The 72089-nt window shown below is 42.5% G+C and overlaps 2 long non-coding RNA genes across 2 annotated transcripts; both read left to right on the top strand.

Moving 5' to 3' along the window:
• The first annotated feature begins 10715 nt into the window (after nucleotides 1–10715).
• On the top strand, nucleotides 10716–26568 carry LOC140633005 (uncharacterized). Its single transcript, XR_012030636.1, has 3 exons — nucleotides 10716–12280; nucleotides 23168–23264; nucleotides 26462–26568. It is a non-coding gene; the product is annotated as an uncharacterized lncRNA (long non-coding RNA).
• Nucleotides 26569–43757: 17189 nt separating this feature from the next.
• LOC140633004 (uncharacterized) lies at nucleotides 43758–66294 on the top strand. Its single transcript, XR_012030635.1, has 3 exons — nucleotides 43758–44593; nucleotides 58527–58629; nucleotides 65994–66294. It is a non-coding gene; the product is annotated as an uncharacterized lncRNA (long non-coding RNA).
• Nucleotides 66295–72089: the final 5795 nt, after the last annotated feature.

Raw genomic sequence — 72089 nt, 5'->3', positions numbered from 1 at the left:
CCGGTCACTTAGTTTGGTTTGTTGCTCTTCTGGACTTTCTCGATTATTATAGACTCATTCTGCTACTTTCAATAAGTCCTGCAAGCTCTTCTGTCCCAGTTTCTCTACTCTTTGCAATTTCTTTTTAATGTCTGGAGCGGCCTGGTTAACAAAGGCCATGATAATTGCGGCCTTTGTTTCTGGGGCTTCTGGGTTCATATGGGTGCACTGCCTAAAAGCCTCCATGACTCTTTCTAAGAAGGCTGCTGGACTCTTGTCCTTACCCTGTCTCACATCATAGACCTTGGCCAGATCAGTAGGCTTGCACATGGCAGCCTGGAGACCTGCCACTAGAGTCTGGTGGTGGATCCGGAGTCTCTCCTTACCTTCAGCTGAGTTGTGGTCCCAGGTGGGGCAGGATAAGGGGAAAGCAGCATTTATGAGGTCTGGGTTTTGAGTTGGCTGTCTGTCCTCCACCAGGACAGACTTCCGGGCTTTCACCTGAATTCATTCTCTCTCTTCAGTGGTGAAGAAAACCTGCAAGAGCTGTTGGCTGTCCTCCCAAGTAGGCTGGTGGGTAAAGAGAACAGTATCTAAAATCCTGATTAGATCTCTCGGATTATCAGAGAACTTTGCATTTTGGGTTTTCCAATTATATAAATCACTGGTGGAGAATGGCCAGTACAACATTAGCTGTCCACCAGTCTCGTCGGTGGAGGGGGGAGTCCCATGGCGCAGAGGGGAAGGGCGGTGGAGTCCGCCCTCCCTGGGTGAGGGGGTGGGGCTGCCCGGTGGGTCCCTCTGCGCATTCCCGCTGCCGGCTGGCACACAGGGACTCCCTCGTCAGGGTGGGGTGGCGCCCCTTCTGCAGCCGCAGGTGCCTCCAATGGTGGGGCGGAAGGGGGAGGGGGTGCCCAGTAGGGTGGCAGGAGGATCAGGTCCTCCGGGGAGGAATCCTGGAAGACCAGATAAAGGGGAGCTTGGGGCATAGAGTCAGTCTCCTCGGCTTTCCGCAGGGCTAGAATCTTGGTAGGTCCTGCTTTGGGGGGTAAAAATAGTTTCAGCCAAGGAGGGGGATGTAGGGCATCTGGTCAGGGTGGCTGTCTAGTTTGTCCCTGCAGATCACGGTCTTAACCTGTAAGAGAATAGGTAGGTGGAAAGTTCCTTCTTGGGGCCATCCCACGTCAAAGGTTGGCCATTCTGACATACAGTAAGTTTTTAATTTCCCTCTCCTTATGTAAACAGTTATGACAGTAAACAAAGACACAGTAACACAGACAAATGCACAGTTAACAAGGACATAGTAACACAGACCAACGTTCCAGTGCGGCTGCAGAGAGAAAACAGAAAGTAACCCAAAGAGCTGGCAGCCGGCCCTCCTTACAGATGAGGACTCCCATCCTCCTTACAGATGAGGACCCCATCCTCTTGGCAGGGGCAAGGGACGTCTCCCAAGACCCCCCAGATGAGGACCCTATCCTCTTTACCGACGAGGACCCCGTCCTCCCAGCGGGGGCAAGGGACATCTCCCAAGCCCCCTGGGCAATGGCCCGCCAGCGAGTCCGCCTAAGCCAATGTCAACCCAATACAGATTGGAATTCCTACAGGTAAAAGTAGTTTAGAGCTCTCAGAATATATGTGCGTGAAAGGTGGAAAAAGTTGAGTGCACTCACCACACGTGAACCCCTCTGGATGGGGTCCTGGGGGTCTCTCGGATTCTGGACCAGCCCCCAAATATTGTGCCCAAGATTACGTATCCGAGAAACCACCAAGGAGCTGACACCAATGCAAACACACGAGGGTTTATTTACAAGCTTGAGCTTGGGTCCAAGTATAGCCGACACAGGGGATGGCAGGTCACACTTCATCCTTCGGAGCTGGGTCATGGAGGCCTGAAGGTGTCTGAGCACCACCTTCTCCTCCAGGGCCCAGGGCTGGGCCAGTGAGTCCTGGAGGAACTCCCGGAGACCTTCCAGGGACAGCTTCAGGAGGCGTTCTGGGAGGTGGGTGTGAGTCAGACCCAGAGGGCCTTGCCCTGTGGCCCCCGGTGACCCCAGGGACAGTGGCTGGTGTTCCCCTGTGCCCAAGAGTGCTGTGGGCAGTGTGCTGGCCAGGGTGGCCCCTGCCTGCTGCTCCTCTCAGGGAGCCCCGCTCCACCCACCTGCCCTGCCATCCCCCCACCCCAGGTCTGGGTGCTGCTCAGAGCACAGGGTCACTGCCCCTGCCCACCCCAAACCCGGGCACACCTGTGCTCCCAGGGGCTCACTTACTCCTGTGCACCTTGAGGATGGTGTAGGCCATGGCTGTGAGCATGCACTCCCCATCCAGGATATAGGCATCCCAGAGCTTCAGGGTGAGTAAGAAGGGGGTCTAGGGGACAGCGGGGTGGGAGGAGTGGCCTGAGCAGGGCCCCTGGGGGTCGCTGCTGGGGCTAGGCTCAGCCTCCCATCTTCCCACAGCCCCTGCCATCCCCTGGCTGCCTCCAATGAGGCCCCACAGCATCCCCAGTGCCTGCCTTCCTCCCAGGGAGATCAGGGCTCCCAGCCACTCCAGGTTCTGACCCCGGCCAGCACCCCCTGCACACCTGGGGACACAGACTCTGCCCCCACTTGATGACACCACGCCTCAAGAGGACCCCAGGCTGGCCACCCAATGGGCCGAGGGCTTGGCCATACCCCAGCCTGACCTGGCCTCCCCCTGGGGGAGCTGAGGCAGAGACAGCCCGCCCCCCCAGAACCTCCTCCAGGGACCCTCTGGGCTTTTCCAGGATGGGCTGGGCTGCGAGCCTCAGCCTCAGAGCTCCAGGGTCGGGCCTGGCTTGTCTGGAGGGTGGGGCTGAGCTGGGCCCTCCCCTGGGGTCAGGGGGCAGGTCAGGGAGCAGGTTCCTGGGTTGGCCTTACCAGGTCGATGAAGCACTGAAGGATCCACTTGGGGGTGTAAATGCCAGTGCACATCTGTTCCTCATCCTGGCGGAAGGGCAGGATGTACTCAGGCTCCACGCCGTGGCCACTGGAGCTGGGTGGACAGGCTCCTCACAGCCTCACCCAGCCCCAAGGGTGCCCCCAGGCCCCAGGAGGAGGAACGTGATCCCAAACTCTGGGAAGCTCAGAAGGGCTGTCCCCCCAACCCCTGCCCTGGGCCATGGGGATGGAGTCTCTGGGAGCTTCCACTCGCCATGTGCTTCTTCAGCTTGGGGAGAGCTCTGTCTAGAATGTGCTCATGATGGGCCTGGAACCTCGGCAGTTTGGGGAACCCTGGAATGAAGAAGCCTGAGAAGGCCCCAGGCCCCCACGATCAGGGCCTCCTCCTGCACCAGGCGGGGTGGGGGGTGACGGGGCAGGGGCTTTCCCCCCATGCCCTGACCCCCGTGTGCCCACAGCTCTCTGAGCCCTGACCAGACATGCCCTTCCCAGAGGGCAGGGCTGCCTCCCAGGCCCGGGGTACAGGGCCTGGGGACCCTTGTCCTCACAGAGACTCCGCAGGGTGGATGCCCAGGGATGAGGACTGGGCCCGGCTGACCCAGCACCCTCTCTCCTGCAGTGGCCACCACAGGGACAGGCGGGTCCCCAGCCCCGAGGGGCAGTGGATGCAGGCCACAGGGAGGGTGATGGGTGTGCACGGCCCTCTGTGGGGCTTGGGAGTCAGGCTGGGGGCCCCCGGATCGGAGATGCTACCCCCTGGGCTCCGTGTGGCTGTGGGCTGGCAGGGGAGCCTGAGGGGCAAGCAGGCAGCCGGGCGGGAGGCTGGGGGAGCAGCGGGAGTGCGAGCCTGGCCTGCAGATGGTGGGGCGGGTGGCCGTAGCTCCGGACCCGAGGCCACCGGGGAGGCAGGGCCCTTGCCCGTGGTGGGGCGGGCTGGGGGCTCCCACCTGCCCCCCCTCCCCCCCGCCCCCCCCCCCCCCGTGCAGCAGCCTGCAGGGAGGCCCTCCTGAGCTCCCCTCCCGCCCGGCGGCCCGGCGGGCCCCTTCCGTGCATGGCGTGCCTGTCGATGGTCATCAGCTGGGCCAGCGCCCAGAAGGCGTCCTCCTCGGGCAGGAACGTGAGGAGGATGGCCGCGATCTCGCTCATGCCCTGGCAGTAGCCCACCTCCTGCAAGAGCCAGAGCCCCACGGAGGGGGGGCTGCACCCCGAGGCCCCCTCTGAGCCCTCCCCGCAGGCGTCAGGCTCCCCCTGCTCCCTCACAGCCCGGGTTCCTGGAGGGGGGTCCCGGAGGGGGCTCCCAGAGGGCGGGGCGGGGCAGGTGAGGGCCACCCGGACCAGCTCGGGCGCCAGCACCCTGGGCCCCACTACCGAGCCCTGCAGCCACCATACCAGGGTCCCCGTCCTCAGACCAGGAGGAGGGGCCTCCGTGAGCTGTGCCAGGCTGCAGGGGACCCACCAGGTCTGGAGACCCCCCCACTGAGGGCAGGTCGGGGGCCTGACTGTGGCCCCTGGGAGGTCCCACGAGGGGAGCAGGGCCAGGACACCCCATGGGGCCTTGGAGTGTGTGAGCTGGGGTCCTCGGGGGCCCTTCTGGAATGCGCCATGGAAGGGAGCAGCCTCCTGGGCACCTCGGCCTGGTGCCCTTCAGGGGAGTGGGAGCCTTCCCCGCCCGGGTTCTCATCAGTAGTCCCATCTGTCAGGGTCCAGACCCGAGTTCTAGGACGGCCGCGGTGCACACGGGGGCCCTGGGGTACGCAGGCCCTGCCTCCCCTGGGCGGTCTGCACCCAGCCCCCTGCTCGTCCTGGAGGAGAGAGACCCTCCCCGGCATCTCAGGGCGGTGGAGCTGGGGCCCTAACCGTGAGTCCCGCTGGTCACCAGCACTCAGGACAAGGCCGCCTGCGGGGCAGGAGGCGGGGGCAGGGACACTCACGGTGTCATACACCGAGTAGGCCGCCACCATGTGGAACAGGGCTCGCTGCCTAGGAGGGGGGACAGCGGGGGGCTCTGCTCAGTCAGCCCCCGCCCAGTGAGGCCGCCCGAGGTGCCGACACCCGCCCCGCAGGCCCCACGGCCTCAGGGCCCCTCCGCGGGGGCCGATCTCTGGGGTCAGGTCTGCGCACGGGGACAGGCAGCGACCTTACATGTGCAGTGTGCCGGGGGGTTATGTGCACCCTGGGGTGTCCGATGCCTCCATGCGGCTCCCGCCATGGGCTGTGCAGCTCCGGGCTCCCCCCAGTGCCGCCAGCGCCCCCTCCAGCCCTGGAGCGGCCCCCCCTGCACGCCCCCCTGGGAGCCAGCGCTCCCCCTACCCCAGTCCCCGCAGCCCCTGACGCGTCTCCTCCCCTGCCCTGGCCTGGCCCCGTGTCCCGGGAACACCACCAGCCCCACGTGGCCCCTGCCCGGAGCCCACGCAGCCGGGGCGCCTGTGGCCCTGAGCGCACCCCCAGGCCTTCCCAGGTGTCCTTGGACTGGACTCTGCACGGGGCACCCCGTGCCTGCCCATCTCAGAGCATCTCGGGGCTCCAGGTCTGAGCTACCGTGAAGAGAGCAGGGAAGGTCGTGCAGGTGTGACCCGGATACAGGCTGCCAACCCCTGGGGTCACTATCTGAGCCCGCGGGGGGGGGGGGGGGGGGGGGGGTACAGGGTGCAGCCCCCTTAGTGCTGCCAGGAGCCGCCCACCTGCCCCCTGCACGGCTGCCTGAGTCTGCACCCCGGCTCCGGGGCCCCCGGGCCAGGGCTGCTGGAGGCTGGCTCCCCCTGGGCCGGGGGTCACAGGTCAGCCTGACCCGGCCTCACTCTGAGGGCCCCAGGGGGCCCTGGGGGGCAGCAGGTTCCCTGCAGGGAGAGGAACCGAGCTCTCAAGGAGAGATGGTTCCAGCGGCCCCCCGGGAAGCCCCAGCGCACCCCTGCCTGGCTCCTCAGCCCCAGCCCTGGCACCCCTGCAGGTCACCCCTGGGGTCCCAGGCTCTCACACACCCGCCTGCTGCACACAGAGGGAGCTGCACCCTCTGCTCCACCCACCTGCACCTGCCCTGTCGGAAGCACCCTGCCTTCCCCCCTACCTGCGGCCCCTGGGGACTCTACAGGACACCTGGGCTTCTGATGGGAGCAGGCCGTCCGGAGAACCCCAAGGTGGCCAGGAGGTGTGAGCATGCCCCACAGGGCCAGCTGCACCACGTCCTTGCCAGGGGGGTGGGGAGGACAATAGTGTGAGGGATGGTGTGGGGGGATGATGTAGGGGGATGGCGTGGGGGCGGTGGTTGAGGGGGATGGCGTGGGGGCCTGCAGACACAGGGCACCCCTTCTGTAAGGTGCACATGGAGATGTCTACAGATAAAGGTGACCCCAGTCTGGGTTTGCTGTGACACCCGCCCCTGGGGCCCCGTGTGCTCAGCGCAAGGCCTGGGCTGGGGGCGGCATCTGGGGGTCGTCATACTATGTGTGCTCACCAACTGCAAATTGTCTAAAATCAAATGCACAGAATTCAGAAGTACATAAAGCACCGAGGGTGGGTGTCACCCTGACCTGCTGACCTGTCCGACCCTCGACGGGTCCATGTGTCCCGGTCCAGCCACGCCAGGCTGCCTGGCCCCCAGATCCCCTTACTGCCCCCCATGCCCCCAACCCGGCCCCCTGCTCTTCACGGGGCCGTCCCTCACCCCCTTGGGGTTCAGCTCAGACGGTGACCCCTGGAACCCCATCCTCGAAGCCTCCCCATCCCCGAGACCCCAGGGTGGGGGCACAGGGTTCATCCCCAGCACCCTACCATGTGGCAGTGTGTTGTTTGCTGCCGTCTCTTCCCCTGGCCTCGAGACCTCGTGTCCCTGCACAGAAGCCCCCAGGCCTCCCTCGGGCCCCTGAATCCTTTTGCTCAGCAGCCTCATCCGCCCGTAGCAGTCCCAGGAACATGGGTGTGGCTGTGGAACGTCCTGTTGATGTTGTTGATGTCCAGGTCTATTTGCGTGATGTCCTAGGAGGAGACCAGGGCCGCCTCCTTCATTTCCTGTGGGGAGACCCCGGGAGGAGGAGCCGGCATCAGGGACACAGACCCCGACCTGTCACCAGCTGCCATCCTGAGCAGGGAGCCCTGGGGCCACCACAGGAGTGTGTCCTGTGTTCCCTGGCAGGAACCTCCTTCCTTCCCCTGGGAGGCCAGGGACAGCGGGAGTGTCCACCATGCCCACAGGGCCTGCGTGAGGGCCTGTGCCCAGCTGTCGTGGGCGGGGAGGGGACTGAGGGTCAGCCTGGGTGGGAGGGGACGGGGGTCAGCCCAGGTGGGGAGAGGACATGGGGTTCAGCCCAGGTGGGGAGGGGACTTGGGGGGTCAGCTCAGGTGGGGAGGGGATGGGGGTTCAGCCCAGGTGGGGAGGGGACATGGGGGGTCAGCCCTGGGTGGGGAGGGGACGGGGGGTCAGCTCTGGGCAGGGAGGTGACACAGGGGTTCAGCCCAGGTGAGGAGGGGACATGGGGGATCTGCCCTGGGTGGTAAGGGGACATGGGGAGTCAACCATGGGTGGGGAGGGACAGGGGGTTCAGCCCAGGTGGGGAGGGGACATGGGGGTTCATCCCAGGTGGGGAGGGGACATGGGGGGTCAGCTCTGGGTGGGGAGGGGACGGGGGGTCAGCTCTGGGCAGGGAGGTGACACAGGGGTTCAGCCCAGGTGAGGAGGGGACATGGGGGATCTGCCCTGGGTGGTAAGGGGACATGGGGAGTCAACCATGGGTGGGGAGGGACAGGGGGTTCAGCCCAGGTGGGGAGGGGACATGGGGGTTCATCCCAGGTGGGGAGGGGACATGGGGGGTCAGCTCTGGGTGGGGAGGGGACGGGGGGTCAGCTCTGGGCAGGGAGGTGACACAGGGGTTCAGCCCAGGTGAGGAGGGGACATGGGGGATCAGCCCTGGGTGGTAAGGGGACATGGGGAGTCAACCATGGGTGGGGAGGGACAGGAGGTTCAGCCCAGGTGGGGAGGGGAAATTGGGGGGTGAGCCTGGGTGGGGAGGGGACACGGGGGGTCAGCCCTGGGATGGGTGGGGACATGGAGGGTCAGCCCAGGTGGGGAGGGGACTGAGGGTGAACGGGGAGTGGAAGGGCCCCACTTGGTATTTCCCTGGGTTCCTGGCCTTAACCTTGTTGTTGTTCAGCAATCGCAACCACACCTGTCCCTGCACCTGGGGCGGGGCCCCCTTGTAGACCTGCCACAGCTGGGTCTCCCTGGAGCTGGGCCCTGTCCCCCACAAGGAGCAGGGGGCCGTGCACCCGACGTGACACTCCCCCACCGCTGTCTGGGGACCTGGGGAGGCTCCAGCTCCGCAGCAGACTCTCCCCAGGCAGGGGGCTCCCCCAGGGACGGGGCAGGAAGACACTGAGGTGGCCCCCCAGCTCTGTCAGGACGGAGAGCCCTTGGGGGCACCCAGCGCCCCACCTTCTCGCTGGGGAGGTAGTAGTCTCATTGCTTGAGCACTTTTATCCATTTGTTGGCACGCTGGGTCTCCTGGCGATGTTTCTGGAAAAGGACAGGTGGGGGCAGCAGATGAGGCTCCAGCCATGGGAGGTGGGCCCTTGGGAAGGGCCAGGAAGGCACAGCCCCCCCCCCCCCCCCCCCCCCCCCCCGCCCGTGGACCGAAGCTCCGGGTCTGGGGCACGTTCCCGGCAGCCTGTGCAGAGCTGGGACAGGGGGTTGCTGGGGAGATGCCCCAGGGGATGTCCTGGGTGATGGGGTGCAGACAGCTGGCCCCAGCCCCCCCCCCCACATCCTGCCTGGGTCCCAGGACAGGCTCTCACCTTGGCCTCGTGGGGGCTGGGGCCTGGCAGCTGCTTGTCCCTGGAAGGCAAGAGACGCAGAGCCCTGAGCCTCCGGCCCGGCCCCACAGCCTGCCCACCCCGCCCCCGTGCATCTTGGCCCAGGGGCCTGGGGAGGTCAGGGCTCCCCCCAGGGAGGGCAGGGGCTACCAGCATCCTGTGGGCGGGCGGGGGCAGCGTTCTGGGGGGTCTGAGAAGGGTGGTTGCTGGTGGTGGGCTGGGCGGGGACCCCTCAGTGCCCCCAGGGGGTGACTTGCCCCCCTCCTCGAGGGACCAGCCCCAGAGCTGTCAGCATGGCCTGGGTGCCCCGTGACCGTCCTGCTGATTTCCCCCGCCTTCCCAGCATCCAGCTGGCCTCCCCTTGCCCCCTGGCCATCCCCCTGCTGTCCCCTGACTCTACCCCTCTGCTGTCACCTCTGCCCTCTAGCCCATTTTACCTCCTGTCCTGTCAGAGCCCCTGAGCACTACGTACCCCTGAGCCATCCCAGCAGCCACTGGGCAGTGAGCAGGGCTGAGGGGGCCCCACCTGGGGTCTCTAGCCTCCTCCAGGTTCTCGTGGGGTCATCGACCCAGCAGCCTCCTCTCCTGCGACCAAGGCCCCTGGGCTGTCCAGTCCCTCGTTCCCACCCAGGGCAGCCCCCTCCTCCTCTTCCCTCCTCCTGCCTGGTGGGGCCCTCCCTCTGTGGCCCCCCCTCCCTCCCTGCCCTGGCCTGGTCCCTGACATCTACCTGCAGCCCCTCAGAAGCCTTCGGGACTATGGGGGCCCTGGCCTGGGGGGTGTGGGTGAGGAGCACCCCTGTGGACTCGCCCCAGCCCAGGCTATCCCCCTACGGAGAGAACGCCCCGGCCCCAGAGCCCCTCACCCACGGGAGCCCCTGCTGAAGGGACTGGACACCCCCCCCGCCCCCCAGATGCAGGAGGCAGACACCTGGGCCTGCCCAAAGCAGGCGTGGAGGCCCCTCCTCTGAGTGCCCAGGGGCCTCCCCCGGGCCCAGCTCCCATCCTTCCCACATCCCAGGTCGGCCTCCTGGGTCTCTCAGCTGCAGCCCAACACAGACGTGGCGCTCAGAGGGCTCCAGGGGACGAGGTCCTGACCCTTGGGGGGGGGTGTCAGCCTTGAAAGAGCCGATCCTTCACATGCAACCCCTCTTAGATGGATGAGGGGGTGTCCAGCGGACTCACTGCAGAAAGCCCTGGTGGTTGGTGACCTTCCACAGTGACAGGTCCTGTGGAGACCCTGCTTGGCGTGCCTGCAACAGAGGGCGCCCCGTGGTGGGGACCGATCAGAGCCAGGGACATGGGGACAGGAGGGAGCAGAAGGGCTGCTCCCTTCCCTGAATCCTGAAGGAGCGCCGACCCTCTGAGATTAGCCGGGCACCAGAGAAGGGCCTGTGTGCATGGTGGGCGCAGCCTGACAGCCTCACCTGCTTCTACCAGTGATGATCCCCACCTGGACCTGACCTGACCTGGTGACTGTGGTCCCCACCTGGGCCACGCTTGACCTGGTGACTCTTATCCCCACCTGGCCATCACCCGGACCTGGTGACTCTGGTCCCCTATTAGGTCTCACCTGGACCTGGTGACTCTGGACCCACCTGGTCCTCACCTGGACCCAGTAGAATGTGATCCTCACATGCACCTCATCTGGACCTGGTGACTGTGGTCCCCACCTGGACCTCACCTGGAACTGGAGGCTGTGATCCTCACCTGTGCCTCACCTGGACCCAGTGACTGTGGTCCCCCCCTGGGCCTCACCTGGACCCGGTGACTGTGGTCCCCACCTGTCCATCACCCGGACCTGGTGACTGTGGTCCCACCACCTGGTCCTCCAGGTTCTCGTGGGGCCATCGACCCAGCAGCCTCCTCTCCTGCGACCAAGGCCCCTGGGCTGCCCAGTCCCTCGTTCCCACCCAGGGCAGCCCTCTCTTCCTCTTCCCAGGCCTCACATGGACATGATAACTGTGGTCCCCACCTGGGCCTCACCTGGACCTGGTGACTCTGGTGTCCACCTTGCCCTCACCTGGACCTTGTGACTGTGGTCCCCACCTGGGCTTCACCTGGACCCGGTGACTGTGGTCTCCCTCTGGGCCTCACTTGAACCTGGCGACTCAGGTCCCCACCTGGGCCTCACCTGGACCTGGTGACTGTGGTCCCCACCTGTCCATCACCCGGACCTGGTGACTGTGGTCCCACCACCTTGGCCTCACCTGGACATGATGACTGTGGTCCCCACCTGGGCCTCACCTGGACCTGGTGACTGTGGTCCTCACCTGGCCATCACCCAGACCTGGTGACTCTGGTCCCCAACTGGGCCTCACCTGGACCTGGTGTCTCTGATCACCACCTTGGCCTCCACTGGACATGATGACTGTGGTCCCCACCTGGGCCTCACCTGGACCCGGTGACTGTGGTCAATCCCTGGGCCTCCCCTGGACCTGATAACTGTGGTCCCCACCTGGGCCTCACCTGGACCTCATCTGGACCTGGTGACTATGGTTCCCACCTTGGCCTCCCCTGGACCTGGTGACTCTGGTCTCCCCCTGGCCCTCACCTGGACCTGGTGAGACTGGTCCCCACCTGGGCCTCACCTGGACCTGGTGACTGTGGTCCTTACCTGGGCCTCACCTGGACCTGGTGACTGTGGTCCCCACCTTGGCCTCACCTGGACCTGGTGACTCTGGTGTCCACCTTGCCCTCACCTGGACCTGGTGACTGTGGTGTCCACCTTGCCCTCACCTGGACCCGGTGACTGTGGTCCCCACCTGGGCCTCACTTGAACCTGGTGACTCAGGTCCCCACCTGGGCCTCACCTGGACCCAGTGATTGTGGTTCACACATGGGCCTCACCTGGAACTGTGACTATGATCCCCACCTCAGCCTCACCTGGACCTGGTGACTGTGGTCCCCACCTGGCCTCACCTGGACCCAGTGATTGTGGTCTACACATGGGCCTAACCTGGAACTGTGACTATGATCCCCACCTCAGCCTCACCTGGACCTGATGACTGTGGTCCCCTCCTGGGCTTCACCTGGACCTGGTGACTGTTATCCCCACCTGGCCTCACCTGGACCCAGTGATTGTGGTCTACACATGGGCCTAACCTGGAACTGGTGACTGTGATCCCCACCTCGGTCTCACCTGGACCCAGTGACTGCGGTCCCCTCCTGGGCTTCACCTGGACCTGGTGACTGTGGTCCCTGCCTGGGCCTCACCTGACCTGGTGACTCTGACCCCCACCTGGTCCTTACCCGGACCTGGTGACTGTGGTCCCCAATTGGGCCTCACCTGGACCTGGTGACCGTGGTTCCCACCTGGGCCTCACTTGGACCTAGTGACTGTGGTTCCCACCTGGGCCTCACCCAGACCTGCTGACTCTAGTCCTCAACTGGGCCTCACCTGGGCCTAGTGACTCTGGTCCTCATCTGGGCCTCATGTGGACCTGCTGTCTAAGACTCAGGAAGACATGGGGCCACGTCTGCCATGACAGGAGCCTGGCTTCCTCAGGACCCGCTGGAGGACCCTGGAGGCGCTGTTCGGAGTCACATCCACATCAGCAGGGGCTACTCAGAACGACAAGGTAAGTGAATGGGGAGAATTGAGAGTAGGGTTAGGGTTTAGGGTGAGCAATAGGTGGTGAGAGTTAGGTTAGATGTTATGGGTTAGTGATCATGGTTATGCGTACCAGTTAGTGGTTAGGGTGAGGGATGGGGTAAGGGTCAGAGTTAGGAGTTAAGGTACGGAAAAAAAAAGGAGTTAAGGTACGGGATTAGGGATTAGAGAACTGAGTTAGGGCCTGGATTAAGGTTAGGTTACAGATAGGTTATAGGGTTTAGGGTTAGGGGGATAGGGGTAGGAAATAGGGTTAGAGTTAGAGTTGGGGATGGGGTTAGGGTTAGGGTTAGGGCTAGGGGTTTGGGTTAGGGTTAGGGTTAGGGCTAGGGGTTTGGGTTAGGTTTAGGGTTAGGGCTAGGGTATGGGTTAGGGTACGGGTTAGTGTTAGGGTACGGGTTAGGGTTAGAGTATGGGATAGGGTTCGGGTATGGGTTAGGGTACCGGTACGGGTTAGGGTACGGGTATGGGTTAGGGTTGGTACGGGTTAGGGTTAGGGTACGGGTTCGGGTTAGCATTAGGGTATGGGATAGGGTTAAGGATTAAGTGTTAGGTTTAGGGTATGGTTTAGGGTTCGGGGACGGGTTAGGGTTAGGGTACAGGTTAGGGTTAGGGTACGGGTTAGGGTACAAATTAGGGTACGGGTTAGGGTACAGGTTAGGGTTAAGGTATGGATTAGGGTACGGGTTAGGGTTAGGGTTACGGTACGGGTTAGGGTTAGGGTATCTGTTAGGGTACATGTTAGGGTATGGGTCAGGTTAGGGTATGGGTTAGAGTTAGGGTTAGGGTATGGATTAGGGTTAGGGTACGGGTTTGGGTTAGCATTAGGGTACTGGATAGGGTTAGGGCTAGGGGTTAAGAGTTAGGTTTAGGGTACAGGTTAGGTTTAGGGTATGGGTTAGGGTTAGTGTACTGGATAGGGTTAGGGCTAGGGGTTAAGGGCTAGGTTTAGGGTACAGGTTAGGTTTAGGGTATGGGTTAGGGTTAGGGTACGGGTACAGGTTAGGGTATGGGTTAGGGGGAGGGTACTGGGTTATGGTCCGGGTAGGGTACAGGTACGGGTTAGGGGTTAGCATTAGGGGTTACGGTTAGGGTTAAAGGTTAGGGGTTAGGGTTAGCAGTTAGGGGTTAGGGGTTAAGATTAGTTTTAAGGTTAGGGTTAGGGTTAGTGTATGGGTTAGGGTCCGAGTTAGGGTATGGGTTAGTGTTTAGGGTTAGGGTACGGGTTAGGGTATGGGTATGGGTACAGGTATGGGTACGGGTTAGGGGTTAGGGGTTAGGGTTAGGGTTAGGGTTAGGGTACAGCTTAGGGTAAGGGGTAGGGGTAGGGGTTAAGGGTCAGGTTTAGGGTACGGGTTAGAGTTAGGGTATGTGTTAGGGTTAGGGTACAGGTTAGGGTATGGGTTAGGGTTAGGGTACGCATTAGGGTTAGGGTTAGGGTTAGAGTTACTGTACGGGTTAGAGTTAGGGTACGGGTTAGAGTTAGGGTACGGGTTAGGGTATGGGTTAGGTTAGGTTACAAGTTAGCGTTAGGGTTAGGGTATGGGTTTGGGTTAGGGTTAGGGTATGGGTTAGGGTACAGGTTAGGGTTAGGGTTACAGTTAGGGTTTAGGGTTAGGGTTAGGGTTAGGGGTTAGAGTTAGGGGTCAGGGTTAGGGTTAGGGTTAGTGTACGGGTTAGGGTATGGGTTAGGGTTAGGGTTAGGGTTAGGGTATGGGTTAGGTTAGGGTACTGGTTATGGTTTAGGATTAGGGGTTAGGGGTTAAGGGTTGGGGTGAGGGTTAGGGTTAGGGGTTAGGGTTAGGGTATGGGTTAGGGTATGGGTTAGGGTTAGGGTTAGGATTTCATCCGTTTCACACAAGTTTTTATGCTAACTTCTCAGTTTGGATTCCTGAACCACACAAATTATATAAATCTAGTTCTTACATTCATTTGTGATATAGGTTTGAGTCTTATTTTCTACCCAAAGCCTTGGATGGTGGCAAGTAGAGTTTTTCTAACCTTTATTTGACCTAAAGGTTACTACCTTTATGTACTACCTTTATTCCTCTTGTTTCTTTGTGTGCATTAAAAACCTAGCCCCAATACCATATTTTTTCCAAATTCCCATTGGGCCACCAATAGCTCCAATAGCATTTATGACATCAGGGAATTTTTCATTCATTTTCCATTTTTGTGTGTGTATATTTAAATTTGGAGCACCTGGGTGGTTCAGTTGATTAAGCATCTGCCTTGGCTCAGGTCATGATCCCAGGGTCCTGGGATTGAGTTCTACATCTGGCTCCCTGCTCAGCTGGAAGTCTGCTTTTCCTTCTGCCCCTCCCCCATTCGTTCTCTCTCTCTCTCTCTCCTTCAAATACAATCTTTTTTTAAAAAAAAAAGTTTATTGTATTTTGTTTACTATTTTCATGTGTTTGAAGTAGGCAGAGGTTGCTCTATATTAGCTCAGCCCACCATATTGAGTATCTTTAAGGTATATTTTCAGGTAAAGATGAGAACATCTTGGAAAAACTACTGTTGTTATTGACTATATGGGTGTTTGCTTCAGTGGTCATGTATATCATTTCACATGCCAAGCTTTGGAAAAAGTGTGGAGATACAGGAATCTATAGAAAACTGACTTTGGGTAAAGGGATGAGTAAAATGGGTGAAGGGAGTGAGAGGTATGTTTCCAGTTATGAAATGATTAAGTCACAGGAATAAAAGATAAGTGTAAGTACTACAGTCAGTGATATTTTAATAGTGGTGTTTGGTGACAAGATAGCAGCTATACTTGTGGTGAACATAATATAACATATAAACTCATCAAATTACTGTTGTACATCTGAAGTTAATGTAATATTATGTGTCAACTACAATTTAAAAAAGAAAAAAATCAACTTTAGAAAAGGAGGAAAATTCAAGAAATACAAAGTCTTTAAAGTCATTAACAGTTACTCTTTTATAAATGTAAACTTCTTTTGAGTGTTGGAAACTTCAAATCATACTGGAGAGAAGGGTAACTTTATGGCCAGATGCAAACTATGGTAGTTTGCTGCTGCTTTGTAACACCTTCAGATCACAGTATATTGGCAGCCTCCTTCTCTATACCTGTGTCTGTGGAGTAATAATGCTAATAGTTGGCATTCACTGAGTACCTATTATATGATAAACTGTCCTCTAAGTCCTTATGTTAACTCATTTAGTCCTCATAATAACCCTTCTGGGAGCATTCTGTTATTCTCATTATCTTCCTTATTACAGTTGAGAAAGCTAAAGTAAAAACAGTTAAGTAACCTAATCCAAAATTACATTTCTGTTAAGTAGCAATACCAGAATTAAAGCCAGGCAGTCTGGCTACAGAGCTTGTGCTTCTAACCACTGCTACATTGTACAAAATTGTAAGAGAGATGTCAGGGGCAAAGGATCCTGCCATAGTAAAGATAAGAATATAGTGAGTCCTTCTGTAAGCATATATAAACTGTCTAAAGCTACTTGTTCCACAGATATATTCTAGGTTAGGTTTTTTTGGTGCTGTTTTTTAAAAATATAAACAAGCAAAATAAGGACTAAGAAGGGGGATCTTGGAGGGAAGGTTATTCTGCCCCTTCATGGTGGAAGGTAAAGCTTGTGTGGAATTTAAGGTTAATGCCCATGGTACCAAGACTGAATGCATCCACAATAAGAGCAAAGCAAAATGGACAATCAGCACCAAAAAATGTTTTATTTATTCTGACCTTTGGGTAGTGGCTTGGCCACGGCTCAGGTTCAGACCTTTAGTTTGCTTTTATAGCCATTCAGTGTAAAAAAGAGATAAATTTTATTTTGTTTGTTTGTTTTGCATAGTCATATTTTATAGTTCTGCTCTGATGCATTTCATAAATGACAACATTGATATAGCTTTTCCACATAGTTGGATGGTTTTATTATGTGCATATTTCATGTCCCTTGTAGGTGCCAAAGTAAAAATTCAGGGCAATGTACTTTAGAAAGCTTTGAGGACCAACACATTTTTAAATGAACGTGTATTGAGAATGTATTAAATAGATTATATGAGTCAGTCTATCAGTTTTCATTTACTGAGCACCAGCTATATATCCCATGGTGTGGAAACCATTCACAAATACAAAAGTTATGCTCTTGCCTATAAGATTTTTTTTCTATAAGATTTTTTTATTTTGATGGAGAAATACAATGTGTAAGACATTATATATTATATATAAATGCTATATTATAAACTCCTGAAATTCTTAAGTAATTCTGAGAGAGGAGAAATGAATATGAATTAGATTAGTTAGAAGTTTCATAGGAAATGGGTTTTATATGATAATAAGCAGTACTTATTGAGCTCTTACTTTGTGCTGGCACTGTCCTAAGCACTTTAGATGTGTTACTCTATTCAGGTAAGAAGAGAAGAAGTAATATGCTGTAGCCACCCAGCTAGGAAGAGGTAAAGCCAGAATTCACAACCATATAGTCTAGTTCCAGAATCCATTCCATGATTACATCTCTCAAAACAAAGAGACGAATGGATCTGGGCAAAGTAAATTAAAGACATCCCAGGCAGGACAGTCAGTACCAAAAAGGGCATAGAGAGGTGGACTTAAATCCCATTTGTAAATTTTTAAGAGAGTAGTGTTTTGTATTTTTAAGATTATGTGTGAGATTTTAATAGTGTGCAGTGATGGTCATAAAACCTTAAAGTGAACTTATTGCATATATATGATCTTTAAATATTATGTACTGAGTTGTTCTTTTTTCACCTATAGCTATAATTATAACAGAAGTCAGTGAGAAATTCTGTTTTTTGAAAAAGATTTTATTTATTTATTTGAGAGAGAGAGCACAGAGGAAGAATGAAAGGGAAAAGCAGACTCCCTGTTGAGCAAAGGGCCTGACTCACAGCTTGATCCCAGGACCCTGGGATCAGTACCTGAGCAGGAGGCAGAAGCTTAACCAACTAAGCCACCCAGGTGCCCCAAGAAATTATGATTCTTTATATGGTTGCTACTCTTGTATTCTATTTACCAGGAGTTGATCTGCAACATAAATCAAAATATTTAAGTTTACTTGTTCCCCCGAATGCATATATATACATATATACAGTTAAGTTTAAACAAAGCATGAATACATTTTGAACATAAAGTGAAATGAGCATTTTAGCAGCACTTTCTTTGGCACTTTTACTGTACGTTTGACAATTGCATATCAGAGAGAAATATCTACCTTCTTATAATAAAGTTTTTAATATTTTTATCTGATAGCATCAGGCCATCAGTGCCATTCTACCAGATATAGAAGAAAAACAAGGAAATTTACTAGAATTTGAAATAAGATGGGATCCCTGGGTGGCGCAGCGGTTTAGCGCCTGCCTTTGGCCCAGGGCGCGATCCTGGAGGCCCGGGATCGAATCCCATGTCGGGCTCCCGGTGCATGGAGCCTGCTTCTCCCTCTGCCTATGTCTCTGCCTCTCTCTCTCTCTGTGTGTGACTATCATAAATAAATAAAAAATAATAATTAAAAAAAATAAAGCTGTTGAAATAAGAACCCCTGAAGATGCAGGTAAATATGGACCCATACTCAAGTTTGATTATTTCATACATCCAAGGTCATTGCTCCCTTAGCTTCTTAAGGTATATCTTATATCAAAGCTTACTTACAGTGGCTGAAAAGTAACCTTTTTTTTTACATGATAAGAAAGTACCAGGAATGAGCATCAGAAGTCATTTATGCAAATCAGTGGCTAGTGTAATTGTTAATCAAGATATTTCGAGACTTAAGGTATAACATGCATGAGTAATATGAGAGACACTCAGAACCACGGTCAGAGATAAGCTACTACTGGTGATAAGTTTAGATGAAGATGTGGAAAAAAAGCATAAGATAGTGGCTAGATATGATATTATGTTACTACTTAGCTCCTCAGTTTCACCCAGCTATGGTAACCCTTAAAAACAGATCAGAAAAAAAAAAAATCAGAAAAGGAATAGACCGTTGTGACTCAAGTAAGGCAAATCCTCATGCCTTTCAGATGAGCAGATAGACCCAGTAAATGTCTTAGTGGATAGCTGTCTTCCTGTTTAAAAAAACACTAGTGGTTCAAAATGGTAAACTTGACTTTGATCCCTGACCTAATAATCTGAATTTCTCAAAATGTCAGTGAATATTTGCAAATCTTTGGTAGGTCACAGTTGTGTTTTCTTGAGTTATGATTTACAGATAGAAATTAGCTCCTGAAAGATGCAGATCTGAATGTTAGAGTAGTTAGCTAAAAAATAACTTGAAGAATGTCATCAGTCTTTCATATGACAGGATACAACTATTAATTCATCTCTTGTCCTAGCTCATACTGTATATAATCTTTAAAAAATTATTTCCTTTTAAATTATACCCATTCTACCTTTCATCTTGGCCTAACACATGGTACATGTTATATTTTGAGGAAAATAATACAAAATAATTTATATTATTTATATATTTGTGAATAATTCATATATATATTCATAATAATTCATATATTTAATTCAAATATTCATTATATCATAATTCATATATTAGCATTTACAATATCTTATATACCTAAGGTGAATTTCCAATTTTATAATTTTTTATTAAAAGGGTATGTAAATGTACTTCAAAATATAATAAAGAAGAAAAATGTGCTAAAATTACATCCTGTCTCACCACAATATTTTGTTGTATACGTTCCTTTATTTTTTTCTAAGAATTTAATTACATAGTTATACCTCAATAAAATTATTAAAAACATAGTTTGGATCTAAACTTGCCAATTTTACATTTTCCCCCCATACCCATTATTCTTAGTGGTTTGCATAGTATCCTGTTATATAAATGTTCCAGGTCTTCATTTTTCCCTTTTTGTTGAACATTTACATTTTTCCAATTTTTTGCTGATCTTTAGCATATATCTTTCTGAATTTAGGATTATCTTCTTTGGAAGGATTACCAGAATTGGAACTACTGGGTCAAAAATTTATAAACATTTTAAAAACTGATAATTTGTATTGGTAAATTGCTTTATAAGGTATTAGATATTAATTTGCACTTTCACCAACACACATTAGTGTTTGTTTCCTTTATACTGCTAATAGCATCAGTATTTTCATTTAATTTTAGTAGTGTAATAAGAAAAATGCCTCATATATTCACTTGCCTTTTTGATTATTAGTGGTATTTTTTCTCTACTTTTATTTCCTGCTTTTGTGAAGTTGTTCCTGTTTGTCTATTAATAAATTGGAGCCATTTTATATAATCAAGTTATTGACCCCTTTCCTGCCATAATTGCTGCAAATATGTTTTTCAGCTTAACTGTCTTTTTATGTGTAATGTGTTAATTTATGCTTAAGTACATATATTTTCAAATTCTGTATAGTAAAATATCAGCCTTTTTCCTTTGGTATTTCTTTTAATGCTTTTAAGATGATAAATTTTTCTCCCCTCCCCATCCCTGTGCTTTGTAGTTTAATTTTATAACCAATACAATGACTAGCAGGATCCCTTTATTTTTGTCTCACTGCCCCTTTAAGGGAAGATAGAGAGGTAAGGCAATGGAACTCTAGAGTTCTTGTTTAGTAACTAAATACTGACTGTTATTTTTTTTAAGATTTTATTTATTTATTCATCAGAGACATAAAAAGAGAGAAGCAGAGACACAGGCAGAGGGAGAAGCAGGCTCCCCACATGGATCCTGATGTGGGACTCCATCCTGAACTGGGATCATGCCCTGAGCCAAAGGCAGACACCCAACCACTGAACCACCCAGGTGTCCCAATACTGACTGTTATTGACTTCATCAATCTTTGGCAAATGTCTAAAACTTAGTCTCTTCAGAGCAGTTTTCTGAGGCTGTTCTGAGACTTCTACCTGGCTCCTATAGTGTAGCAGGGCAGCGTACAATTTCCTTTCCCTGGCTCTTCTCAGTCTCTCTCTCTCTCTCCCCTTCTCTCTTTATTTTTTAATTTTATTTTTTAATTTTTTTTTAGGTAATCCACCCTACACAGGCTCTTTCTTTCAGGGAAAAGCCATCATAGTCAGGATCACAGAGCGGCCTCCACTCCACACCTTTTGAATCCTGGCACTTTGGACCTGTGATTAGAAGGGAGGATAGGAAAAAAAAAAAAAGAAGAAGAAGAAGGGAGGATAGTTAATTTTGAGCACAGGAGCAACTTTCCCTTTCCCCAACTGTCCGAATGTCTTGCTGGCTCTGCAGGGTCTCAATCTCTAGATGTTCAAGAAGGAAGTGGATGTGAGTCCATTGTCACCAAAAAAAGTTATTACTCTCTTCAGAGGCTGCCCCCATTGGGCTTGAGATAAAGGAGAGAAATCTCCTCGCCTTTCACCTTGGCTCCTCAGAATGAGATTCCCATCCATTTGAGCAATAGCTCTCCGAAGTATTTTTACAAATTCATCACCCTGTATTCTGACACCTTTCATATCTTTGATCTGGCTGAGGGATCTAAGAATAATGAATGCCACTGTGTACATTTCTCTTTGAGTTTTTGTTATAGATGTCTTGCATTCACTTTGATATCAGATATCTTTAGTGCCTCAAATAAACTGACCATAAGAATGTTTAGTTTGAACATTTCATACATTATTTTTTCCTAAGCATTTTAACTCTGTTATTCATTTGAAATCTCTTTTCCACATGTGGTACAAAACAAGGATAGAATAGAGTATCCCACCCCCCATATCACTACTCTGCCTCTTATTTGTTGAATAATTTCTGTCATCCTCATTGTTTTTCTAATGCCTTATAATCATATATTAAAATCTTACACATATTAGGGCAATTTCTAGGTTCCAAGATACCACTGATTAATGTATCTGATACGTATATAGTATCAATTTACATGTAAAATTCTTTATGTTCTTTTTTATAGAAAAATATAGAATCTTCTTCAGTTAGAAAATCTTCAGTTAGAAAATCTTCAGTTAGAAAAACCCAATGTGACAGGGTACATTGATACTATAAACATCTTTTATTAAATGTCAAATATGCCAAATAGATTTATATCTAAATTCTTAATGATCAAGTTTCCCCCCTTTGTTGGCACATGCATCATATAGAATTAATCCTTAGTCATAGTACTAATAAGACAGAAACTACTCTGGGAACGCTGACTCTATACTGACCAAATCATTTATATCATTTGTCTAATTTGCAAAGGGAGGTTCTGGAACAAATTTCTACTCTGAACTTCAGTCATTTCCCACCACTGATTTTCTAGTTAAATTATCTAGAAATTATCTAGGTAAATTATCTAGAAAAATATGCATTGGTCTAAAATCTAGTTAAATTATCTAGAAAAATATGCAGTGGCCTAAAATTATTAGGAAAAAACTTAAGAAACAAAACCAAAAGTGAAATAACAAATAGCTTAACAGAAATAAAATGTATTAAATGTATTCATTTAAGCATTTCCATTTACTACCTGAGAATTGGATTCTCTTTTTTAATAAATTAAATATTTATTGGTGTTCAATTTACCAACATACAGAATAACATCCAGTGCTCATCCCATCAAGTGCCCCCCTCAGTGCCCGTCACCCATTCATCCCCACCCCCTTCCCTCCTCCCCTTCCACCACCCCTAGTTCGTTTCCCAGAGTTAGGAGTCTTTATGTTCTGTCTCCTACCTGAGAATTGGATTCTGAGGTAATTGACATTTATGTGTAAATCTTGTGGATTTGTGATCGGTGAAGGAAGTCATTATGCCTTTACTTAGGAAGAAGACGAAGAAAGTAGGAAAATTTGAAGTAATTGCTGTAAAAGTAATTTTATATAGATCTTTAAGTAACCTGAGATATATTACAGCCCTATTTAAGTGTTAAGTGTAAAGAACAAGAACTGATAGCATGCTTTTTATTTTTAACTACATATATAGTTACATATAGCAAACACATCTAGAATAATACACTTAGAGCAGCCTGGGTGGCTCAGTGCTTTAGCGCTGCCTTCTGCCTAGGGTGTGATCCTGGAGACCCGGGATCGAGTCCTGCATCTGGCTCCCTGCATGTAGCCTGCTTCTTCTCCCTCTGCCTGTCTCTGCCTCTCTCTCTCTGTCTCTCATGAATAAATAAATTTAAAAAAAGAATAATACACTTAACAAATACATCTAATATAGTTTAATTAATAATTAACTATTAATTTTATTTTAAGTATTTTTTATTAAACTTAAATTATTAAATTTATGAATTTATAAAAATTTAATAATGAATATAGCATACATACATATATAGTTACATATACTATAAATATGCATTGATTAATCCATCAGATAAATATACTAAAAACTTTTACACACACCAACAAATACACTGCTACCAAAGTATAAACAGTAGTCTCTTGTAGAATGAAAAAGAGGAGAAACAGAAGGTGAGAGTAGGATACTCTTTTTTTTACTTTTCTTCTATGTAAACATTCATATTGTTTGAAATGTTTTATGTGTGCCTTTTGTATTTTAAAAAGTAAATAATTTCAACAAAATATTTATTTTCCTATTCATCTTCCTTTCCTAACCTCATTTCACAGATGAGGAAGGTGACTATAGAGGTCATGTGACTTGTCCAGGTTCACAGAGCTAAGTGGAGTAGCAGGACTAGAACTCACGCTAACCTGCTCTATTTAGAGTACTTCCATAGAGTGGCATAATTCAGTGAGTTTTGATTTATATATCTGGACCACTAACTAATAGTAGGAACAGGGTAAGGAAATAATGGCATTTTATTTTATTTTTAAATTATTTTTTTAATAATGGCTTTTTAAAATTAATAGGCTGAGTTTTGTGTGATCAAACTTAACATTTGATGTCTTTCTTCTATCATTAACTGACTTTTTATTACCATGTTTCCAGAACAATGCATTGAAAAGATGCTAGAGATAAAAGAGATTATGGATTAGGTGCTTGCCAAACAGAAGGCAGAAAGGGATGATCTGGCTAAAAACTACAGGTGAGTGAAAAAATAGAAATGCTTTAGAGTTTTCATAATATTTACCTTCTTAGTTATAATAGTGAGAATCTAGAATTTCTTAAGAGTGTGAATGTTGCATAGGACCAAAGAATGACTTTATGAGGTCATCTAATCTATTACCTCCATGGGCAATTGTACTTTCCAGAAAGATATTTTTATATTTTATTACTTGAAATATTCAGAAAAAGATGTATCTTAAAAAGTTGTCTACAGCAAAGAATTTTGTGAAAGTGTCTCTGGTCATGAATCTCCAAAATAAATTTCTTTCCATAGTGAACTTAAATTTTTTACAGTACAAAGTTTTCCTTTTGCTATCACAAATGTTGTCTTTCTAAGCATTATAACCATGTATATTATTTAGTTTTGTGTATTTCTAAACTCTCAAAGTTTTTAAGAGATTTCATCCTGATTATATATTGGTTACATACCTCTTTTGTCCTTTTCTTGAGAAAGATGTTATATTTTTTTCTTATGTGGCATTATTTTTATTAGTTTTTCATAGATTTATGCCATTTTTTCTCATAATGAGAACTTTAAGATTTACTCTCTTAGCAACTTTCAAATATACAATACAGTATCATTAACTATAGTCACCATGCTGTACATTATATCCTCATGACCTATCTATTTTATTACTGGATATTTGTACCTTTTGACTCCCTTTATCCATTTTACCCACCCTCCACCTTCTACCTCTGGCAACTACCAATCTGCTCTCTATATCTATGAGTTCAGTTTTTTGAAGTTTTTAGATTTCACATATAAGTGAAACCATACAGTATTTGTTTTTCTGTCTGACTTATTTTCACCTAATATAATACACTCAAGGTCTGTGCATGTGCATGTGTTTTTCTGTCTGACTTATTTTCACCTAATATAATACACTCAAGGTCTATGCATGCTGTCAAAACTGGCAGGATTTCTTTTTCTTTCTTTTTCATGGCTGAATAATATTCTTCTGTGTGTGTGCACTTGTGCACATAAACCTTATTTTCTTTTTTTCTATAAATTTATTTTTTATTGGTGTTCAATTTGTCAACATATAGATAACACCCAGTGCTCATCCCGTCAAGTGCCCACCTCAGTGCCCATCACCCACTCACCCCCACCCCCTGCCCACCTCCCCTTCCACCACCCCTAGTTCATTTCCCAGAGTTAGGAATCTTTCATGTTCTGTCTCCCTTTCTGATATTTCGCACTCATTTTTTCTCCTTTCCCCTTTATTCCCTTTCACTATTTTTTATATTCCCCAAATGAATGAGACCATATAATGTTTGTCCTTCTCCGATTGACTTATTTCACTCAGCATAATACCCTCCAGTTTCATCCACATCGAAGCAAATGGTGGGTATTTGTCGTTTCTAATGGCTGAGCAATATTCCACTGTATACATAAACCATATCTTCTTTATGCATTCATCTTTCCATGGACACTGAGGCTCCTACCACAGTTTGGCTATTTAAACCACATTTTCTATATTCATCCTTTGATGGACATTTAGGTTGTTTTTATGTCTCAGCTATTGTTAATAATGCTGCAGTGACTATGGGGTTGCAGATGTCTTTTTGACCTTATTCTTTATTCACATGTGATCTTTCTAGTTTCTTTTATATTCTTATGAGCACTTGACATTTATTGTACATTCAGGTTTTTTCCTGAATTTATTTAAAAATCAGTTTTCTATTTTCATTTATAAGTCTTCTGTGTTCATTTTGCTTTTTCTCTCCATTGAATAAGTATTACAAATTCATTTCTATTTCCTGTTTTCCTGTCAGTATAATGCAAGTGAGCTTATAGGACCACAGGTGACTGCAGGATATATTCTAGGAGACTTTGGAGAAGGCTAGCTTCAATTTTCCTTTATGTCCTATGATTAACAATATACCATGGATTTTGGAAAGTTCCTGATCAGTTGGGTTTGCAGGTGTGTAAATCTATTCATATTGCTATAAGACTTAAAATCATGTAATCTAAAATGAACTCTTATTTTTCTGTCTGAACTCTGTTTTAAATGCAATATTACTATTTTTTCTCCTTTTATTCTACTAGTTGTTTGTTAAACTAATTTCTTCCTGATGTTTCTTCAATTTTCATCTGCTACTCACTTTAACATCTGTTTTGCTTGGAGTTCAGTACCAACAACTCTATACTATGATAGAGAGACAGATATCTTACTATTGTTGTCCCATAAAGCAGCTGCTTGAGGATGACCCTTGAGGGTCCCTGAGATGATTTCAAGGGGTGTGTGAAGTCAAAACTATTTTTATAAGAGAACTAAGATATTATTTGCCTTTTTGGCTCACATTCTAATGAGTGTGTAATGGAATTTTCCAGAGGCCACATGAAGTGTGATATCATTATTCTAATAGCTAATGGAAAGCATGCTTGAATATTCTCGTTTTAAAATTTTCTGTTTTATTTTCTAAAACAGTAAATATTGATAGATATATCCATATGAACAAAAGCCCTTTGGGTTCCTCAGTAATTTTTAAAGGTATAAAAAAATTCCTAAAACCAAAAAGTTTGAGAACTACTAGAAACAAAGAGTTTAGTGTCCTGAAGGTAACTGTAGAATAACTGAAAGAAAGAGGTATGTAGATTAGCCATTTTCTCTCAAATGCAAGCGCCTTATAGTCATACAGGTTAATGCCTATCTGCATAGTCCCTCTGGACCTGAAAGTGATTCAGTACAGATTCAAAGCATAATTACAGTAATTACTTGATGGACTGACATTGCTCAGGTCTAGCTCAGGTATAATTATTCACAAAATAGTCTCACTCCTTCAGCTCTAAGGGAACTTAAATGGAACTTATTCACAAATGTTACTTCCTGACACACCTTTCCACTATGAACAGGTAAGCAACCTCTAAATTTAAAGAATAGTATTCCTCCTTGATCATCAGTGGCTACTTAACATCCCAAATTTTGTTTCTTTTTCAGAGTTGACTCACAACTGGTAAATAATATAAATGTGGAAAACCACACCATCACCTCCATAAAAAGGCAGTCTTACACGTAACCTTAAGAGTCATTTTCCTCTCAGAAGAAATTCATTGCAAAAATAGACCCTTGTGTACTTTGGGCTGATTAAATTAAGACAGGTATCTTTAAAATCTAAATGACTACTCAATTTTTTCTCCGGTTTTCATATCGTTTTCTCTGTTTCTTTCTGTAGGGTGTCCATAGAATCATTTAAGCAAGGAGTCCTGAGAGAACAGCTGGCTAACCTGGCCACAAGACAGAAGAGCCTTTTAGTTGTGGCAAAAAAAAAAAAAAAAAAAAAAAAAATTACCCAGAAAATCCAAAACTATAAAAACATTACATCTTTGTCTGGTCCTAGTTTGAGGAAGCCACTGTCCAGCTCAGAAATCTCTAGTGAAAAGGACAGCCAAGACCTTATTAGTCTGGAAAATTCATTGCAGCCCCAGTCAGGTTCACTTTCTCTTGTCAGCCTTACTTGTGGAAGCATGCAGGAAACACCATTGTCTCCAGAAACATGGAATAGCAGCCCAAATACCAACACTTGTGTAAATTCAGAAAGAGTGAGAAGGGAATTTTCTGGAAATGAGCTGAATTCTAAGCGAAATATCAATGATGGTACCTTGGATGGGTCACCAAAATCCAGACGTGCAGATGGCACTAAGATTAAATTACCCTCCCAACCTGTTGCTCTTACTGCTCAGAGGGAGTATTCACAGAGAGGAAATGATCTCACAGAGCCTCCAGCCCCAGAGCAGGAGCACTGTAATCATCCTCCTGCAGTAACTAGCACATTAAACATTGCAGCGACTACAAGCATACTTGCCAGAAATGATGCCCATCCATCAGCCGTTGTTTGTGATCAGGCACCTACCAGTTGTGATCCAAAAAGAGGAAAGAGGAAAATAGCTTCCCAGCAGCCAAGTAGGGGTACATTGGAATCTCTGACCCATCAAGGGACTGATGTCTTAGGCAGTAATACTGGGCATCAGACAAAATCTTATCCTAAAAAACCAGCTTTTACTGTTCGACATGCTAATGACAGCCACAGCTCCTCCCCCTCTGAGTGTGGCCATCAACATATTATTAAAAAGCCTGTAAACTCCAGCACAGCTCCTAGAAAGAAATGTATGCAGATAAAGGATCTTATATTACTCGGAAGAATTAATCCAGGAAACAACATTCTAGAATTCAAAACAGGGATCCCTGGGTGGCACAGCGGTTTAGCGCCTGCCTTTGGCCCAGGGCGCGATCCTGGAGACCCGGGATCGAATCCCACGTCAGGCTCCCGGTGCATGGAGCCTGCTTCTCCCTCTGCCTGTGTCTCTGCCTCTCTCTCTCTCTCTCTCTCTCTCTGTGACTATCATAAATAAATGAAAAAAAAATTAGAATTCAAAACACAGGTATCCTATTTTTTCTCTAAAATCATGTAATTTTCTAAATAAGTTAATAAATGTTACTGTCACAAAGTGTAGGCATTTAGCTCACATTCAGGAAATAGGGTTTGACTGGGCTTCTTTTTTTTTAATAATTTATTTATGATAGTCACACGCACACAGAGAGAGAGAGAGAGAGGCAGAGACACAGGCAGAGGGAGAAGCAGGCTCCATGCACTGGGAGCCTGACGTGGGATTCAATCCCGGGTCTCCAGGATCGCGCCCTGGGCCAAAGGCAGGCGCTAAACCGCTGTACTACCCAGGGATCCCTTGACTCAGCTTCTTGAATGAGGGGACATGCCATTGTGTTCTCAGTGAGTGAAATCATGCTTTTAGTATGGTTCTATATGTTTTGGTCCCAAGCACCTGTGGGATCCAACTCTGGATCAGCTATAATAAAATTTTAACATAACTTTTCATATCTCAGCTATTGCTTAACAGCTTTATTGAGGTATGATTAACACACACTACACGTATTTATATTATGCAGTTTGACAGATTTTGACCTATGTTTATATCTGTGAAACCATGACCACAGACAAGGTCATGAACATATCCATCACCTCCAAAAGTCTCTTTTTGCCCTTTTGTATACCTCCTTCCTATCCCCTTCTTCCCATGTTGAGCCTATAGACAATTACTGTTCTGCCCTCTGTCCCTGTACTTTAGTTTGCACTTCAGAGAATTCTATAAAAGTAGAATTACACCATATGTATTCATTTTTGTCTGGCTTCTTTCTCTGAACATAATTATTTGAGAGTCATTGTCATTAGAGCATGTATCAGTAGTTAATTCCTTTTTTTATTGTTGTGTAGTATGTAGAACAAACTACAGTTTGTCATTTCATCTGTGACAGACATTTACGTTGATTCCAGTTGTTGACTATCACATATAAAGCTCCTGTGAATATTGGTATACAAATTTTGGCTCACACAGGCTTTTGCTTTTCTTAGGTGAATACCTAGGAGTGGAGTGACTGGATTATATATGATAAGTACGTATTTGACTTTTTAAGAAACTGCCAAAGTTGTTTGTAACATTTTACATTCCACCAGCTGTGTATGAGTATTCTAGTTCCTCCACATTCTTACTTAATGTAACACCTAGTATGATCAATCTGTTAATTTTAGCTATATACTAACATGTAATGTAGATGTATGAATGTCATACGTATATATGTATAGTAGTTTGTCATTGTGGTTTTAATTTGCATTTCAAAGTGATTAGCATCTTTTCATGTGCTATTTGCCAGCCATACTTATTCTTTGGTGAAACTTATTTTCAAATATTTGCCCAAGTTTTTAATTGGTTGCTTGTTTTCTTGTTTTGGTATTTGTTTTGATATATTTTGGATATAAGCCCTCTATCAAACATATACTTAGCAAATATTTTCTCCTAGTCTATGGCTTGTCTTTTCATTCTCTCAAAATTGTCTTATAAAGAACAGAAGTTTGGGGCTCCTGGGTGGTTCAATTGGTTAGTCATCTGCCTTCAGTTCAGGTCATGATCTCAGGGTCCTAGGATTGAGTACTGCATTGGGCTCTCTGCTCAGCAGGGAGTTTGCTTCTCCCTCTCACTCACCCTCTGTGCTCACAAGCTCTCTCTCAAATAAATAAATAAAATCTTAAAAAATAAAAAAAACACAAGTTTAATATTTTGATGTAGTCCAATTTAGCAACTTGCTCTTTCACTGATTATGTTCTTAGAACCATATGTAAGAATTCTTTGTCTAACCCAAGGACACAAAGATTTTCTCTTAGAATTTAGGCCTATGATCCATTAATTTTTGTATGTGGTACAAAGTAGCATATTTTTGAATTTGGATATTCAGTTCTTCTGATAACATATGTTGAAAAAATTACCCTTTATTGAATTGTCTTCACATCTTTGTAGAAAATCATTTGTTTCATATATGTGTCTATTTCTGGACTTCTATATAATATATCTATATGCCTATCTTACGATGAATACCGTCTTGATTGTGTAGCTCTTTAGTAAGTGTTACAATCAGGTAGTGTTGGGGCACCAGGGTGGCTCAGTAGGTTAAGCGGCTGATGCTTGGTTTCAGATCTGGTCATGATCTCAGGATTGTGAAATCAAGTCCCATGTCAGGCTCCATGCTCAGCACAGAGTCAGCTTGTCCCCCTCCCTCCCCCTCTGGCCCTCTCCCCACTCGTGCAGGTGCACTCTTTCTCAAATATATAAAAATATTTATATAATTTTATATATATTTTTTAAAAAATCAGGTATTATTAGTCCTCCAATTTTGTTCTCCATTTTCTAGAGTGTTTCAGATATTCTAGGTCATTTGCAATTTCATATGAATCTTAGAGTGAGTTTTTTCACTTTCTTTTTTTTTTAAAGGGGTGCTATTATTTTTATTGGTATTGAGTTGAATTTATAGATTAATTTTGGGACAAAGGACGTCTTAGCAATATTGAGTTGTCTAAACCTGAACATGATATAGCTCTCAGTTAATTGAGGTCTTCTTTTTTTTCCTAGAAGTTGTAGGAGTCAGTATACAGGTCTTCGACATCTTTTATAAGATTTATTGCTAAGTATTTCATGTTTTTGATAGTATTATATATGATATTTTTTGAATGTCAGTTTTTGGTTGTTTATTGCTAATAGGTAGAAATACACTTTTTTTGTATATTGAGATGTTATTATACAACCTTGCTAAACTCACTTCCTACTTCCTATAAATTTTTGGAGATTTCATTGAACTTTCTATATAGATGATCATGTTGTCTATAAAAAAGACAGTTTTACTTCTTTCTTTCCATTGTGAATGTTTTTTATTCATTTTTTTTCTGACCACACTGGCTACAACCTCCAGCACAGTGTTGAAATAAAATGGTGTTATCAGGGGGGGAGGAGCAAGATGGCGGAAGAGTAGGGTCCCCAAATCACCTGTCTCCACCAAACTACCTAGAAAACCTTCAAATTATCCTGAAAATCTATGAATTCGGCCTGAGATTTAAAGAGAGAACACCTGGAATGCTACAGTGAGAAGAGTTCGCGCATCTATCAAGGTAGGAAGACGGGGAAAAAGAAATAAAGGAACAAAGGCCTCCAAGGGGGAGGGGCCCCGCGAGGAGCCGGGCTGAGGCCGGGGCGAGTGTCCCCAGGACAGGAGAGCCCCGTCCCGGAGACGCAGGAGCTGCACCGACCTTCCCGGGGGAAAGGGGCTCGCGGGGAGTTGGAGCAGGACCCAGGAGAGCGAGGATGCCCTCGGGTTCCCCGGGACAGTAACAGCAACTGCGCGCCCAGGAGAGTGCGCCGAGCTCCCTAAGGGCTGCAGCGCGCACGGCGGGACCCGGCGGGACACGGAGCAGCTGAAGGGGCTCGGGCGGCGGCTCCGCGGAGGGGGCTGCGCGGCCCCGGGAGCAGCTCGGAGGGGCTCGGGCAGAGGAAGAGGCTCCGTGCGGAGGGGGCTGCGCGGTTCCAGGAGCAGCTCGGAGGGGCTCGGGCGGCGGCTCCGCGGAGGGGGCTGCGCGGCCCGGGAGCGCGAATCCACCAGCGCAGGCTCCGGAGCACAGGGCGCCGGGACACAGCCCAGGATCCGGCCTCCCCCGGGACAGGCAGAGGCCGGGAGGGCCCAGGACAGCAAGGACGCTCCTGCCCCAGCTGAGCACATCAGCGGCCCCGCCCCGGAGCCTCCAGGCCCTGCAGACGGAGTTCCTGCCGGAGCTGAATCCAGGTTTCCAGAGCTGCCCCGCCACTGGGGCTGTTCCTCCTGCGGCCTCACGGGGTAAACAACCCCCACCGAGCCCTGCACCAGGCAGGGGCACAGCAGCTCCCCCAACTGCTAACACCTGAAAATCAGCACAACAGGCCCCTCCCCCAGAACACCAGCTAGACTGACAACTTCCAGGAGAAGCCAAGGGACTTAAAGTACACAGAATCAGAAGATACTCCCCGGTGGTTCTTTTTTTGTTTGTTTGTTTTTGTTTTTGTTTTTGTTTTGTTTTGCTTTTTGATTTGTTTCCTTCCCCCACCCCCTTTTTTTCTCCTTTCTTTTTCTTTCTCTTTTTCTTCTTCTTTTTTTTTTTCGTTTTTTTTTTCTTTTTCTTCCCTTTTTTTTTTCTCTTTCTCTTTTCTTTCCTTCTTTCTCTCCTCTTTTTCTCTTTTTCCCAATACAACTTGCTTTTGGCCACTCTGCACTGAGCAAAATGACTAGAAGGAAAACCTCACCTCAAAAGAAAGAATCAGAAACAGTCCTCTCTCCCACAGAGTTACAAAATCTGGATTACAATTCAATGTCAGAAAGCCAATTCAGAAGCACTATTATACACCTACTGGTGGCTCTAGAAAAAAGTATAAAGGACTCAAGAGACTTCATGACTGCAGAATTTAGAGCTAATCAGGCAGAAATTAAAAATCAATTGAATGAGATGCAATCCAAACTAGAAGTCCTAACGACGAGGGTTAACGAGGTGGAAGAACGAGTGAGTGACCTAGAAGACAAGTTGATAGCAAAGAGGGAAACTGAGGAAAAAAGAGACAAACAATTAAAAGACCATGAAGATAGATTAAGGGAAATAAACGACAGCCTGAGGAAGAAAAATCTACGTTTAATTGGGGTTCCCGAGGGCGCCGAAAGGGACAGAGGGCCAGAATATGTATTTGAACAAATTCTAGCTGAAAACTTTCCTAATCTGGGAAGGGAAACAGGCATTCAGATCCAGGAAATAGAGAGATCCCCCCCCTAAAATCAATAAAAACCGTTCAACACCTCGACATTTAATTGTGAAGCTTGCAAATTCCAAAGATAAAGAGAAGATCCTTAAAGCAGCAAGAGACAAGAAATCCCTGACTTTTATGGGGAGGAGTATTAGGGTAACAGCAGACCTCTCCACAGAGACCTGGCAGGCCAGAAAGGGCTGGCAGGATATATTCAGGGTCCTAAATGAGAAGAACATGCAACCAAGAATACTTTATACAGCAAGGCTCTCATTCAAAATGGAAGGAGAGATAAAGAGCTTCCAAGACAGGCAGCAACTAAAAGAATATGTGACCTCCAAACCAGCTCTGCAAGAAATTTTAAGGGGGCCTCTTAAAATTCCCCTTTAAGAAGAAGTTCAGTGGAACAGTCCACAAAAACAAAGACTGAATAGATATCATGATGACACTAAACTCATATCTCTCAATAGTAACTCTGAATGTGAACGGGCTTAATGACCCCATCAAAAGGCGCAGGGTTTCAGACTGGATAAAAAAGCAGAACCCATCTATTTGCTGTCTACAAGAGACTCATTTTAGACAGAAGGACACCTACAGCCTGAAAATAAAAGGTTGGAGAACCATTTACCATTCGAATGGTCCTCAAAAGAAAGCAGGGGTAGCCATCCTTATATCAGATAAACTAAAATTTACCCCAAAGACTGTAGTGAGAGATGAAGAGGGACACTATATCATACTTAAAGGATCTATCCAACAAGAGGACTTAACAATCCTCAATATATATGCTCCGAATGTGGGAGCTGCCAAATATATAAATCAATTATTAACCAAAGTGAAGAAATACTTAGATAATAATACACTTATACTTGGTGACTTCAATCTAGCTCTTTCTATACTCGATAGGTCTTCTAAGCAAAACATCTCCAAAGAAACGAGAGCTTTAAATGATACACTGGACCAGATGGATTTCACAGATATCTACAGAACTTTACATCCAAATTCAACTGAATACACATTCTTCTCAAGCGCACATGGAACTTTCTCCAGAATAGACCACATATTGGGTCACAAATCGGGTCTGAACCGATACCAAAAGATTGGGATTGTCCCCTGCATATTCTCGGACCATAATGCCTTGAAATTAGAACTAAATCACAACAAGAAGTTTGGAAGGACCTCAAACACATGGAGGTTAAGGACCATCCTGCTAAAAGATAAAAGGGTCAACCAGGAAATTAAGGAAGAATTAAAAAGATTCATGGAAACTAATGAGAATGAAGATACAACCGTTCAAAATCTTTGGGATGCAGCAAAAGCAGTCCTAAGGGGGAAATACATCGCAATACAAGCATACATCCAAAAACTGGAAAGAACTCAAATACAAAAGCTAACCTTACACATAAAGGAGCTAGAGAAAAAACAGCAAATGGATCCTACACCCAAGAGAAGAAGGGAGTTAATAAAGATTCGAGCAGAACTCAACGAAATCGAGACCAGAAGAACTGTGGAACAGATCAACAGAACCAGGAGTTGGTTCTTTGAAAGAATTAATAAGATAGATAAACCATTAGCCAGCCTTATTAAAAAGAAGAGAGAGAAGACTCAAATTAATAAAATCATGAATGAGAAAGGAGAGATCACTACCAACACCAAGGAAATACAAACGATTTTAAAAACATATTATGAACAGCTATACGCCAATAAATTAGGCAATCTAGAAGAAATGGACGCATTCCTGGAAAGCCACAAACTACCAAAACTGGAACAGGAAGAAATAGAAAACCTGAACAGGCCAATAACCAGGGAGGAAATTGAAGCATTCATCAAAAACCTCCCAAGACACAAGAGTCCAGGGCCAGATGGCTTCCCAGGGGAATTTTATCAAACGTTTAAAGAAGAAATCATACCTATTCTCCTAAAGTTGTTTGGAAAGATAGAAAGAGATGGAGTACTTCCAAATTCGTTCTATGAAGCCAGCATCACCTTAATTCCAAAGCCAGACAAAGACCCCGCCAAAAAGGAGAATTACAGACCAATATCCCTGATGAACATGGATGCAAAAATTCTCAACAAGATACTGGCCAATAGGATCCAACAGTACATTAAGAAAATTATTCACCATGACCAAGTAGGATTTATCCCTGGGACACAAGGCTGGTTCAACACCCGTAAAACAATCAATGTGATTCATCATATCAGCAAGAGAAAAACCAAGAACCATATGATCCTCTCATTGGATGCAGAGAAAGCATTTGACAAAATACAGCATCCATTCCTGATCAAAACTCTTCACAGTGTAGGGATAGAGGGAACATTCCTCGACATCTTAAAAGCCATCTATGAAAAGCCCACAGCAAATATCATTCTCAATGGGGAAGCACTGGGAGCCTTTCCCCTAAGATCAGGAACAAGACAGGGATGTCCACTCTCACCACTGCTATTCAACATAGTACTGGAAGTCCTAGCCTCAGCAATCAGACAACAAAAAGACATTAAAGGCATTCAAATTGGCAAAGAAGAAGTCAAACTCTCCCTCTTGGCCGATGACATGATACTCTACATAGAAAACCCAAAAGTCTCCACCCCAAGATTGCTAGAACTCATACAGCAATTCGGTAGTGTGGCAGGATACAAAATCAATGCCCAGAAGTCAGTGGCATTTCTATACACTAACAATGAGACTGAAGAAAGAGAAATTAAGGAGTCAATCCCATTTACAATTGCACCCAAAAGCATAAGATACCTAGGAATAAACCTCACCAAAGATGTAAAGGATCTATACCCTCAAAACTATAGAACACTTCTGAAAGAAATTGAGGAAGACACAAAGAGATGGAAAAATATTCCATGCTCATGGATTGCCAGAATTAATATTGTGAAAATGTCAATGTTACCCAGGGCAATATACACGTTTAATGCAATCCCTATCAAAATACCATGGACTTTCTTCAGAGAGTTAGAACAAATTATTTTAAGATTTGTGTGGAATCAGAAAAGACCCCGAATAGCCAGGGGAATTTTAAAAAAGAAAACCATATCTGGGGGCATCACAATGCCAGATTTCAGGTTGTACTACAAAGCTGTGGTCATCAAGACAGTGTGGTACTGGCACAAAAACAGACACATAGATCAGTGGAACAGAATAGAGAATCCAGAAGTGGACCCTTAACTTTATGGGCAACTAATATTCGATAAAGGAGGAAAGACTATCCATTGGAAGAAAGACAGTCTCTTCAATAAATGGTGCTGGGAAAATTGGACATCCACATGCAGAAGAATGAAACTAGACCACTCTCTTTCACCATACACAAAGATAAACTCAAAATGGATGAAAGATCTAAATGTGAGACAAGATTCCATCAAAATCCTAGAGAAGAAAACAGGCAACACCCTTTTTGAACTCGGCCATAGTAACTTCTTGCAAGATACATCCACGAAGGCAAAAGAAACAAAAGCAAAAATGAACTATTGGGACTTCATCAAGATAAGAAGCTTTTGCACAGCAAAGGATACAGTCAACAAAACTCAAAGACAACCTACAGAATGGGAGAAGATATTTGCAAATGACATATCAGATAAAGGGCTAGTTTCCAAGATCTATAAAGAACTTATTAAACTCAACACCAAAGAAACAAACAATCCAATCATGAAATGGGCAAAAGACATGAACAGAAATCTCACAGAGGAAGACATAGACATGGCCAACATGCATATGAGAAAATGCTCTGCATCACTTGCCATCAGGGAAATACAAATCAAAACTACAATGAGATACCACCTCACACCAGTGAGAATGGGGAAAATTAACAAGGCAGGAAAGAACAAATGTTGGAGAGGATGCGGAGAAAAGGGAACCCTCTTACACTGTTGGTGGGAATGTGAACTGGTGCAGCCACTCTGGAAAACTGTGTGGAGGTTCCTCAAACAGTTAAAAATATACCTGCCCTACGACCCAGCAATTGCACTGTTGGGGATTTACCCCAAAGATACAAATGCAATGAAATGCCGGGACACCTGCACCCCGATGTTTCTAGCAGCAATGGCCATGATAGCCAAACTGTGGAAGGAGCCTCGGTGTCCAACGAAAGATGAATGGATAAAGAAGATGTGGTTTATGTATACAATGGAATATTACTCAGCTATTAGAAATGACAAATACCCACCATTTGCTTCAACGTGGATGGAACTGGAGGGTATTATGCTGAGTGAAGTAAGTCAGTCGGAGAAGGACAAACATTATATGTTCTCATTCATTTGGGGAATATAAATAATAGTGAAAGGGAAAATAAGGGAAGGGAGAAGAAATGTGTGGGAAATATCAGAAAGGGAGACAGAACGTAAAGACTGCTAACTCTGGGAAACGAACTAGGGGTGGTAGAAGGGGAGGAGGGCGGGGGGTGGGAGTGAATGGGTGACGGGCACTGGGTGTTATTCTGTATGTTAGTAAATTGAACACCAATAAAAAAAAAAATAAAATAAAATGGTGTTATCAAACTTCTGTTTTTTTTTTCCCTCAGATAAGATTATGTTTCGAGGAGGAAAAAATTTAGTCTTTCACTTTTAAATCTAATGTTGGCTGTAGTTTTTTTCATAGATACCCTTTATCAGGCTGAGCAAGTTCTTTCTTTTCCTACTTTCTTAAATGTTTTTATCATGGAAGGGTATTACATTTTGCTGAATGTTCTTTCCACATCTATTGAGATGATCATGTGGGTTTTGGTTTGCATTCTATTGTTATGATATATAACATTAATTGATCTTTGGATATTAAACCAACCTTGCACTCCTAAGAAAGCAGACAGATTACATTTGGTCATGGTATATAATTCTTTTATAAGTTGCTGGATTTGGTTTTCTAGTATGTTGTTGAGGATTATTGCATCCATATTTACTGAAGATATTGGTCTGTAGATTTATTGTATTTGTCTGGTTTGGTATTAAGGTAATACTAGTCTCACAAAAGTGTTTCTCCTTTTCTATTTTTTGGAATATTGGTAATGCAAAATATTAGTATTAAGTATTTAAATGTTTGATAGTAATCACCAATGAACCATCTGTACCTGAGATTGTTTTTTTTTTTTTAGATAGTTTTTTGAGTATTAATTCAATCTCTTTACTTAAAGGTATTTTCAAACTGTTTCTTCTTGAATCTTTTTTTTGGTAATTTTTATCTTTCTAGGAATTTATTTATTGGTATAGAATTCTTGACAGTTTTTCTTATAATCCTTTTTATTTCATTAGGTTCAGTAACAGGGTACCCATTTCATTGCTGATCTTAGTAATTTGAGTCTCCTTAGTTGTTTTTCTTAGTCAGTCTAGCTAAAGCTTTGTCATTTTTGTTGCTATTTTCAAAGAACCACTTTTGATTTCATTGATTTTATCTATTGTTTTTCTATTGCCTGTTTTATTTATTTCCACTCTAATATTTATTTCCCTCCTTTTGCTTGCTTTGAGTTTAGTTTGCTGTTTTTTCCAGTGTCATCAGTGTAAATTTAGGTTAATTACTTGAGGTATTTCTTCCTTTTCAATACAGGCATTCATGGCTGTAAATTTCCATTTAACCCACTGCTTTCGTTGCATCTCATAAGTTTTGGTATGTTGTATCTTAATTTTCATTCATCTCAAAGTAATTTTTAATTTGCCTTTTGCTTACATCTTTAACCCATTAGTTATTTGGAGTATTTGATTTGATTTGGAGTCATTTGATTTAATTTGGAGTCATTTTATTTCTGTATAACTGTGAGTGTTCCATTTTTTTATACTAATTTCTAATTTCATTCTGTTGCATTTAGAGAACATAGTATTATTTCAATCATTCTAAATTTTCTGAGATTTATTTTGTGGCTTAACTAGTATATGGCCCATCCTAAAAATATATACCATGAACACTTGAGAAAAATATTATGTTGTTTGGAGTTTTTTTTAAACAGATTTTATGTATTTATTTGAGAGAGAGAGAGAGAGAGAATGCATAAGCCAGGAAAAAGGCAGAGGGAGAGGGAGAAGCAGACTCCTTGCTGAGCAGGGAGCCTGATGCAAGGCTTGATCCCAGATCCCTGGGATCATGACTTAACCCAAAGGCAGATGCTTAACTGACTCAGCCACAAGACTCCCCTAGGAGAAGTTTTTTATAGATGCTTGTTGGGTTTAGTTAGTTTGTAGTGTTGCTCAATTTTTCTCTTTCCTCATTGATCTTCTGCTGTTTGTTCTACACATTATTGAAAGTGGAGTTATGTTGTTAATAGAAAACAGAAAGTGGAATTTCATTAGTGTTGAATAATCTATTTCACCCTTCATTTCTATTAATTTTTGCTTCATGTGAGTCAGCACTCTTTCATTATATGCATGTGTGTTTATAATTGTTCTATATTCCTGATGCATTAACCCTCTTCGCATTACAAAATATCCCTCATTATCTCTAGTGACATTTTTTGTTCTAAAGTCTATTTTGTACAATATTTGTATAGCTGCTCCAGTTTTCTTGAAGTTGCTGTTTGCATGATATATCTTTCTCCATCCTTTCATGTTCAATTTATTTGTCTCTTTCAATTTAGTCTGTTCTATGTATACACAAATTGCCAAATTGGATCTTTTTTTTTAACTTAGTCTGACAACTTCTGCCTTTTGAATAAATTTTTAAATCCACTCTCATTCAGTTAATGTTATTAATATTATTGGATTTATGTCTGCTGTTTTACTTTTTGTTTTCAGTATGTCTCATACCATTTTTGTTCCTCTGTACTTCTTTTATTGCTTTCTTTTGCATTAAGTGGGTATTTTCCATTGTAGCATTTTAGTTTCTTTGGTGACTTTTTTCACCATTTTTTGTGAGGTCCATAGTGCTTACCCTAGGATATCTTCACTTACCAGAATCAGCTTCAGATTTATGCTAACTTAATTCTAGTGAGCTATAGTCCTATATAGCTCTATCCTTCTTTCCCCGTTTTTGTGATGTTATCATTATACATATCATATATATAAATGTTATAAATGCAACAATTCAATTGTTATAATTGAGTTTATAAAATTTTGTACTTGTAAAGAAATAAAGAAAGCAAGCATATATGTATAGCTTTTGTTATATTAACCTTCCTATTTATCCTTTCTGGTTTTCTTCATCTGTTTCTGTGAATTTGAGTTACCAAATCCACATTCCCTGATATCATTCCCTTAGCACAAGAAAACTTTCCTCCCATTCACCTCCTTTTTGCTATCTCAAAATATATACATTATCTATTATTTAATACTATAATTTTTAAATCAATTAAGAGAAGAAAATAGAAGAAATATTTGTTCATATTGTCTTTTATAATGTGTAATTACTTACGTTTACCAGTGCTCTCTATTTTCTCACGTGGATTCATATTACCGTTTGGAGTCACTTACTTTCAGTATGAAGAACTTCCTCTGATATTTCCTATCATGTTTGCTAGCAACAAATTCTCTCCGTTTTTGTTTATCTGGCAATGTTTTTTATTTAACTTCATTTCTTAAAGATAGCTTTGCTGGATATAGGATTCTTGGTTGATGATTTTTTCTTTGTACACTTTGACTATGTTATTCCCCTGCTTCTGGCTTCCATTATTTTAATAAGAAGCCAACTGTTGGAGTGCTCTTGTAAGTGATGAGTCATTTTTCTCTTCTTCCAGTATTTTCTTATTGTCTTTGACTTTCAGCAATTCTGTTTACGAGTTTTTTCATGTTTATCCTACTTGGAAGTCACTGAGCCTCCTTCGGATAGTACAGATTAATGTTTTTCAGTAAATTTGAGAAGTTTTCATCCATTATTTTTTCAAGTATGTTTTCTGTTCTTTTTTCCCTCTTGTCCTTCTGGTACTCTCATTATGCACGTTTGTGTGTTTAATGGTGTCTCACATTTCTGTAAGGCTTTTTCATTTTTCTTCATCATTTTTTTCGTTGTTCTTCTGCTTTCATAATCTCTATTGATCTTTTTTCAAGTTTATTCTTTTTCTGACATCATAAATCTTTTGAGCCCCTCTAGTAAATTTTTCATTTCAGTTATTGTACATTTTCAACTCCATAACTTCTATTTGGCTCTTTTTTAAAATAAGTTGTATCTGTATTGATATTCTCTATTTGATATGACATTGTCTTCATACCTTCCTTTACTTCCTTAATTATGGTTTCCTTTAGTTCCTTTAACATTTTTATGATGACTGTTTTGAAGTCTTTATTAAATCCAACATTTAGTCATTCTTACAGATGTGTTCTTGCTCTATTGGTTTAAGTGTGTCATACCATTCCTCTTTTTCCACATGTCAATTTTTTTGTTGTAAATGGACATTTTAGATACTTTGAAATATGTATCAATTCCATGTACTGGCCCCCACCTTCTCTTAGGCTTGTTATTGTTATGTGCCTGCTTATTTAGTTACTGGCTAGATTGTTTTAGTGGAGGTTATTTTTCCCAATATAGTGCTAAACTTTTCATATTGTGCTGCATGGACTGAGGCCTTGGCAGGTCTTTCTTAACTGTCTCTTTCTCTGTGCATACCTGGCCATAAAGCTCCACTTATTGCTGGTTAATTTTTATATTGTTTCAACAATGACCTGGAGCATAAATTGCTCAACAGACTAATACAGTCAAGTGTGTGCTCCTTTGAAAGGATAGTTTATGAAGTCAGTGTTTGAGTTTTATTCTGATTCTAGTAGGCTCTTCTCTACTATTTATTTCCTCATTTCTCTCATAAAAACTAGCCAGCCTGTATCCCCAGTGAATCTATCAATTTACTTTAAATTATATTTTACCACAACCTGTACTGCCTTTAAAGTGACCTTGAGCTTGAACTTCTCCATGTTCTGTTGCAAATGAAGTCATTTCCTTTGGAGATGATTAGGGAGGAACCATCTGTTTTAAGGCTTGCTTCGTTTCCCAAATCTCTGTGCCATAGCTCTGGAGCTGGGATAGGAACATAGCAACTTTTATCTGAATGACACCCTGACTTTAGGATCTGAGCCCTTAGCCAAGATGGGCACAGTAGGCTCGTGCCTTTACAGCTTGTCCCTCTTGACATGAAACCACCACCTTACAAGCCAGGCAAGGGTGATCAGGGTCCTAGCAGTCTCATTGGCACTATGCCAAAGGTGGACCCTCTGCCTCACCAGTGCAGATAGGCAGGAGGTATCCCTCACCTCTTGGCTGCACTCACTCACAACTTAGCCTTATTAACAGATGCTGAGGGCAGGATGAGAAATGCTGATATCCTGCTCCTGACAAGAAGGTAGCCCTCTGATTAGGTGCTACAGGGATTGGGAGCCCTGTGTTCTTGGCTGTACAGTCTGGAGTGGAATCTGCATGTTATTGAGGCGGGAAGGGGGAGGAAGGAAGAAATCTTGGTTCACATACCACAGACTCACTTTTTTTTCCACCTAATTGTCATAGATTTTGCTGAATAGATGGCTCTTTATTTGCTACATGTGTTTAACCATTTCCAGAGATTTTTTTAAAGATTTTATTTATTTATTCATGAGGGACACACAGAGGCAGAGACACAGGCAGAGGGAGAAGCAGGCTCCATGCAGGGAGCCCAATGTGGGACTCGACCCCCGGACCCTGGGATCACACCCTAGGCCAAAGGCAGGCACTAAACCACTGAGCCACCCAGGTGCCCCCATTTCCAGAGATTTAAACAATTTTTTAAAATACTTTTCATGTGAGACTGGATCCCCACATTGTTATGCCAGAAGTCAATTCTAGAATATCCATTCAGGGGTGCCTGGGTAGCTCATCTGGTTAAGCATCTGACTTCAGCTTAGGTTATGATCTCAAGATCCTAGGAACAAGCCCCACACTGCATTAGGCTCTGCACTCAGCAGAGTCTGCCTGGCCATCTCCCTCTCCATCTGCCTTTCCACCTGTTTGTGTTTTTTCTCCCTCTCTTAAATAAATAAATAAATAAAATCTGTTTTTTTTTAAAAAGGAATATTTACATTCAGTGGGACTTTGAATAAAGTTAGGTTTAAATCTATCACATGGCATTTGTTTTCTATTTCTCTTGTCTCTTTGTTCCCTTTTTCATTTTTTTATGCTTCGTTTCCTTTGTTGGTTTGTTAGCTATAATTCGTTTTACTTCAGTTGTGGTGTTAGAGTTTATGGAACATATTTTTAACTTCTCCCAGTACCTGTGATATTTTATCACTTCATGTATACTCTAAGAACCACAAGCTAGTATGATTCCCTTTCTCTACTCCTGACTTTTGTGCTATCATATATTTTGCTTTGATCTAATGTTATAAAATTCCATACATTATTATTTTTGTTTAAACAATTATCTTTGAAGTAGACTTAAATATTAAGAAAAATATTTTTCTCATGTAGTTACTATTTCTGCTTTTGTTTCCTTTGTGTAGATCCTGATTGACATTTGCTGTCATCTTTCTTCTGCCTGGAGGACTATCTTTAACATTTTTTGCATTGAAGGTCTTCTGCCGATAGTGAATCCTTTTAACTTTTGCCATGTCTGAAAAAGTTTATTTCACCTACATTTTTTAAAGAATTTTTGCTAGATATATAGACTTCTGTGTTGAAAGGGTTTTTTTCTTTGAGTACTTTAAAGATTTACTCCATTGTTTAGACACACTGTTGTTCTTAACCTTGTTCCTCCATAAATAATGGGTCTTTTTTTCTCCTTCTGGCTGTTTGTAAGAGTTTCTCTTTATCTGGTTTTAAGCAATTTTGATTATAAGGAGTATTAGCATTATATTTTTGTTTCTTATGCTTAGGAGTTATTGAATTTCTTGAATTTCTGTGTTCCAAATTTGAATCTCAGATGTGCAAACATTTCAGCCATTATTTCTCCAAACATTATTTCTTCCCTCCCCTCCATTTTTGAACCTCTTATTACACACATAATGGATTGCTTGAAATCCTTCTATAATTCACTGATAATCTTTTAATTTTAAAAAATTCTCTTTTCTTGGTGTTTCATTTTTATGCAATTCTTATTCCTTTCTCTTTGAATTTACTAATATTTTTGTTTGAAATATCTAAAAAAAAAGAAATATCTAATCATCGATGTATTCTTCATCTCTAGAATTTTGACTTTGGTCTTTTAAAAAATATTTTCCATGTGCCTACATAACTTTTGAACATGTGGAATATGATTGCAATAACTACTTAATGTCTTTGTCTGCTAATGCAAACATTCTTATCAGTTCTCATTTTCAGTTGTTTGCTTTATCTCTTCTGTATGAGTTGTATTTTCCTACTTCTTTCTAAGTCTGTGAATTTTTCATTGAATCCCACACATTGTGAAATCTACCTTGCTGGATGCTGAATATTTTTTATTCTTATAAATATATTGTAGATTTATTCTAGGATGCAGTTAAGTTCCTTGGAAATAGTTTGATCCTTTGGTGTCTTGCTTTTAAGATTTGGTTAGCAGGACTGGAGCAATGTGTTCAATCTAGGGCTAGTTATTTCCCAGCGGGAAATAACTGACTCTTCTGTGTATCCTACCAAAGCCCCACCAGTTATGAGGTTTTCTAGTTGTGCTGTTGGGAACAGGCACTATTTCTGACCTTTGAGAATGCCAGATGTCCTTACCTCTAATCCTTTCAGGTGGTTCTTTTCCCAGCCCTGGGTAACTTGCTCCCAAACACGGCCAATCACTACTCAGCTGAATGCTAAAGAGGACCCCCTGAAGATCTGCAGAGTCCTCCCTCTTTGTATTGCTCTCTTCTTCAGTAATCTGTCCTGCAAACTATAGGTACCTTGCCTCCATGATCTCTGCTCTGTCTCCTCAACTCAGGGAGTCAACAGGCTTTGCCTAGAATCCCCTCTTCCTGCACCCTGACCTGGTAACTCTCAAGGCAGCGAGCTAGGACACTTGGAAGGCTTACCTCATTCATTTTTCACTTCTCAGGGTACTGTACTTTGTTGCCTGATGTTTAGTACCTTGCAAACCATTTCTTCATATATTTTTTCTGTTTTTTGTTTGTGTTAGGGTAAATCTGGTTCCTCTTACTCCATCATGGCCAAAAGTAGAAGTTTACATATTTCAGGTATTTTTCCTTCTTAATTTTTTTTTAATTTTTCACTTTAGGAGACTACCCACAAAGCCAGTGTCTTACTGAGCAGTAAAATTAAAGTAGAAAATGGTCAGATTTATCAAAATCCAGTCACCTGGCTCAAGGATCTTCTAGGAGGCGACAGTTATATGACTTGGAATTATGCTTGGAGTAAGGTGAGTCATTCTTAAGTATTATCTGTAACTTCATATACAAATGGAAAGGTACTTATTTTTTATGATAAAACTATTTTTTTAAGAAATCAGAAGTTCTCCAAACTAGTTTTTATCCTCATATATTCTTTGTACAATATGCTACATACTTTCTCCCACAACTCTTATTTACCAGAAATTCCAGGGGCAGAATTGGACAGCTGACAGCCTTTCCTTCCTTATTCCTCATCTGGTCTCAGAAATTCAAATGCCCTCAACCTTCCCCTATTATCCCTCCAGGTGAACTCAGGTCTTTGTGACTCCACATAGAGAATTTGAGACCTCTGGTGTATTGATGATTTAGTTATATGTTAGTATTCTGATGTAATGAAGGAAAAACTTCCCCTAAAGACAAAGGAACAAGTAAGCAGCCTAAGACCCACAGAAGTTATGGTGTGCTTTTGTGTGAACACAGTTTTATCCATCAGTTGCCAACCTCCCAAAAAGAAATATATCTTTTCATTCCAATTTCTCAGACTTAGTAGTCTTCCCCATAGTTCTATATTCTGAGTTATAAGCCCAGTTTAACCACCAATTTAAAGACTATTAATGACAGGCACCTTTGAGGTTCACCTCCAGATGTCCATGGCCACACTTAAGGGAACAATCTTTCAGTGATTGACCCAGGAAAGTGTGAATCATCAGACATCCACCAATACTGTCAAACAGAACTGCAGATGCCTTCCCCTCCACTAGTCATTTTATAAGCCTCAGTACCTAAGAAATAAAAAGCAGTTTCTTCTCCCCTTTTTTGTCCCACTTAGCTCTGTCCACCCTTCCTCTTAGCTCCTCTCCTCCTTCCTAGTCCATAACCTATTTTATGATATCCTAGACCTTCGTGCTTCCAAAACTATGGTGTAGTTCTTTTACTTATATCAGCACATCTTAGATTTTTCTCTACTGTAGAGTCTGTTTTTTTTAAAGGATTTTTCTTATTTACCACTCCTTGAATCACAGGCCAGCTACTTTTCACCTGCCCAGCCATTTCCATGAAAGCATGAATCATATTTTCATGTTAGTAATTAACATTTTACCCTTGGAAATCCCTTTTTATTAAAGTTTTTTAAACTTGTGATAGTTTATATCATTTTGCTGAAATACTCTGTGCTCACAACATGAATATGGTACTGATTTCTGTAGTTGAGTTTTTTTGAGCTTCAATATGCCTCTGCTACTGTGTGCTCAGTGATGACTCAGTTCTCCCACTATTTTCTTTATTGGAACTACTGCATTTTCTGCTTTTGAATAGCTGGCTGTGACATAATTTGGCTCTCACTCTGTACTTAGGCCTCATTTATTTACCACATTGCCTCTGGTCTTTTCTTACCAGCCATGTCAGTTCATCATATAGTTTAACACCTTTGTTGGCAATGAAGCCAAAGGCAAGTAAGTACTACAATTAGAATTCTTGGTTGTAAGATATTCATAAAGATTATCTAAATAGACCTGTATATTTTTTAATTATCCTAAAAATTTTTAAATACCATAGGGCACTCATGTACTTCTAATAAATACCCCAGGCTGAGAAACACTACCATGGTGGAATTTTTTTTACAATATTTAAAATCCTTTTTTAAAACTTAACCACATGGGGCAGCCCTGGTGGCTCAGCGTTTTAGCACCACCTTCAGCCCAGGCCGGATCCTGGTGACCCCGGATCGAGTCCCACATCGGGCTCCCTGAATGGAGCCTGCTTCTCCCTCTGCCTGTGTCTCTGTCTCTCTCTCTCTCTCATGAATAAATAAACAAAATCTTTTAAAAAATAAATAAAACTTACCACAGAAACCTCTACCTCTTCTAGTCTTGAGGTAACTCATGAATTCTTAGTCACTTCTCAAGGACAGGAGCTCTTTGCTACATTGGTAAATGTGAACATTTCTGCTAACTCATTCTGAGAATGCTGGTATGGCAATGGGGCCAGGAATGGGTTGGTCATCAGGCAAGAAATGCTGGAAAACTGGGTCTTGTCCTACCTCAGACAGAATGGCAGAGCCTCTAGACACAAATGACTCATACTTCCTACCCAAGAAACTGGGTTGCTATACAGGGAATCCTGATGCTTACTCCGACTGGTCATCACTGATTGCTTCACTCCTATGGTCTCCTAGATATTAGCTATCATCCTGATGGGTAAGAATGATCTCTGGGTGGGAGACGGGAGGCCAAACTAGTTCCTGGTTCCACTCTTGAGAATTTACATGATCTGGGAACGTTTTTCAATTCTGCCTACACATTGGAGTCACTTGGGGAGGTCTTAAAGACTACTAATGCCTGGTGGACCACAGCCAGATACCTTCTAATCCTAATAGTCTTGGCTGAAGACCAGGTGGCAATATTTTAAACAGCCTTCCAGCTTTCCAGGTAATTATAATAAACAAACTGGAGTAAGAATCACTGATCTAGATCAAGTCACTTAACTTTCTGAACTTCATTTTTCTTATATATAAGTAGTAGTGCTAATTGTCTCTAAAGACCGTTCCAGTTTGGAGATTCCAGGACTTGCATAGCCATACGTGATTTATAAAGCCTTTTACATATATTCTTTCACAACCTCATGAGGTAAGAAAATCAACTATTTATCTCTGGATGTAAAACCACAGATATAGGAGATTAAGTGACTTGATTAGCCTCAAGGCCAGTAAGTGCCGGAACCAGGACTAGAACCTGATCTTATGGTTCCCTGTACATTACTTTCTACATTTACAGTGACACAACGGAAACTACATTCCTTTCTTTAGAAACAGGATGCCCTGAACTCAAAAGAACACACAGGATTTACTTAGCTGCCTTTGTGAATTTATGCAAAGTCTCATTCTTGTGCAGGAAAAATTGTCCACTTCCACAGGAAAAAAAAAACACCTTTCTGTGACAAAGTTGTGGTATGATAATCATAAGAATGGCTATGATAGTTTATTTTTGTGAATGCTCAGGACTGGAATTTGCAGATGAAAAATAGACTGCCATTTTGGGCAGTGATTGAAGGAGCATTGACAGTTCTCTTGTGAAAATATACTTCCCATCCAATGACTCACACTCTGAATTTCTACCCTATAAATTCACTACTTTGGATTTAGTATTAACTTTTCTCTATGGTTACTCCTCACCCTACATACTTTTGAAAACAATACCTCCTACCACCATGATTAGGAATATTAAGATATGGAAAGGTTGAGGTAGGAGTATAGAAAGTGATGAAAATTATTGGTGTGCCTGGGTGGCTCATTCAGTTAAGTCTCTGACTCTTGAGTTGGGCTCAGATAGTGATCTCAGGATCCTGGGATCAAGCCCTGTGTCAGGCTCCCTGCTCAGTGGGCGTCTTTTGTGTCTCCCTCTCCCTCTGCGCCTCCTACCACTCACACACTCTCTCTCATAAATAAATAAATAAATCTTTTTTAAAAAGTGATGAAAATTGTTTATGTAGATGGCCAGCCAGCCTCACTGAGTCAATTAATCATTCCCAAATTATCTTAACTTATACCTCCTAAGAGCCCAGCTCAGATGGTTGGAGATGTAGACCCTTTTACAATACAAATATCCAAGAGGTATGAATCCTAAACCATAAATAATGTGAAAGGCCTACTGCCCTTTTCTTGCCTGGAGCTATGTGGAGTGCCTGGGGGAAATGGAGAAGGAGAGGCTCTAGGATGGGGATTGGGAGGAGGTAGGTGATATGAAGATTAACGTGACTTTCATCATTAATTTCCCAGGATCAGTTCTTTTGTGGTAGTTATTACACTTTGATATAACCTTCTCAAATATTTGAGAATTATTTTACTTTTCCAAAATGTGTTTTATGTTACAGTGAACCTAAAAGAAAACCTTTCCTTCTTTGCCTTCCTCCCATCAAACTCCTGATATCAAAAACAATTATCCTTTCCTCTCTTCCTTTTGAGGTAGTGCAATTTTGTTAAGATTTGCATCATAAAACTTGAAATGGAATTAAAACAATCATTTGATCATCCATGAAGAGATTCACATTAGTCAGTACCAACAAATGATTTTCCTGAAGACATATGAAAAATGGACTGATACTTTCAAATAAAATGGAGCCCCAGCAGGGAAATAAATTCTTGGACACCTCTTTAATATTTAAAGGTAGGTTATACGGATCTCTGGGTGGCTCAGTGGTTTAGGGCCTGTCTCCAGCCCAAGGCTTAATCCTGGAGTCCCAGGATCAAGTCCCACGTCAGGCTTCCTGCATGGAGCCTGGTTCTCCCTCTGACTATGTCTCTGCCTCTCTCTCTGTCTCTGTGTCTCTTGTGAATAAATGAATAAAATCTTTTAAAAAAATAAAATAAAGGCATGTTATGTTTGTATTTTTTCTTGATGCATATTAGAATTATAAAGAGAAACATTTGTTATTGCAATTAATGACAATTGAAATTATACTTTATTTCTTCAGAGATCTTACCAAAATAAAGTTAATTAATAATTTCAGTTGGCTAATTATCTGTATTTCCAGAACAGTGGTTAACTGAATCATCCATCCACTCCAAACACGCACACACACTCGTGCGCATGTGCCTTTTTTCCCCCTAAGTATCATATTAGGGAGTCAGCATAAACTGATTACTGAGGATAATGGACCTCCTGCCTAAGAGCTTCAGGGAAAGCATCATTGGCCTTAGGATGAAGCACTTCCTGCAGTTCCACCTTTTAGAAAGAACCAACAACCTATAGGTATGCTCACAGAATGCACCTTACCCTAACTGCACATACCCTCTATGTATATAATGGAATATTACTCAGCCATTAGAAATGACAAATACCCACCATTTGCTTCGACGTGGATGGAACTGGAGGGTACTATGCTGAGTGAAATGAGTCAATCAGAGAAGGACAAACATTATATGGTCTCATTCATTTGGGGAATATAAATAATAGTGAAAGGGAATATAAGGGAAGGGATAAGAAATGGGTAGGAAATATCAGAAAGAGAGAACATAAAGACTCCTAACTCTGGGCAATGAACTAGGGGTGGTGGAAGGGGAGGTGTTTTTATTATTATTTATTATTATTATTAATAACAGTTTTTATTACTGTTTTCATCTGGGGGAGGTGGCATCCCATCACCTGCCCTTCATCAGAATGCGTTTTGATTGGTGAAGTTGTCAAGATTGCTGTCAGCTGTGTAGTCTAAGACCCTAAGAACCTCACCTACAGCTCTTCTTACATGCTTCTTTCAGAACAGGCATATAACTAGGTTTGGATTCAAGATTGAATTGAGGATTCAAAGTTTGAGTTATATGCAAATGTGATGAGTTTGCTCTTATGCTTTAGCCACTTAGAGCACAGACAATATTATGAAATGGAGAGTTTCTTTTTTTTCTTTTCTTTTTTGTATATTTTTTAATTGGAGTTTTATTTGCCAACATATAGTAGAACACCCAGTGCTCATCCCATCAAGTGCCCCCCTCAGTGCCCATCACCCAGTCACCCCATCCCCCGCCCACCTCCCCTTCCACAACCCTTTGTTCATTTCCCAGAGTTAGGAGTCTCTCGTGGTTTGTCTCCCTCTCTGATTTTTCCCATTCAGTTCCCCTCCTTTCCCCTATTATCCCTTTCACTATTTTCTGTACTCCCCATATGAGTGAAACCATATGATGATTGTCCTTCCCGATTGACTTATTTCACTCAGCCTAATACCCTACAGTTGAAATGGACAGTTTCCAAGGGTGACCTAGTGCCTGAATATTTTAAGGCCTGTACCTTATTATCCTTGTTCAATAAATCACTCCCACCTTATGGAAATTAGATCTTTAACTCAGTGGATTTTTTTAAAGCTGTGTCCTTTCAATGTCTGAATTACGCCGGTGGTGTGTTTAAGACCTATGTGGACTCATCGCCTCCAAGGCTACTAAAGTACAGTTTTACCACTTTATATTACCTAGTACTAACAGATAAAAATGTACTTTAAATCTGAAATACAGGTGAGAACACACTGAGCCTGTACTTGATGGGTATGTAGGTGTTTTGGATATTGTCAGGGCACAACATGAACAAAATCCATTGTTTCTAATCGTTAGTTGTTTGAAGAACTGACAGATGGCATTCAGAGGCTTCATCTCTCCTTCCATGGCAAGTGGGGATGCGTTAGCACACTGGGTAGACAGAGCTGTTCCATTTCCACCACCAAGCTTGTTTGGTTATGGGATTGAGCCAAGAGGGTGCCTAAACCTTCCAGATCCCTTATGTATGCCCCATTCTGTTAAAGAACAGACATTTGTTGAGCACTCAGGATGTGCTAGACAGTATGCGAAATGCTTTTCAAGTATTACTCTTTTTTATTTTATTTTTTTAAATAAATTTATTTTTTATTGGTGTTAAATTTTCCAACATACAGAAAAACACCCAGTGCTCATCTTGTCAACTGTCCCACTCAGTGCCTGTCACCCATTCACCCACACCACACCCCCCGCCCTCCTCCCCTTCCACCACCCCTAGTTCATTGCCCAGAGTTAGGAGTCTTTATGTTCTGTCTCTCTTTCTGATATTTCCTACCCATTTCTTCTCCCTTCCCTTATATTCCCTTTCACTGTTATTTATATTCCCCAAATGAATGAGACCATATAATGTTTGTCCTTCTCTGATTGACTCATTTCACCCAGCATAATACCCTCCAGTTCCATCCACGTTGAAGCAAATGGTGGGTGTTTGTCATTCCTAATGGCTGAGTAATATTCCATTATATACATAGACCATATCTTCTTTATCCATTCATCTTTTGATGGACACCGAGGCTCCTTCCACAGTTTGGCTATTGTGGACATTGCTGCTAGAAACATCGGGGGACAGGGATCCCAGCGTTTCATTGCATCTGTATCTTTGGGGTAAATCCCCAACAGTGCAATTGCTGGGTCATAGGGCAGGTCTATTTTTAATTCTTTGAGGAACCTCCACACAGTTTTCCAGAGTGGCTGCACCATTTCACATTCCCACCAACAGTGTAAGAGGGTTCTCTTTAATCCACATCCTCTCCAACATTTGTGGTTTCCTGCCTTGTTAATTTTCCCCATTCTCACTGGTGTGAGGTGGTATCTCATTGTGGTTTTCATTTGTATTTCCCTGATGGCAAGTGATGCAGAGCATTTTCTCATGTGCATGTGGCCATGTCTATGTCTTCCTCTGTGAGATTTCTCTTCATGTCTTTTTCCCATTTCATGATCGGATTGTTTGTTTCTTTGGTGTTGAGTTTGAAAAGTTCTTTATAGATCTTGGAAACTAGTTTATCTGATACGTCATTTGCAAATATCTTCTCCCATTCTGTAGGTTGTCTTTTAGTTTTGTTGACTGTATCCTTTGCTGTGCAAAAGCTTATCTTGATGAAGTCCCAATAGTTCATTTTTGCTTTTGTTTCTTTTGCCTTCATGGATGTATCTTCAAGAAGTTACTGTGGCTGAGTTCAAAAAGGGTTTTGCCTGTGTTCTCCTCTAGAATTTTGATGGAATCTAGTCTCACATTTAGATCTTTCATCCACTTTGAGTTTATCTTTGTGTATGGTGAAAGAGAGTGGTCTAGTTTCATTCTTCTGCATGTCGATGTCCAATTTTCCCACCACCATTTATTGAAGAGACAGTCTTTCTTCCAATGGATAGTCTTTCCTCCTTTATTGAATATTAGTTGACCATAAAGTTCAGGGTTCACTCTGGGTTCTCTATTCTGTTCCATTGATCTATCTATGTGTCTGTTTTTGTGCCAGTACCACACTGTCTTGATGACCACAGCTTTGTAGTACAACCTAAATCTGGCATTGTGATGCCCCAAACTATGGTTTTCTTTTTTAAAATTCCCCTGCCTATTCGGGGACTTTTCTGATTCCACACAAATTGTAAAATAATTTGTTCTAACTCTCTGAAGAAAGTCCATGGTATTTTGATAGGGATTGCATTAAACGTGTAAATTGTCCTGGGTAACATTGACATTTTCACAATATTAATTCTGCTAATCCATGATCATGGAATATTTTTCCATCTCTTTGTGTCTTCCTCAATTTCTTTCAGAAGTGTTCTATAGTTTTTAGGGTACAGACCCTTTACCTCTTTGGTTAGCTTTATTCCTAGGTAGCTTATGTTTTTCTGTGCAATTGTAAATGGGATTGACTCCTTAATTTCTCTTTCTTCAGTCTCATTGTTAGTGTATAGAAATGCCACTGACTTCTGGGCATTGATTTTGTATCCTGCCACGCTACCAAAGTGCTGTATGAGTTCTAGCAATCTTGGGGTGGAGGCTTTTGGGTTTTCTATGTAGAGTATCATGTCATCGGCCAAGAGGGAGAGTTTGACTTCTTCTTTGCCAATTTGAATGCCTTCAATGTCTTTTTGTTGTCTGGTTGCTGAGGCTAGGACTTCCAGTACTATGTTGAATAGCAGTGGTGAGAGTGGACATCCCTGTCTTGTTCCTGATCTTAGGGGAAAGGCTCCCAGTGCTTCCCCAATGAGAATGATATTTGCTGTGGGCTTTTCGTAGATGGCTTTTAAGATGTCGAGAATGTTCCCTCTATCCCTACACTCTGAAGAGTTTTGATCAGGAATGGATGCTGTATTTTGTCAAATGCTTTCTCTGAATCTAATGAGAGGATCATGTGGTTCTTGGTTTTTTCTTGCTTATATGATGAATCACATTGATTGTTTTACGGGTGTTGAACCAGCCTTGTGTCCCGGGGATAAATCCTACTTGGTCATGGTAAATAATCTTCCTAATGTATTGCTGGATCCTATTGGCTAGTGTCTTGTTGAGAATTGTTGCATCCATGTTCATCAAGGATATTGGTCTGTAATTCTCCTTTTTGGTGGGGTCTTTGTCTGGTTTTGGAATTAAGGTGTTGCTGGACTCATAGAACGAATTTGGAAGTACTCCATCTCTTTCAATCTTTCAAAACAGCTTTAGTAGAATAGGTATGGTTTCTTCTTTAAACGTTTAATAGAATTCCCCAGGGAAGCCATCTGGCCCTGGACTTTTGTGTCTTGGGAGGTTTTTGATGACTGCTTCAATATCCTCCCTGGTTGTTGGCCTGTTCAGGTTTTCTATATCTTCCTGTTCCAGTTTTGGTAGTTTGTGGCTTTCCAGAAATGCATCCATTTCTTCTAGATTGCCTAATTTATTGGCATATAGCTGTTCATAATATGTTTTTAAAATCGTTTGTATTTCCTTGGTGTTGGTAGTGATCTCTCCTTTCTCATTCATGATTTTATTAATTTGAGTCTTCTCTCTCTTCTTTTTAATAAGGCTGGCTAATGGTTTATCTATCTTATTAATTCTTTCAAAGAACCAACTCCTGGTTCTGTTGATCTGTTCCACAGTTCTTCTGGTCTCTATTTCATTGAGTTCTGCTCGAATCTTTATTAACTCTCTTCTTCTGCTGAGTGTAGGATCTATTTGCTGTTTTTTCTCTAGCTCCTTTAGGTGTAAGGTTAGCTTTTGTATTTGAGTTCTTTCCAGTTTTTGAATGGATGCTTGTATTGCGATGTATTTCCCCCTTAGGACTGCTTTTGCTGCATCCCAAAGATTTTGAACGGTTGTATCTTCATTCTCATTAGTTTCCATGAATCTTTTTAATTCTTCCTTAATTTCCTGGTTGACCCTTTCATCTTTTAGCAGGATGGTCCTTAACCTCCACGTGTTTGAAGTCCTTCCAAACATCTTGTTGTGATTTAGTTCTAATTTCAAGGCATTATGGTCTGAGAATATGCAGGGGACGTTCCCAATCTTTTGGTATCGGTTCAGACCCGATCTGTGACCCAGTATGTGGTCTATTCTGGAGAAAGTTCCATGTGCACTTGAGAAGAATGTGTATTCAGTTGAGTTTGGATATAAAGTTCTGTGGATATCTGTGAAATCCATCTGGTCCAGTGTTTCATTTAAAGCTCTCATTTCTTTGGAGTTGTTGTGTTTAGAAGAACTATCAAGTATAGAAAGCACAAGAATGAAGTCACCAAGTATAAGTGTATTATTACATAAGTATGTCTTAACTTTGGTTATTAATTAATTGATATATTTAGCGGCTCCCATATTCGGGGCATATATATTGAGGATTGTTAAGTCCTCTTGTTGGATAGATACTTTAAGTATGATATAGTGTCCCTCTTCATCTCTTACTACAGACTTCGGGGTAAATTTTAGTTTATCTGATATAAGGATGGCTACCCCTGCTTTCTTTTGAGGACCATTTGAATGGTAAATGGTTCTCCAACCTTTTATTTTCAGGCTGTAGGTGTCCTTCTGTCTAAAATGAATCTCTTGTAGACAGCAAATCATTGGGTTCTGCTTTTTTATCGAGTCTGAAACCCTGCACCTTTTGATGGGGTCATTAAGCCCATTCACGTTCAGAGGTACTATTGAAAGATATGAGTTTAGTGTCATCATGATATCTATTCAGTCCTTTTTTTTGTGGATTGTTCCACTGGACTTCTTCTTGAAGTGGAATTTTAAGAGTCCCCCTTAAAATTTCTTGCAGAGCCGGTTTGGAGGTCACATATTCTTTCAGTTCCTGCTTGTCTCTGAAGCTCTTCATCTCTCCTTCCATTCTGAATGAGAGCCTTGCTGTATAAAGTATTCTTGGTTGCACGTTCTTCTCATTTAGGACCCTGAATATATCCTGCCAGCCCTTTCTGGCCTGCCAGGTCTCTGTGGAGAGGTCTGCTGTTACCCTAATAGTCCTCCCCATAAAAGTCAGGGATTTCTTGTCTCTTGCTGCTTTAAGGATCTTCTCTTTATCTTTCAAATTTGCAAGCTTAACTATTAAATGTCGAGGTGTTGAACGGTTTTTATTGATTGGGGGGGGGTGTCTCTCTATTTCCTGGATCTGAATGCCTGTTTCTCTTCCCAGATTAGGAAAGTATTCAGCTATGATTTGTTCAAATACTTATTCTGGCCCTCTGTCCCTTTTGGTGCCCTCGGGAACCCCAATTAAACGTAGGTTTTTCTTCCTCAGGCTGTCATTTATTTCCCCTTAATCTATTCTCATGGTCTTTTAATTGTTTGTCTCTTTTTTCCTCAGTTTCCCTCTTTGCCATCAACTTGTCTTCTATGTCACTCACTCGTTCTTCCACCTTGTTAACCCTCGTCGTTAGGACTTCTAGTTTGGATTGCATGTCATTCAATTGATTTTTAATTTCCACCTGATTAGCTCTAAATTCTGCAGTCATGAAGTCTCTTGAGTCCTTTATGCTTTTTTCTAGAGCCACCAGTAGCTGTATAATAGTGCTTCTGAATTGGATTTCTGACATTGAATTTTAATCCAGATTTTGTAACTCTGCAGGAGAGAGGACTGTTTCTGATTTTTTCTTTTGAGGTGAGGTTTTCCTTCTAGTCATTTTGCTGAGTGCAGAGTGGCCAAAAACAAGTTGTATTGGGAAAAGGAGAAAAAGAGAGGAGAGAAAGAAGGAAAGAAAAGAGAAAAAGAAAAGAGGAAGAAAAAAGAAAAAAAGAGAGAAGAAAAAGAGCGAAAAGGAAAGAAAGGAAAAAGAAAAGGGTGGGGGAAGCAAACAGAAATCAAAAAGAAAAAAAAAAAAACCACGGGGGAGTATCTTCTGATTCTGTATACTTTAAGTCCCTTGAATTCCCCTGGAACTTGTCCATCTAGTTGGTCGTCTGGGGGAGGGGCCTGTTGTGCTGATTTTCAGGTGTTAGCACTTGGGGGAGCTGCTCTGCCCCGGGCCTGGTGCAGGGCTCAGTGGGGGTTGTTTACCCCGTGAGGCCCCAGGAGGAACAACCCCAGTGGCGGTGGCCAGATCTGCAGCCCCGGATTCAGCCCCCACAGTAACTACGGAGCTCTCCGTCTGCAGGGGCCTGGATGCTCCGGGATGGGGCCACTGATCTGCTAAGCTTGGGGCAGGAGTGTCCTTGCTGTCCTGGGCCCTCCTGGCCTCTGCCTGTCCCGGGGGGAGGCCGGATCCTGGGCTGTGTCCCTGCGCCCTGTGCTCCCGGCCTGCTCTGTTGGATTTGCGCTCTGGCCCTGCAGCCCCCTCCGTGGAGCCGCAGCCCGAGCCCCCCAGCTGCTCCCGGGTCCCGCCGTGCGCACTGCAGCCCTTTAGGGAGCTCGGCGCACTCTCCCTGGGGCTCAGGTGTCTGTTAGTGTCCCAGGGAGCCTGAGGGCATCCCCGCCCTCCTGGGGTCCTGCTCTAACTCCCTGCGAGCGCCTTTCCACCCGGGAAGATTGGTGAAGCTCCTGCTTCTCTGGGACTTGGCTTTCCTGTCCTGGGGACACTCGCCCCGGCCTTAGCCCGGCTCCTCACCGGGCCCCTCCCCCTTGGATGCCTTTTGTTTCTTTATTTCTTTTTTCTCTGTCTTCCTACCTTGATAGAAGCGTCAACTCTTCTCACTGTAGCATTCCAGCTGGTCTCTCTTTAAATCTCAGGCCGAATTCATAAATTTTCAGGATGATTTGAAGGTTATCTAGGTAATTTGGTGGGGACAGGTGACTTGGGCACTCTACTCTTCTGCCATCTTTCCCCTACTCCCTATTATTCTTTTTATTGGAAGATTTTATTTATTTATTCATGAGAGACAGAGAGAGAGAGAGAGAGAGAGAGAGAGAGAGAGGCAGAGACACAGGCAGAGGGAGAAGCAGGCTCCATGCAGGGAGCTTGATATGGGACTTGATCCCGGGTCTCCAGGATCACACCCTGAGCTGAAGGCGGCACTAAAGCGCTGAGCCTCGCGGGCTGCCCTCATGAATTATTCTAATCCTCACAACAAGACCTAATAAGTTGGTGTTACTTGTTTTACAAATGTACAAACAGAGGCTCTGAGAATTTAAGAATCTTGAAGAGCAGGAGTGTCAGAGGATTTTTTCCCCCAGAATTGTGAGGCAGTATGTGAAGTGCTAAGAGTATAAAAATGATTTTGACACAGACCTTGTCCTCAAGGAGCTTATGTTAATGGAAACAGACATATTAACACAGAATTTAATAAGTGCCTTGACAAATATAAGCACAGAATTTATGAGGGCCTAGAGGAAAGTTTTTGCTTGAGCTTAGAAGTTCTAAGAAAGTATCCTGGAGTAAGGGATGTGCACATGGAGACTAGACGGTTTAGCCACAGAGAACCTAGCTTCAGGGGTATATTATCAGGCTGCCCTAGAACTAAGAGTGGAGAACCCAAAGACCCTCTGGCAAGTGTTTGCGATTCTGTGTCTGCCCAAACTACTTGTGTGTAGGTATTTCCAAGATCTGACCTTTGGGGTTGTAAACAGTAGCTAAGTTCACTAACCAGAAAAAGCCAAAAAATTTGGATACATAGACCTGAAATATCAATAATCTAATTGTTAAATATCTAGTTTCTTGAAAGCACTGTTTTATGGCTTAATTTTATTAGTACAACATTATTTTTTTAATTTTATAAAGTAGTGCATGCTGGACTAATGGTTGTTTAACAAGTGAATGGATGAGAGAATTAATGATAAACAACAGGGGTCAACAAAAGTTTTCTCTAAAGGGCCAAATAAACATTTCAGGCTTCCTGGCCATACTGCCTTTGTCGTGAATATTCAGTCATGTTACAGCACAAAAGCATCCATTGATATTAAGTAAATGAATGGGTATCTTTGTGTTTGAATAAAACTTTTAAGATTTTATTTATTTATTAGAGACACAGAGAGAGAGAGAGAGAGAGGCAGAGGGAGAAGCAGGCTCCATGCAGGGCGCCTGACGTGGGACTTGATCCTGGGTCTCCAGGATCATGCCCTGGGCTGAAGGCGGCACTAAACCGCTAAGCCACTGGGGCTACCCAATAAAACTTTACTTACAAAAAAAGGTGGCAGGCCAGATTTGACCCTGGACTATAGTTTGCCAATCTATGATGGACAATAGTCAATACTAAAGTTAAAACTTACAAGAGACGAGTTTATTTGCTTCTTTTGAAATACAGAATTTTTAATTCTGTGCTTAACTATGTACAGGTGACATATCTGGGGAAGGAGCTTTTAAAGTATGTTTCTGAGGAAGTACCCGTATCTGCAGAGCCAAATGTGGTGCTTCAGCAACATCAGACTTGTCTTCCAGGTATGTACAGACCAACACCCATTTCTTAGTCATGAGGAAAACACCCAAAGCTACTAAGAAAACACTCCTTTTTGTTGTTGTTGTTGTTTTCATTCACATAACATTAAAATAACCATGTTTTAAAAGATTTTATTTATTTATTTGACAGAAAGAGAGTACAAGCAGGGGGAGCGTCAGGCAGAGGGAAAGAGAGCCTGATATGCAACTTGATCCCAGGACCCTGGGATCATCACCTGAGCCAAAGGCAGACGCTTAACCTTCTGAGCCAGCCAGGTGCCCAAATAACTGTTTTAAAGTGAATAATTCAGTGGCATTTTTTCTTTGTTTTTATTTAAATTCTAGGTAGTTGACATGCAGCTCAATATTGATTTCAAAAGTAGAGTTCAGTGACTCATCACTTACATATATAACACCCAGTGCTCACAAAACACATCCCCTCCTTAATACCCATCACCCATCTATCCCATCCCCCAACCACCTCCCTCCATCTGTCCTCAGTTTGTTGTTTATAGTTAAGTCTTTCATTATTGTTTCCCTCTCTCTCTGTTCCCTCACTCCTGAATGTTCATCCGTTTTGTTTCTTAAATTCCACATATGAAAAAAAAAATTCCACATATGAGTGAGCTCATATGATACTTGTTTTTCTCTGATTGACTTATTTTGCTTGGCATATTACTTACATTTATAATATTGTGCAACTACCAACTTTGTGTAGTTCTAAAACAACTTCCATTACCCAAAAAGAAACTCCACACCCATTCAACAATTGTTCCCTGTTCTCTACTCTCTGCAGTCTACTTTCTACGAATTTGCTGATTCTGAATGTATCATATGAATGGAATCATATAATGTATAACTACTTGTGTCTGGCATCTTTCACTTCACATAATGCTTTCAAGGATCCTGGCTGGGTGGATGTTCATTTCAGAACACTTTTGGCTTTTGGGTATAGTGCTGCTGTGAGCACATGGATACATATATTTGTACCCATTTTTGGTTCTTTTGGATAGATACCTAGGAGTGGAGTTGCTATATCATATAGTAATTATATGTTGAACTTTTTTGAGAAGCAGCCAAAGTGTTTTCGACACCAACTGAATCATTTTACATCATACCAGCAATATTCAAGGGCTCCAGTTTCCCCACATCTTCACCAACACTTGTCATTTTCTGTTTGTTTGTTTATAACACTCAATTTTTAACTACAGTTGATTCTAGGAGAACTTTTTAAATGACACCTTCCCTCATAGTTCCTTTCTCCGAACCTATGCTATACTTACTTTAGGTAGATTTTTTAAAGGTTCATATAAAAAAGCAAAATGGTATTTTTTCCTTCCTGCAGGCATGATTTGGTTAGTTTTCTAAAAGCAAACACTAAAATAAATTTTTACTTAGCGTAAATGAATGTGTTTTATCTGATGGAATACTGAGAAAACTGAAGAGAATGTAATATTCATCAATTAACAGCAGATTTTTGAAACAATTTGGGAAGAGGCAACACACATTTCTGTAAAACCAGACATAACTAGGGTTGTGTTACCCTTCTCTGCTGCAGCACCCATTCTTTTCCCCCCCAGTTCCTGCCTAGGACCAGTTGGGAACAGTATAGGTAGAAAGGAGATACAATAAAGAAGATGATAACTCTGTGATAACCAGAGTCAAGAACCAAACAGGGACTGGTGTTTCTAAGCTTCTAACCAGGGGCTTCCTGAGGCCATTCCTTCCTACAGCAAACCTTAATAATTCAAAGTACCTTCTTCTCCTAACTTTATACATAATCCACTGTAACCTCTTAGGGTCCTTCTTTGTCTCAAAAACTGGCTTCAGAATAGGATGGTTTTTCCCCAGTTTTCTGCTTTTCATCACTTTGGGAAAACAGATCAGGTGAAACAGAAATAGTGAAGAAATTAAATTGGAAAGAGTTCTTGTACTAATTCATAGTCTTTGGTTCCTAACCCTCACAGCAGATCTATGTAATCAAATCTTGAAGTGGGGCCAAGAACCTGAATTTTAAAAAATTATTCACATGCAGCCTGACTGCAGATTTGATTTGAATGACTAGTAAGTAGTATCTGATTTCTTATGCAGATAATAATTTGAAAACTTTTATATTCAGCCTTCCACCTCTATTCCATAGCACACTCACTCTAATGCTTGCTTGTGTTGCCTGCCTCCCTCCCTCCTTCTCTCTCTCTCTCTCTCTCTCACACACACACACACACACACACACACACACACACACACACACACACACGAAAGCCAAGCGAAACCTTTATTCTCCTAGTTTCTAACCTCTGGAGTCAGAACAGAAATACGAGATCTTCCTTGTATCACAAAGGTTATCTGCTGCTCAGATTTTCTAGTTCTGAGCAGGCATTTACAACCCTAGCCATGCTTCTCCAACCCTAGCCATGCTTCTCCTTCCTTGGAGGGCTTACAGTTCCCCTGCTAAGTGAGCATGAAATAAAAAAATGATTCTGAACTGCTGCTTCTTTTGCCTGCAATATAAACGTTTCTTATTACTAATTTGTTTCCAGAACTACTGAATTTTCTTTCCTTGAGATATTTCAGAAAATGGTAATGGTAATTTGAGAACTATGGAGGGCCAGTAGGCCAGCCAGCTTCTTACTACCTTAATCTGGCTCTGGGAATCTTCAGATCCCTACTGGCATTCCTTTTTCTTTTCTTTTTCTTTTTTTTTAAAGATTTTATTTATTTATTTATTTATTTATTTATTTATTTATTTATTTATTTAGAGAGAGAATAAGAACACCAAGAGTAGGACGTTTAACCTACTGAGCCATTCAGGTGCCCCCCACCTGCAGGTATTCTGTAGGCTGTTATTGGAGTTTTATTTGAACCTATCTGATTTAGGATTCTTTTGCATGTGGTTTTGTACTACCTGACAGAATTCCAAAGACCTGGCAAATTAGAAAACATATATATATGTTTTCATATATAGCAGCAAACTATTCTAGAGAAAATATTTTTCCCTCTTTTGCATACTAAAATGTGGTCATAGATATCATGTATCTGACACTCTACAGAACACAAAGTTTAAAGGAAAAACAAGTCTGTATGGATTTTATCAGCCCACCTCAGATCATGAACATCATCTCTTTTCCCATTTTCCCAACCAGATATTTAAAAAACAGCTATATCCCTCTACCTCCCCTATTTCTTCCTCCCCTTCTTTGTGAGAAATCATAAATCCATTTAGCTTTGGTAACCGACATTTCCTAAGCTTCTTTAATCAAATGGTAACACTTCATGGGACAAATACAAACTCAGTATCCAATTTATTTGTACATACATTTTGGAATCATGGTATCAAGAAAATCCTGAGTCATGAAGGTAAGTGATAAAAGTTTTTAACCTTGCCATTTTAAGACTTTCTTCAATGAATCAGAGATTATGGTAGAACTTTATTCCTAGTCTTGCACAAAGACTAGTTAAATTGGTAACTCAGATTAATGTATTGGTGGACTCTAGAGTGTTAGGATGTAGTATATTAATACATTTGAAGGCATATGTTATTTCTAATTAAAGATTTTAAACATAGAAACCCCAGTCTTTAAAAATGAAATTCTGTTGATGAATTCCTGAAGTATCTATCCCTAAGGTCTTTAGAAGCTATAAAATGGAGTGACTCTATGGTATATTTTCCCTTGAAAATTCATAACTTTCTCCCAAGCCTTCCTCCTCTGCCTCCTTGGCTATAGTTTCTCTTCTGTGTTATTGAGGGAATCTTCATTGATATTTCAGAGTAAATTGGAAGGAAAAAAATGAACATACCAAAAACTTACATAATTTGTAATCACTGCATACAGATATATCAACCTTTTCTGCAGTTCTTTAAAAAGAATCTGTTAAAGTAGATGATATTTCATTATTTACCCAAAAAGCCGATTTTATATATATCTATGTTATCTATCACTATAGTATTAGATAGGACACTGAAAACACATCATGCCAAATGTATTCATCTAAAAAAAAAAAAAGTTTTCTCCTCCTCCTGAAGTTCTTTCTTTTCCCAAGTCATCATTTAATGCATATTAAATATGTCATTTTATTTCAAGGGAACTAACATTATTTCTTCACTTGAAAATCGAACATGCTTCTTCAGAAAAAAATAGACTCTTGTTTTTAATAAAACCTGTCCCGTACCTACTGATAATACATTGCAAATAAATGACTTTAAAGAAAGAGTTTTCTTTATTTTGGTGCTGATACTGTGCTTCATTGCTCTGTAAAAGCATGTGTAATAGAGCACAAACATTCACAGGTGCTTCTGTTTTATGTGGTTAAGAACTTCTTCAAACTTAAACAGCTAAGGAAGATGGGTGCCTGATAACAGACCAGAAGGTGTTTATTTCAGCTCCTGTTTACGATTCTTGATTGTTTTTCATGACTTTAATCATAATTATTTCATCCTGGTATCATGATTAACTTTGACCTAATTCATAAACTGGAGGATGCTGATAGGGGAGGAAAGAGAAAAAACTAATTTTCTGTTGTGCACCTGCCATGTGCCGGATCTCCTGCCAGATTATTTTACATACATTAGGCCACTGAGGAGCTTCTTAACTAGTAAAACTCCAGAGTTCATGTCTGTACAAAGAAAGCAGAAAAAAACATGAACAGTTTACACTTAAAATTAATAAGCATCTCAAGCCCAGTTCAGCTTAAGAAACTACCTATTAAATTTATTTTCCCACAAAGAAAGAGGGCTTAAATAGTTTTAAACTTATAATGTCCAGGGGTGTTTCTTCACTTCAGTACAGTTTTCACAGATAGCTTTGATCTTATCAAAGTAAATCTGTCTCAAACTATTAATTTACTTTTAAATATCAAATCATCTAATACTATACTACCATATTATCCTTTAGAATCCTTTTATTTTAAAACAGCTTCGAACTTTGTCTTTAATAGCCATAATTCCCCCGCCTGGCATATACCTTTTTTCTTTTCCCCAAATTATTAAATGTTTCTTTTTGCCAAAAAAATAGCCATAATTGAATTTTTCCTCAGTATAACTACAGCAGATGTGTTTTTACAATCTATTAAAATAGTTCCTCATCATTTTCCCTTTGATTGGATTTATACTTCTTGTTTGGACTAAGAATATGTGCATAAATATGTTCATTTCCATTTATTACTAGAGTAAGCAAAGTTTCATTCCATAATCTTAATGAAATGAAGAATGCTTAGTTTGTGAGAATAACTTCTGGAAGTCTGAGTTCAAACATTTAAAGAGTTAGAAGTGAAACATATATCGTCTAGTCTTGGACCTATTTTACAGATGATGATACAGAGCCGGAGAGGTAAAATGGGTTGAATGAAAAGAGTTCATAGGTTAGTGATGTTTCTTAAGTGAACTCTCAGTTAAAATAATGAATCTGATTATTTTTGCTTTTTGGTCTATAAAGAGAAATTTTAAAAAGAATTAGAGGAAAAAGAAAAGTGAAAGTTAAAATTATTTTTAACCAACCTAGTTAGCTTGTCATTTTGAAGTGATAATTTAGGCAAGTAGATAACATGAATAGTTGCATGAGCCCTTTTTTTTTTTCCTAATGATGAATCTTGCAGTTCAGTTTAAGGAGACTTATGCAGAATATCTAACATTTGGTGATATTACTTGAGAAAGATGTATTTCTCTCTACTTCTCGCATGAGCATAATGGTTTGTTAGCTGTTGCAGTGTTTGTTGGGGACAAGGAGCACAGGAAGAGCCAAAAGTTCACATATATGGCTGTTTTTCTAGTTGTAGTGGGTGGAAGAAGCCATGTAACTTGCTTGAGATCACACAAGTTTGTGTGGCCTAGAAAAATTGATTATCCACCTTCCAGGCTAATACTATTTTCATTAAGAAATAATGATAATAATAGTAGCTTTTATTTATTTAATGTTTGCTATATGTTAGCCAGTAGCCAGTCATTTCACAGCAACTTCCCACTTAATCTTCACAACTGCTTTATTCTCAGTTTACTGAAAATTGAGACAGAGGAGTTTGTACAACTACCCTCAGAAACTTCAGTCATCTTTTTTTGGCATTGGTTGGTTTAGACTTCAAGCAAACTTCTTTTTTTTTTTTTTTAATTTTATGATAGTCACAGAGAGAGAGAGAGAGAGGCAGATACATAGGAAGAGGGAGAAGCAGGCTCCATGCACTGGGAGCCTGATGTGGGATTCGATCCCGGGGCTCCAGGATCGCGCCCTGGGCCAAAGGCAGGCGCCAAACCGCTGCGCCACCCAGGGATCCCTACTTCAAGCAAACTTCTTTTTCCCAAGATAAGCCAATGCTGGTTTACAGCTTTATCTTGGGTATAGAAAATGGAGTGAATTATGACTTGGTCCAAAATCCCATTGTGTACTCATAGACTTTTTTTGTTTTTGTTTTGTTTTGTTGCATATCATGCTTTAGCTCTTTTATTTTTTTTTTGTATTTTTTTATTAGAGTTCAATTTGTCAACATATAGTATAACACCCAGTGCTCATCCTCAGTGCCCGTCACCCAGTCACTCCATCCTCCTGCCCACCTCCCCTTCCACTACCCCTTATTTGTTTCCCAGAGTTAGGAGTCTCTCATGGTTTGTCTCCCTCTCTGATATTTCACACTCACTTCCTCTCCTTTCCCCTATAATCCCTTTCACTATTTCTTATATTCCCTGTATGAGTGAAACCATATGATCATTGTCCTCCAATTGACTTACTTCACTCAGCATAATACCCTCCAGTTCCATCCACGTCAAAGCAAATGTTGGGTGTTTGTCCTTTCTGAGGACTGAGGAATAATCCATTGTATACATAGATCAATCTTCTTTATCCATTCATATTTCGATGGACACCAAGGCTCCTTCCATAGTGTGGCTACTGTGGACATTGCTACTATAAACATTGGGGTGCAGGTGCCCCGGCGTTTCACTGCATCTGTATCTTTGGGGTAAATCCCCAGCAGTGCAACTGCTGGGTCATAGGGCAGATATATTTCTAATTCTTTGAGGAACCTCCACACAGTTTTCCAGAGTGGCTGCACCAGTTCACATTCCCACCAACAGTGCAAGAGGGTTCCCCTTCCTCCACATCCTCTCCAACAGTTGTGGTTTCCTGTCTTGTTAATTTTCACCCTTCTCACTGTGTGAGGTGGGATCTCATTGTGGTTTTGATTTGTATTTCCCTGATGGCAAGTGATGTGAAGCATTTTCTCATGTGCTTGTTGGCCATGTGTAGGTCTTCTTTGGTGAAATTTCTGTTCATGTCTTTTGTGTGCTCATAGGCTTGATGAGGGTCTAGGATTTGTAATAAGTAAATTTAAATATTATTTTTTAAGACTGTTTTTTAATTTGTTGACACTCCTTTAAACAGGAACATCCAGAGAGTCAATGCAAAGCATCCCACCTTATCTACAAATAAATGAAGTACTGTTAATCAGTGATCAAGAATTTCTCCCATGCCATATAATGGATCAACATTGGAAGTTCTATGTGGAATGTGAAGAGCTAACATTCTAAAACTTTGTTTTTGTAGTAATTTATTAGACATTTATTTGTTCATATTATTAACTCACATTCATATTTTATCTTACATAGGCTGGAGGGCCTATTTTAATATACATTTTATGAGTTGCTACTTAAGATGTGTTTACTGTTGTAAGAAAAAACATAATTCAAACTAGTATAGTAAGATTTAATACTTTTTTTGCCATTGAAATAAAGGCATTTTTGAATTAAACTGTATTGACTCCCTGGCTTTCTTTTTACTAACAGAAATGTAAAACTAATCTTTCAGTTAATTGAATTGAAAAATTCACCTCTAACTTTGTATCAAAGTTGTTCTTTAAGGGAAGCAAGGGTAAAAAAAAAGAGTGATAATTGGGCCTTAAAAGGCCCAGATAAAGTGAATATACTTAAAATAAGAACTTAATGTCCCAGTACCTTCAGCCATTTACTTTGGAATTTATCTTGTAACCAAAATGTAAAATCATCAAAGAAGTTTGTTTTAAATTTCATAAAATTTAGCGTAGATAAAACTGTAACTGTGATAAGTCTTAGAACAAAAAAAAATTTGAATCAAATATTGATTTGGGGGCTGGTTATTTGAAATAAAATAATCTTTGACTTTTGCTACATTGTCATGGAAATTTTCTTTTTTTTTTAAGAAAGTTTTTTTTTTATGAAAGGAACTTGGTAAGTTTTCTCAAGGGTCTGTCTTTCTCCTTTGATTTTTGATTATCATCTTATTGATTACCTATCTTGTCATTATCCCATGCTCCCAAAGAAGCTTTTTGACTTTGTGGCTTATGTCTATCCTTTCTTTCTCATTTGGGTAGAGAAGTCAAACTGTGGTAAAAATTACTCTCAAGTGCTAGATATTGGGAGATACAATATTGCTTTTTTGATATTTTCTTATTTTAAATGTACAGAATCTTAAGTATCCTTAGAATATAGGAATCTAGTTAACGGTTGCCTGTTGGGAGAAAACTCATGTGGCTAGAGAGCTGGAAGGAAAGGGGGATTTTTTTAACTACATGTGCTCTTTGGCAACTTTTGAAAGTGGTACTGTGTGTGAATAAAAGTTTTCAATATCTGAAAAGAAAGCAACTGGAAAAGTTTCATATTAATACAAGTATTAAGACAGCTTTGATCATTTTTTTCTTCTTGTGAGAGTCCATTGAAAATGTTCAGGTTAGAATGCCCCTACATGTTGTAATGTTTGAGAACTGACAGATTTATTATGCGATTATCATTTTCTTAGAGTACCCTATTTTTCTAATTTTTGAATAATGTACATGAAGTAGTCTATTTGGCTTTTATTATTTAAAGAGGTATTTAAAACATGACTCATTTGCGAATATATATGTACTAACATGGGAATTTGTATATATAAATGAAAAAATGCACAATATTAGTGGTTAATACAAGTCCTGATTGTGAGGCAGCCCGGGTGGCTCAGCGGTTTAGCGCCGCCTTCAGCCCAGGGTGTGGTCCTGGAGACACAGGATCGAGTCCCAAGTCAGGCTCCTTGCATGGAGCCTGCTTCTCCCTCTGCCTGTGTCTCTGTCTCTGTCTCTGTGTGTGTGTGTGTGTCTCTCATGAATAAATAAATTAAATCTTTAAAAAAAAGTCCTGATTGTGTTAAATAAAAAAATGTGACTTTGAGTGTGTGTATAATATTTATAGCCATATAAATATGCATGCATTTATATTATATATGCTATACATACTTGATAAGTCATAAAATGTGTATTTGTATATATGAGTGTGTGGGCAGGTGGGGGTAGAGATATGTTGAGTAAAAGGTCTGGAATGCCACCAAGGAAACCATTCGCAGCATCTGCCCCTAAGGGAATTGGACTGGAAAGGGTGGAAGGATACTTTTTCAATGTACTTTCAACTTAAGAAAAACAACACATATTTCTTTTGAAACTTAAAAAGTATTTTTTAAAGAATAACTTAGCAGATATTTTGCTTAGTTATTATAATTTACAAAAATCATATAATCTGAACTTAAAAATTGGAGTTTTCATGTTAATGATCAAATTCTTTTTTTTAATAAATTTATTTTATTTTTTTTAATTTTTATTTATTTATGATAGTCACACAGAGAGAGAGAGAGAGAGAGGCAGAGACACAGGCAGAGGGAGAAGCAGGCTCCATGCACCGGGAGCCCGATGTGGGATTCGATCCCAGGTCTCCAGGATCGCGCCCTGGGCCAAAGGCAGGCGCCAAACCGCTGCGCCACCCAGGGATCCCCCAATAAATTTATTTTTTATTGGTGTTCAATTTACCAACATACAGAATAACACCCAGTGCTCATCCTGTCAAGTGCCCCCCCAGTGCCCGTCACCCATTCACCCCCACACCCCGCTCTCCTCCCCTTCCACCACGCCTAGTTCGCTTCCCAGAGTTAGGAGTCTCTATGCTCTGTCTCCCTTTCTGATATTTCCCACACATTTCTTCTCCCTTCCTTTATATTCCCTTTCACTATTATTTATATTCCCCAAATGAATGAGAACATACACAGTTTGTCCTTCTCTGATTGACTTACTTCACTTAGCATAATACCCTCCAGTTCCATCCACGTTGAAGCAAATGGTGGGTATTTGTCGTTTCTAATGACTGAGTAATATTCCATTGTATACATAAACCACATCTTCTTTATCTTTATCCAAATTCTTAACCTTAATTTTCTAAGCCCATTATAAAATGTACATACCAACTTGTAACTAACATAACACCCAATGCTCTTGAAGCATGCTGAGTGTTGCCCAAACTAAACAACAAAGAGTCTAGTCCAGAGATCTATGTTACCCCTGAGCGAAGATGACATTTGGGGTAATTGCTACATGTTTTGTCTATTCTGGGTTGAAACCATCAAGGGTCTGACCCTAAGCCATAAAGACTTCTAATAATAGCTAATAATCCAATCTCCTACATAATATTTATATCCTTTCTGTAACCTTAACTTCTAGAACACCTCCAGGATACTCCATACCCAACAAGGAAGCCTATTCCCTTTCAGACGGGTATTCCTAAGTGTTAGAAAGCTGGAACCACAATGTCCCAGGCCTCATGGTCCTATTAGGATAAAAATAATGCTTTGGTTTATGAGTTGAATTATTATGGCACATACTTCCACTGACCCAACTGCTGAGAATGTCCAAGCTCCATATTGTCCTTTTCTCCTTGATTTCTGTCTCATTTGGATCCTTTCAACTTCCCTCCCTGGAGTTCAGTCATTTATCAATGCATACCTGGACTATGTGCCACAGCAATCCTGCCCCATTTCTCTCACCTAATTCTTTACTTATAAAACCTATGGCACACTGTGCCAAATTATTCTTAAAGATCCCTTTTCCTTCCCTGCTGCTACAAGAGTAAAATATAGGCTCAACATTTAAGGCCCACTATCCTCAGGTCCTGACATAACCTTCCAGCTTCACATCCCAATCATCTCTAACTTTTGACTCACTCTTAAAAGCAAGTTATTCTTTCTTCATCCCTGTTATAGGCTGACTGGTATCCCCTCAAAATTCATATGTTGAAGTCCTAACCCCTGAGACCTTAGAATGTGACTGTGTTTGTAAATAGGTACTTTAAAGAGGTGGTTTAGTTAAAATAAGGCCAGTAAGCTAAGTCTTAGTACAATCTCTTGTCCTTGTGTGAAGAAATTTGGACACATAGAGGAATGCCAGGGTACACATGCACAAATAAAAGACCATGTGAGGACACAGTAAGAGGGCAGCCATTTGCATACCAAGGAAATAGAGCTCAGAATTAAATCCATACTGCCAACTCCTTGATCTTGGATCTCTACACTCTAGGACTATGAGAAATAACTTTCTGTTGTTTAAGCCACCCAGTTTGGAGTATTCCTTAATGGCACTCTAAGCAAGTTGATACAACCCCTAATTCTCCCATACATTAATTGACCCTACCTAGAATGTTCCCTCTACTGCCTATCAATGTGTTCTTTATTCTTTGAGCCATCTCTTCATACAGGACCTCATATATAGCTGTCTCAGACCATCTTGATCCAAGCACTTAATATTTACAGCTTGGTATTATTATTTTTCATAGCTTTTCTCTCCCAAGTAGCTGGAAAACTTATTGATATCAGGTTTAGAGTTTTATACTTTATTTCCTATAATATATCTCAAACATACTAGATGCTCAAGAAATATCAACCAGTTAGGATGTTTCAGGTACAATAACAGAAAATCCTAGTCAAAATGGCTTATGCAATAAGGAAAATTTATTATTTCCGATAACAAATCCAGATGTAGAAACTTCAGGGTTGATTAATTCTTCAACTCAACATTGTCACTGTTGCTTTCATCTTTCTTCCAGCTCTTTTCACATTGCCAAGACGGCTTCACTGTTCCAGGCAGGGGGACATGCAAAAACAGCATCTTTAGAGAAGAAAAGAAATACTTTCTTCCAACGCACATCTTTTCTGAACATCACCACCCCCGCGGGACCTTGTGTCTCATTGGCTAGAATTGTATCATCTGCCCATTTGTAAATCAGTCACTGGCCAGGGAAGTTGGGTTAACTTGATTGGCTAAGAGGAGTAAGTATTTGTCCATGCGCAGGACAGTATTCAGCTAGCTGTACAGATTCCACACTCAGCCGGAAAAAAAAAAAAGTAAAAATGAAACAAAAAATAAAAAACACATGAGGGGAGGGATTGGGCTAAGAACAATATTTATTGAGCACTTCATATATGCCATTGTTATAAGCACTTTCAATGTATTGACTCATTTAATCCTCACACCCTGAGACAGGAGATATTTGCATTTTATGGATGAGGAAACAGAAGTACAGGATGAAGTAACTTGGCCCAAAGTCACTCAGCTACCAAGTGGTAAAGCTGGGATTCAAACCTGGTAATCTGGCTTCAGAATTCATGCTATCAGGCATCATATATTTCCTATCTCTCAACTGTAAGTTTCTTCCTGAATATATATATTAAAATGATTAAGAGTGTTGACATTATTCTGAGTGATGATGACCCTATTGACTCCTTCCACCTACACACTCTGAGGGAGTCAGTGTTTGCTCACTTTGGTGAATGACAGGTAGTTTCAGGGCAGATAGATACAGGTGGAAAGTTGTGATATGAACACATGGGTATATGCTCTTGGGCTCTCTCTTTTTAAATCTAGGGCATTCCAGGTATAAAGAATGAGTAAAGCTTATTCATCTGAGAGACTGCCCCAACTGAGTTTTCATGAGGAACTATCCTGTTTTTAAATGGATGTGTGTGCCCGTAGGACCTGGACTTTAAGTCCCTTTGAATTCTCAGTACTATAGGGGTAAACTTTGTGTGTTCCTTTGGACTCCCTCTCCTATTTCTCCTCAGCTCATTTATGCTGAAGCTTATTTTACAGACGGAAACCGGAGACATATTCTTAAACAGGTGAAAGCCAAGAAATATAGTAAGTTTCTGCTTGAACTTGATTATAAGGTTCTCATGGCTCTAAATCTTTTACCACCTAAATAAGAGGAACAGAATTTGAGGCCATGTCAGTTCTGCTTGACTCAGTCTTCATTTAAGCCTTGAGCACAGGCTGCATGGTCAACCCTAAATTCCTTGGACATTTTTGTGACTGAATATTCTTTTACTTATGCTACTTTGCCAGAAACTTTATTTTTTTTCAGAGTTTAGGACTCCTAATTTGTCCCAAAGTTGCTGAAGCAAAAATCATGATAAAACATTCTGCTTTCCATTACACCCCACAATGCAAAAAACAAACAAACAAACAAACAAAAACTATTTGTAGAAAAAAAATGGTTTTGTACATGGAAGAAACAATATAAATTCAAAACTTACAGATAAGGATTAGCTCTATCACTCATCTCTTTATAAAGTTCATATGAATATCCAGTCAAAATCAACAGGGTATCTCCCTTGAAATGTTATCTATACGAATTTTCAAGTAGACCGCAGGACTGCATA

The sequence above is a fragment of the Canis lupus genome, chromosome 5 (assembly GCF_048164855.1).
Source record: "Canis lupus baileyi chromosome 5, mCanLup2.hap1, whole genome shotgun sequence".
Lineage (NCBI taxonomy): Eukaryota > Metazoa > Chordata > Mammalia > Carnivora > Canidae > Canis > Canis lupus.
This window is presented reverse-complemented; position numbering and strand designations above follow the sequence as displayed.